Source organism: Notolabrus celidotus, chromosome 15 (assembly GCF_009762535.1).
Source record: "Notolabrus celidotus isolate fNotCel1 chromosome 15, fNotCel1.pri, whole genome shotgun sequence".
Classification (NCBI taxonomy): Eukaryota; Metazoa; Chordata; class Actinopteri; order Labriformes; family Labridae; genus Notolabrus; species Notolabrus celidotus.
In genome coordinates this window covers 3,287,741-3,359,829 of record NC_048286.1, presented here as the reverse complement: position 1 = coordinate 3,359,829, position 72,089 = coordinate 3,287,741, and the positions used below count along the sequence as shown (strand labels likewise).

The 72,089-nt window shown below is 42.2% G+C and overlaps 3 protein-coding genes across 15 annotated transcripts in view; all 3 read right to left on the bottom strand.

The window, feature by feature from the left end:
• atp1a2a (ATPase Na+/K+ transporting subunit alpha 2a) overlaps positions 1 to 24,010 on the bottom strand; it is a 104,408-nt gene extending 80,398 nt beyond the window's left edge. Inside the window, exons 1-8 of one of the 13 annotated variants that reach the window (XM_034702975.1) lie at positions 23,815 to 24,010; positions 23,602 to 23,704; positions 21,795 to 21,921; positions 21,665 to 21,708; positions 19,082 to 19,382; positions 14,373 to 14,447; positions 8,282 to 8,341; positions 7,410 to 7,613 (exon numbers count right to left, since the gene is read on the bottom strand). In XM_034702975.1, coding sequence (XP_034558866.1) covers positions 7,410 to 7,613; positions 8,282 to 8,341; positions 14,373 to 14,447; positions 19,082 to 19,093 — 351 coding nt within the window. In that variant the 5' untranslated portion in view covers positions 19,094 to 19,382; positions 21,665 to 21,708; positions 21,795 to 21,921; positions 23,602 to 23,704; positions 23,815 to 24,010. Of the gene's footprint in view, positions 1 to 7,409; positions 7,614 to 8,281; positions 8,342 to 14,372; positions 14,448 to 19,081; positions 19,383 to 21,664; positions 21,709 to 21,794; positions 21,922 to 22,687; positions 23,544 to 23,601; positions 23,705 to 23,814 lie in introns of those variants that run through there. The other 12 variants (XM_034702983.1, XM_034702976.1, XM_034702972.1 and 9 more) reach the window with 12 other exon arrangements.
• A 2,323-nt stretch (positions 24,011 to 26,333) lies between these two features.
• mpz (myelin protein zero) lies at positions 26,334 to 51,733 on the bottom strand. The gene is made up of 6 exons (XM_034703011.1): positions 51,502 to 51,733; positions 48,874 to 49,040; positions 41,340 to 41,553; positions 40,463 to 40,592; positions 37,507 to 37,549; positions 26,334 to 30,178 (listed from the first exon to the last, which is right to left on the bottom strand). The coding sequence occupies exons 1-6, from the start codon at positions 51,545 to 51,547 to the stop codon at positions 30,137 to 30,139; spliced, it is 642 nt and encodes a 213-aa protein (XP_034558902.1). The 5' UTR covers positions 51,548 to 51,733; the 3' UTR covers positions 26,334 to 30,136.
• Positions 51,734 to 64,860: 13,127 nt separating this feature from the next.
• Positions 64,861 to 72,089, bottom strand: part of lig1 (ligase I, DNA, ATP-dependent) — a 95,330-nt gene continuing 88,101 nt past the window's right edge. Inside the window, 3 exon segments of the mRNA XM_034702970.1 lie at positions 64,861 to 65,051; positions 69,700 to 69,792; positions 71,926 to 72,069. Of these exon segments, the coding sequence (XP_034558861.1) occupies positions 64,977 to 65,051; positions 69,700 to 69,792; positions 71,926 to 72,069 (312 nt within the window). The 3' untranslated portion in view covers positions 64,861 to 64,976.

Here is a 72,089-nt window from a genome sequence, read left to right as displayed (position 1 = left end):
GCTGGGGTTGGTAATCAGATTTAGATCCACTTTTTGTCATACTGGTTATAATGATCTTTATGTCCTGATGGTAATCAATACATAATGTGTTCTTAAAAAAGAAGGAAGAAAAGCTGCTATCTACAGCCGGAGTAAACCTGGGAAAACACCAACCATCAGCCTTTTTTGGGTGCCAAAATTTTAAACCATTCAAATCCTGTCCTGTCGTTCTGCCCTCCTCCTGTGCGTACATTTCCCCGGCGTGTACTCTGAGTCTCCGTCTCCTGTCTCTGCTTCCCCTGACTCTATTTACTGCCCCTCTCGCTCGACCCCGGGCCTGTCCCCTCTGACCCGATGAGGTGCTTTGCTCAGGACGGTAGTTCGGATCAGAGTCTAAAAAGCTCTCACCACGGAGGCTCTGACAAGCAAAAGAATGAATGACATTTAGTAAGCCCTACAGAAAATGTAGATGTACTGTAGCGTCCGTCCGGACGCTGTAGGGATGAAGAGCCGATTGGTGAACACGTTGATCTTTACTAATCGGTCACTGTCGGCCGTGATCACGCCAACCAACAAAACAACAATCAATGTTTGAATGAATGATAAACTTCTCCTCTTGTCTCTCCTCTCTCCCGCTCACACTCTCTACACCTCTCCTTGATGCCTTCACTGACCGTCAACACTGTAGGAATTAAGAACATCTACACTGAACCTGTTTAACAAACAGTAGAGCTGTTACAGTATTATATATGTGTTATAACTTTTTTCCTGATATCGTGTCACCAGTACAACTGGCTAATGCTAGCATGACAGATGTAAGTACTAACAGCAGCCATGTTGTTTGTGTTTTTAACTTTCACTCTGAGAATGTTTTGGTGAGGACTGGTTTTGAATCAGTCACCATCATATGGTCGCAAGTCAGCGACTTGGGGAGGGGTTAGACCAAGCGGCAAACTCCGGTCTCAAACGATGAAGCCAATGCGGAAGTGATATAAACTGCAGTATATCGAGAATCCGCTTGAGGCTGGCTGCAGAAACACCGGAAACCACATAGACATGAATGGGAAAAAGACGATCTTTGCAGCATTAATAAACATGTTTACAGCCTGGTTCAAAAAATGGCTTGGCCCTACAAAGCTAATCTCTCTAATGGCACACACTGTACGGGGGGTGAATTTTTTTCTAACGTGACGGTTCAGAAGATATTAAGATTACGAGTTTTGCCCAAATAAGGACATGACTGACGTGACTCCCAGTCGGGAACACACAGCCATTGGCTAAGGGGCTCACACTACGTCACACTCTGCCTGGTTGAGTTCCGCGTTACCAATATGGCTGCTGCCGTCGATTTGCTTCAAAACAGCTCTCAGGAACAGATGGGTGACATCACGGATACTACGTCCATATTTTATACAGTCTATGGGTTAGACGGAGTCCTGAGGAAATGCTACATTCAAATTCATGCTAGTTTTCCGAGACTGCCAACCCCAGCTTTAACAACAGTCCTTCTAGACTTTTGGGAATTAAGCTAAACCAGCAGATCACAAACTAGTGTGGCTAGTATAATTAGTGACATAAAACTCATACAACCCCACTTCAAAAACAATATAATATACCTTTAAGAAGCAGAACCCGGGTTTGTCTCCTCGTCATATAACTGAGAAACAACTGTTTGGTATTTTTTAAGTTTTTAAACACGTAGTTAGCAGCAGAGTCCGGTTATTCCCCTGTAGCCTGTAGCAGTAAGAAGCCTCTTTTTGTCCTCCAGGGGGGGGGCGTTCCATGAGTGTGTGACGTCACGTGAAAACTATGAATCAGCACACACTGTACAGGGGGACTTTTGCTCTTAGAAGGGCATGGTTGACTTAATTGGGAAAAGGCTAGAGGCCCGCCTCTTTACCTCACACTAGCTCGGATTAATTTAGGTTGTGTTCAGGATTTCCAATATGGCACCCGCTGACGATTGGTTTCAAAACAGATGGGTGACGTCACGGATACTACGTCCATTTATTATAAAGTCTATGCTTTAAAACAGCAGAACCATAAACACAGAGGGCAAGAGAAGGGTTCAGAAAACCTCAAGAAGCTCTTAGTCTTAGAGGAGGATTTAAAAGGAGAGGCCGTCATAGAGCCGAGTTTTCGTACACTATTCCTGTCATCTTGGACGGCTCGCTCAAAGTGAACATCTGTCTCCCCAAACCCAGAAAACCAAGAACTGACACTCTGAGCTGCGAGGCCACCAAGACACACTCTCTGAACCGGTGCCAGACTATGCAGACGCGGGGAACATTCATTCTGATGTATTTTGATTTTGAATATTTTCACAAGCGAAGAAGAAGATGAAGAAGAAGAGGAAGAAGCGGTTACGTGTTGAGCTCCCACTGATGCAAACAAGACAGCCAGGCACTTTGGATGAAAGCGTCTGCCAGCTGGTGTGCTGCATGTCCTGTTCTCCTGCAAAACTAAAATCCTAAAGCCTGAAAAGTTTTTGGAAGATGCCGCTTTCATTTGACAGCAACAACAGAATGTTTTGCTCTTTTCCGCATGGATGCCTTTTTTTTTTTTTTCTACGGTAGCATTGCAAAATCCTCTGAACCAGGAAACACATTGTTTCCTCAGAAAGTCACTTGTCAGTGTTAGAAACAGTTTGCAGCTCCTGTTTTTTGTCTATACATGGTTTTTGTGGATTTAAGCTAAGCACTTTTGGCTCTCCTGGCTTTGGGAGACATTTGTTCCTCACTTTCTTGCTGTGCAGAATTGTGTGAGCAACATTTCTGCAGGGAGAGGACACATTTCAATCTATGAGTTTAAAGCCTCTGGGAACCCAAATCAACAGAAACGTTCATATGTAAATACCAAAAACTATATAAAAATATTAGAACTCAACTTTGATCATTTTTCAAATATGTTCAATTACATTTCTTTAACATGTTTTCACACTGAGTTTTAAGGGGGCTGGTTTAACATGATATTTATTACGTAATAAATATCCAACCAATCAGAAATGAAACACTGAGTCACGTGCACAGATGTTCATCAAAACTACTCCACTCCTGCTCAGACCGTCTCCTGACGTCTCAGCCAGCTCCCCTCAGTGTTGTCTTAGCTGTTAGCTTGTTTGCTAATCACGTACTGCCTGTAATCTGTCTGTATAGCTGTCTCTCTGCTCTTTGCACCGCTGTGCTCGTGTGTCCCTGTCTGCACATCCACCGTGAAGATGACAGCTTGTTGTCCGTCTGACACCACCACACCGGTCATTCTTCTATTTCACTAACTGAAGTGATTTGGGGAAACTTTGGGACGCGGTTGAGTTGAGCAGTGGCCGAGTGGTTAAAGCAGTCCCACACATGCTCCGCTAATTTCCCCAGGACTGGTTCACTAACTTTCTCCAGGACTGGTTCACTAACTTTCCCCAGGACTGGTTCACTAACTTTCCCCAGGACCGGTTCTCTAACTTTACCCAGGACTGGTTCACTAACTTTCCCCAGGACTGGTTCACTAACTCTCCCCAGGACTGGTTAACTATCTTTCCCCAGGACTGGTTCACTAACTTTACCCAGGACTGGTTCACTAACTTTCCCCAGGACTGGTTCACTAACTTTCCCCAGGACCGGTTCACTAACTTTCCCCAGGACTGGTTCACTAACTTTCCCCAGGACTGGTTCACTAACTTTCCCCAGGACTGGTTAACTAACTTTCCCCAGGACCGGTTCACTAACTTTACCCAGGACTGGTTCACTAACTTTACCCAGGACTGGTTCACTAACTTTCCCCAGGACCAATTCACTAACTTTCCACAGGACCGGTTCACTAACATTCCCCAGGACCAGTTCACTAGCTTTCCCCAGGACTGGTTCACTAACTTTCCCCAGGACTGGTTCACTAACTTTCCCCAGGACTGGTTCACTAACTTTCCCCAGGACTGGTTCACTAGCTTTCCCCAGGACCGGTTCACTAACTTTCCCCAGGACTGGTTCACTAACTTTCCCCAGGACTGGTTCAATAGCTTTCCCCAGGACCGGTTCACTAGCTTTCCCCAGGACTGGTTCACTAACTTTCCCCAGGACTGGTTCACTAACTTTCCCCAGGACTGGTTCACTAACTTTCCCCAGGACTGGTTTACTAACTTTCCCCAGGACCGGTTCACTAACTTTCCCCAGGACTGGTTCACTAACTTTCCCCAGGACTGGTTCACTAACTTTCCCCAGGACTGGTTCACTAACATTCCCCAGGACTGGTTCACTAACTTTCCCCAGGACTGGTTCACTAACTTTCCCCAGGACCGGTTCACTAACTTTCCCCAGGACTGGTTCACTAACTTTCCCCAGGACTGGTTCACTAACTTTCCCCAGGACTGGTTCACTAACTTTCCACAGGACCGGTTCACTAACTTTCCCCAGGACTGGTTCACTAACTTTCCACAGGACCGGTTCACTAACTTTCCCCAGGACTGGTTCACTAACTTTCCACAGGATCGGTTCACTAACCTTCCCCAGGACTGGTTCACTAACTTTCCCCAGGACAGGGTAAAGCTTAACATATTTGAAAAATGGATCGAAGTTGAGTTCTAATATTTAAATAGTTTTTAGTATTTAGCAACACATTTGGGAGCATGTTTCTGAAATTAAGGAGACAATGTGAGCTGTGTTTTAAACGAGCAGCAGCGACATGTAAAGTTCTGGTAAGGTGGATTCTCATCTTAAACACCTTCATGTGCATTATTCAGAAGCTCTGAAGCTGCAGGCAGTCGGAGCTTTGAAGCGGCTCATCAGAGCATCCAGCTGTACATACTCAGCACTGAATGCAGAGATTAAATAGCGGGGAGATTAAAGTTATCACGTGTGTGCATGTGCATGTGCATGTGCATGTGCGTGTGTCTATCTACTGTATGTAACTGTGTATTATGCAAGGCTTTAAAGCTGTCTGGGGTTTTGGTGAGTGCTGAATGATGATTGCATAACGACTCGCTGCCATAAAGTGCAGTATGGACGACTGCTCGGCTCCATTCGATCAGTGGTTGGTCTGAGTTTTTATCTGTCCTAATGCCAGGAGCCGTGCCAGAGCCAGCAGGCTGTTGTGACGTCACACCAGCAGAGGGGGGGAGGGGCTTTGTGTCAGTGTGAATGTCTTACTTCACACTTAAGAGGACCAAAAATCTGGTGTTTGAATGTGATTTATGTCCTTTGAGTGTCTTGTATTCTAATGCCCGTCTCCTCCTCATTTGTTTGATCGTCTCTTCCTCTGGTCTCCTCTGGTTTGTGTCGGCTCGGCGCTCGCTCACGTGATCTTGTTGTGTTGAGGTTTTGGCCGAGCCTCTCGAAAAGGAGATTTAGATGTCAGAAGGTTTGTGATGGTCAAGCTGAGGTCATACACAAGGGTAAAAATAGATTGAAGTGAGGTGTGTGAGGGGCGGGGATTAAAATCTAGAGATATACATGATAGTAAGCGTCTGTACATCTTTATATGTATGACTCAATTTTGATTTGAGCGTGTCTTGATTTTCTGTGGAAATACAAAAACTAAAAATGAGTCATAAACTAAAATGAGTCATCAAAGATCTTCTCTTTCATTAAAGCCTGTTCTCACACTGCTGCATCAGGCTGTATTAACTGAGATTTAAATCTCAGAACATTAGGACACATTCTGAAAAGGTTTACTCTAAGAGATGGATGAAATACCGAACCAACAGAGGAAACATCCTTCCTGTGGTTTTGTACGGATTGTCCTGGTGTTTAAAGATTGTTCAATAAATGAGTCATGCAAGCTGCTCCATAGGGACTGAACAAACTTTATTTAACTTCTGTATTAATGATGAACATGATTCAAATTAAAGGACTGAATAAAAGATTTTTAAGATGCATTTTTCATACAGGAGTGAAATTAAACATCTTTTTAGTATTATTAATGTTATTATTATTAGTAGTAGTTGTAGTAGTAGTAGTAGTATTTTTATTAGTTTTTCAAAAATGTATCTTTGTTTATTTGTGTTTTTCTTCTGTGAAGCAGAAAAGTGCTCCAGAAATAAAGAATAGTATTATTCTTATTCTTATTCTTATTCCTCTTATTCTTCTTCTTCTTCTTATTATTATTATTATTATTATTATTATTATCATTATTATTATTATTATTATTAGAAAAAAACACGTAAAAGAAATAGAACAATAAAAAAAACATAGAAATAAAATACAAATAAGACAATAAATCTGAATGAACATGAAATATATAAATATTATTTATGTTATTTATTATATTATATTTATTTATTTCATGTTCACTCAGACTAATTGTATCTTTTTTATTTGATTTCTATGTATTTTTTAAATGGATTTTTCCATTTTTTAATGGATAACCTCTTTGTGTTTTATTTCTAATACACTTTTACTTTGGTCAATCATCTTTGAGTGTTTTATTATCTAATCATCTTCTCAAGATTAATCTTTTAGTGTCTTATCATCTAATTTATAACCTTCACTTATAATAATAATAATAAAAATAAAATAATAATAATAATATGACTAATATCATTATTATTAGTATAATAATAATAATAAGAAGAAGAAGAAGAAGAAGAAGAAGAAGAAGAAGAAGAAGAAGAAGAAGAAGAAGAAGAAGAAGAAGAAGAAGAGAAGAAGAAGAAGAAGAAGAAGAAGAAGAAGAAGAAGAAGAAGAAGAAGAAGAAGAAGAAGAAGAAGAAGAAGAATATTAATATTATTGTACTATTCTTTATTTCTATCGCACTTATTTAAACAAAGTTACATAGTGCTTCACAGAAAAACTCAAAAATAAAGAAAAAAAAACATTTAAATAAAAATTAAATAAACATAGGAACTTCAAATAACAAAGTCAATTTTTAAAAAAACTTTTAAGAGGTGATTTAAAATTACAGACAGAAGTAGCACACCGGACTTCATCTGGTAGGTCATTCCATTATTGATATATTTTTTTCCAATCATGAGTTTTAATATTTTATTCTTTCTTTTAATCTTTTCATCTTTCCTCATTAAGACTTCATGTTTAGTTTCCTCAGTTTTCACAGTTTACACAGTTAAAGGAATAATATATATGTCGTTTTGAAAATATAAAATCATTAAAGTGGAGAAATCTAGAAAAATAAAATCCCTATCTTTGATCTTAGTTTGATCAAACTGTTGAAGCAGTGAAATCCTGCTTCTGGAGGATTTAAGATTGAAATGTGGCCGATGAATCTATTTGTATGAACCTCCAGTTTGACACCAACACAGATGTCTGCAGGTGGATTTAAATGTCTCTGCATGTTCATGTCCTTGTTGTTCTCTCTTACTATCCTCTGTACCTGTGTTACTGTCAAGCTGCCACTACATACCTGCATGCGGCCCTATGCATGATTAATATGTGCTGTGTGTGTGTGCGTGAACAACACACACGTGCATGTTTTACAAGCCGTTTCTCACATTGTCATTGGGCGCCTCGTCCTCTGTGGCCACCTGGATGCTGTAGGCCAGGAAGCAGAGGATGGCACCGATCCAGAGCAGGACGGAGAAGCCGCCGAACAGCTGACGGCAGAACTTGACCCACTCGGGGGTGGTGGGGGGAGGCGTGAGGGCGTTCGGACCATCGCGCTCCAGAACCTCAGCAGCTTTGGCGTAGGTCAGTCCCTGTGGGAGAGAAGATGTTAGGTAAGAGATATTTTTTTTTAGCATGCACAGAGAATCTTATCACAACACAATGGCCCGTTTTTAACACGGCTTAAGAAGCAGTTTTTCCTGCTACAGCTGCAGAACATCAAGTGTGCTCGCCTGGCCTAGTTAACTCTACAGGAATCAGAAACTCTTGATGCCTGTCCTCATCTTAGAGAGCTCGCTCTTAAAACTACAGAATATTTTATCTTGACTCTATGCATGACATTCCCAACGTCTAGAAAAAACACACAAATGATCTCTTCGTCGAACATCTATGACTTTTATACAGCCAAGCTTTTATTCTTTAAACCTCCAATCGTACAAAATCAGTCTGCAAAGTCAAACTCCCGGTCAGCAGCAGAGATGCTTACAGCTTAAAGCCTTCTGTATCTGCCTGTTTATAGGATTGTACAAGTTGTTGCATCAAAGTCTATATGTTTGTATGAGTGAGGGATTAAAGATGAATGCGGCTCAAGGTGAGCCGGGGACGCTGCAGTGGATCAAACTCCGTCACAGTAATGCCTGCTCTCCGTTGGGATGTTGCTTTCTGGCGCAGGCGGACAGAGATTACATCTTAATTTAAGATATTACTGCGGCTCTTTGTTGTTGTGTGTTTGTGTGCAGACTTGGTTGCTTGTTGTTACCCGTGTAAGGTCCAATCCGTAGCGTTTTCCCAGATCATCCAGAGAGATTCTGTGGTCGTCCTGCAGAGATAAAGAAAGGTTCTTGTTTTATATTTGTGCCTCAGTGGAACAGAAACAGAAACAGATCAGAGTTATTAATTGGATGGTATTACATCTCAAAGGGGATTTGTCTTTGAAACATCATGAACGGGAATGCAACGCCTGCTTGATCGACCGATGTTTCAGTTTAAAGAGTGCCCCTGTTGTCTGCCGGATGCATCCCTCACAACTGCTTTAGATGCTCATTAAATAACTGATGAGGATATTTTGACACTTTAATACAAACTCAACTAGGATGCATTCCCGAGGACTCCTTCTGTGTTTCAACAGCTGTTGTAAACTCCACAAACACTGACACGCTCAGCTGAAGGTCTCCAGTTTACAGGGTCACTCTTCAGACTGTAACACCGGGAGTTGATAGCGACACCTTCACACTATCAGGCTCAGAGAAGACGGATGTTCAGGAGTTATCAAACTAAGTGAATCACAGGTGTGTGTGAGGTTGTTGTGGACGAAGGGTGAAATAAAAACCCAATACGAAACATTTAGCATTGCAGGCCCGGCCCCCAAATGTCCAGGAACTTTGAAGTACCCCTAAGCAGGGACTTTCAGGGGGAGATTCACTACCCAGGAACTAAATTTAGACCCCAGTTCCTGCTGTTAAAACGCACCTTTAGTCAAATTAGAAGTCTTGTGGCAAAAAAAAAGATACAACTTTTTATTAACAGATTTTTATAATTATGGATAAAATATGCTATTTTCAAGAGTTTTTGTTTTTAGAAGTCATGTCTCGACCCCTGTATCAGTGTTTCACGAACCCTCCAGAGGGCCCGACCCCCACTTTGGGAACCACTGCTCTAAAGTCAAATAAGCATCATTAAATATGGACTTGTTTTGTATTTACGTCTCAGTGGAACAGTAACAGAAACAGATCAGAAATGTTAATTGGCTAGTATTACATCCCAAAGGGGATTTGTCTTTGAAACATCATGAATGGAATTACAGTTTTTACAGTTCTGCATTTAACGCTCCACCGAGTGAATTGAAGCAGTGCGGCTGCAGCTGTAAAGAGGCTTTATCAACTGAGTGGGGGTGACTGTAAAACAGAGCGTGAGGGTATAGCTGTGGGTCTGACATGAATCCACAGGCTTTATATATGATTCATTCTTTGTGATGGATAAAAGAGGTCAAAGAGTGATGACTGCTTGGCCTTCGTCTCCGAGGAGTGATGAGCAAAGTGTCTCCAGAAGTCAGAGTGTGACCCGAGGAAAGACGAAGCTTTGCTGCACACAGACAGAGGAGCTCTAAATGTTTATTGGTGGCATATTTGTGCATTTACTCTTGGCTGGTAAATACATCATGTTTTACTCACTGGCTGCCCTGATGAGTTAGCCTCCACAATTAGAAATGTAATTTATAGATGGAGTAGATTCAATACTGCAGTGAAAACTGGTGCAGAAAAGCTTGAGATGAATAACCATCAGATGTGGTGTGACTTGTTTAAAGGACTCCCTTCTTTTCTTGTCTTATAAGCTACTTTAGTGGATTGTTGTTGATAATATTCAGCGTTATTGTATGCAAGCGTCCACGTTGTTTTATCAATAAACATGTTTTCTTGTAAACACTAAGATCAAAATCACATTGAAGGTTTGGTGTTTATCCTTGACAGTTTCTTCTGACTTTAGCGTGAAACTTGGAGTATGGGTTCCATTTTTAATAATATATTTATTTATAAAGCACTTGCTACAAAGTCTTTTACATAGGAAGCAAAATAAAGGAAATAAAAATTACTAAATTCTATAAATTAAATCGGAGCTTAACTTCTTTATTTATCAAACTCTTAAATGAACAAACTGTAGCACCCCCGGCTGTCAAGGGTTTATAAGAGATTTTCATCACCTGTATCATTGCACTACACTGCAAATGGAGATGCCAATTACCCCAATAAAGTAATATCTTATCTTATCTTATCTTATTATCTGGTACTTTTTATTTCAAGCTATTTAGGAATGTATTTATTTTTTTATTTCAACTTTTTAAAGTACAATTCAATCTTACAAATATTGTTTTCTGTGCTCATTAATTATTTTTTTCAATTTGAAAATGAATCTATTGTATTCAATATCAAATTTTGTTTCATTCTTAATTTCATTTTTTATACAATATTATTTTATTTCATTCTTAATTTCATTTTTTATACAATATTATTTTGTTTCGTTTTTAATTTCAATCATATTATTTCGTTTTTAATTTAATTTATTTCATTCAATTTCATTTTATTCTTGATATTTTTTAGATTTGTCATTCAATTTTATTTTATTGTATTTCATTTCATTCAATTTTATTTCATTTTTTATTTCTATCATTTATTTTAATTTCTAATTTCAATAATTGTATCACACTTCTAATTTAGCATAATTTAATTCGATTTTTTATTTAATTCCATTTATTTAAATTTTTTATCTGATTTCGTCCCTTTTCATTATTTGTACTCTATTTTTTCTCCTCTTATTCTTCTCGTATAACTGCTCCGTCTTCTGTGTCTGATCAATAAGTATTATCTCATCTTATCTCATGTTGACCGTGACTTTGATGATAGAAAGGACTCCAAGCACTCTCCTAATTTCTTGTCTTTGAATGTTTCATGATTTGTGCAAAACAGGCGGGACATGAAATCACACATAGGCGAGATCAGAAATAAAATAACAAAATGTTTTTTAAAGAAGTGAAGTCATTTAAAAGAACGCTACATGAATACTATTATTTGTATTGATTTTTTTTTAAGTTAAACTTAAGTAAAAAATAAAATTCAGGTAAAATCAGGAAAGGCTCTTTGATAAAAGTAGAAGAAGTGATTTGAAAGAGATCACTGACTCAGCAGACCTGACCTGAAAAGTGGACTGTATAGTAGGTGGCGCAATAACCACCAAAGCAAGCAACGCACACCGGGCTAGCAGTGCCTCTACATGACCGCTTTTCTCTCTCATTGTGCATTAACCAGGTGTGTTGAGCCCAAACTCTGAGTTTACAGTGTCATGAATCTGGCTCTCCTTTGACCTGACTATCTCACTGTACTACTCGAGACTCTAAACCTGATCTGGAGTTTCAATCTGCCTTCACTCGGCTTGAAATCAGAAGCAAAGTGACGTCTTTTCATTAATTAAGACCAGCCGATGTCCTCATCCGGCAATACTGTACGGATCATCAGCTGATTCTGAAATGTTTGGAGCCCTGACATCCTGTTTTTAATAACAGAACAAACGTGCAATTACAGTAAGACACACTGTGTGCATCACATCACTGGAGCTTACATGCATTTAATTTAATTCCCTCGGTCATGAATGTGATCAGCCCCCTCCCTCCTCCAGTCTCCCTCCTCTTGACTTCATGTCAGATTTACACTGAAAATATTCATCATCTCTTCTCATTAAGTCGGTCTGACTGAAGCAGAGAGCCAGGGATTGTTCCTGTGTGCGTGGAAAAATGACGCGATGCATGACCTCTTTCATGTGAGCGAGTAGAAAGCCTGAAGGTTCATATCAAGCTTCCTGATACCCGATGATAGCTAGGCGGCAGTAAATTAGATCTATGTGCACATGTTGCTGTGTTTCCAGTGCCACTGATACCATCAATTATGTGGCTTAAGGTGCTTTTCCACCAGAAATACCAGGAACCTATAGTTTCAGGAACCTCTCTAAAAGGAACTAAATTGTTCCTGTGGCCTATTGTTGTCTGTGTTTCCATGAGGCCTGAAGTCCAGTGAAGATTATTCAAATCAGACCAGTATGGAGAAAGAATAAAAGTAACTGCACTCCACCACCAGACCAGTAGAGGGCAGTAAGATTGACAAAGATTAGCCTGTTATAATTATGAATAAAATATGCTACTTTAAAGAATTTTTGTTTTTGGAAGGCATTTAACGACCCGACTATTAGTGTTTCGCGACCCCCCAGAAGGCCCCAACCCCCACTTTGGGAACCACTGCTCTAAAGTCAAGTTAGCATCAATAAATATGGACTTTTCATGACTTAAGCAGGTGTTCAACACGGCAATGCTGCTGCACAATTGTCGAGTTTAGCCATCAAAAGTACTTAAAGGCTTTCAGGGTTGGGTACTGTAACCAAGTGTAAAGTAACTGATGCATGTTACATAAGTAACCCATCCAGTGATGTAAATGATATAGCTAGCATACTTAACGTAGCATACAAGGGGGGTCATCCTCTTAAAGCTAGGGTTGGTAATCAGATTTAGATCCACTTTTTGTTATACTGGTTAAAATGATCTTTATGTCCTGATGGTAATCAATACATAATGTGTTCTTAAAAAAGAGTGAAAAAAAGCTGCTATCTACAGCCGGAGTAAACCTGGGAAAACACCAGCCAATCACCGTTTTTTGGGTGCCAAAATTTTAAACCATTCAAATTCCGTCCTGCCGTTCTGCCCGCCTCCTGCGCGTACATTTCCCCGGCGTGCACTCCGAGTCCCCGTCTCCTGCCTCTGCTTCCCCTGACTCTATTTACTGCCCCTCTCGCTCGTCCTCGGGCCTGTCCCCTCTGACCTGATGAAGTGCTTTGCTCAGGACTGTAGTCTGGATCAGAGTCTAAAAAGCTATCACCACGGGGCTCTGACAAGCAGAAGAATTAATGATATGCAGTAAGTCCTACAGAAATGTAGATGTACTGAAGCGTCCGTCCGGACGCTGTAGGGATGAAGAGCCGATTCGTGAACACGTTGAGTTTTAATAACCGGTCACTGTCGGCCGTGATCACGACAACCAACAAAACAACAATCAATGTTTGAATGAATGAAGAACTTCTCCTCTTGTCTCTCCTCTCTCCAGCTCGCACTCTCTACAGTACACCTCTCCTGATGCCTTCACTGACTGTCAACACTGTAGGGATTAAGAACATCTACACTGAACCTGTTTAACAAACAGTAGAGTTGTTACAGTATTACATGTATTAAAACTTTTCTCCTGATATCGTGTCACCAGTACAACTGGATAATGCTAGCATGACAGTTGTGAGTACTAACAGCAGCCATGTTTCTTTGTGTTTTTAACTTTCACTATGAGAATGTTTTGGTGACGACCGGTTTTGAATCAGTCACCATCATATGGTCGCAAGTCAGCGGCGCTCGTGCATGTGAGCGGGGGGGCGTCATTTCGGAGGAGCTCCGAGGGGAGGGGGGGAGGGGTTAGACGGAGTCCTGAGGAAATGCTACATTAAAATTCATGCTGGTTTTCCGAGACTGCCAACCCTAGCTTTAAGAGAAGTTATCATTAACAGGAATCAAACCCTCCTCTCATGAGTGACTTTATCATCGTATCAAATCAATAAGTTGGAGAATGGCCGGAGGAAATAGCGTTGCATCTGCTCCTCTGTCTTCTGACATGTTTTGGCTCAGATCAAGCGTCCACGTTTGACAACATGAGTCTTGTAACAGGCTCGTGGTTGTCTGAAGAGTTTCTGGGTCAAAAATGTAGGATATCACTTACTGAAGCAGCACATGAGGCAGATGGTGAGACTTCAATACAAACATTTAATCACAAAACTAGTCCTGTAGTGCTGACAGCGTCGAGGGAATTCTCCCCTTTAATCAGTCACAGGCCAACTTGATAAGTGACAAGCGCGGCTTTATCAGAGATGCCGCGTGCAGCCAAACTTACCCCAGTTTTCTTGGGCACCGCCTGGCTGCGTCTTGACAGCACCTCAAAGAGCTACAGCTCTGCTCAAGACAAAAACTCTGCAGTATACTGCTGGTGGCCCACAAATTATTCAGTATCTCTCTAAGCACAAAGAGGAGCAGCCAGAGGGAGGAGGAGGAGATAGAGAGGACAGGCTGGCTTACCGCTCATCTACAGACGACTACTCGAAGCAGGTTTGAATTGCCATTTCTGTTTACAGGCCACTGTTTTCATTTATAGCCTTGTTAAATAACCTGGTGTCTTCAGCGTTACGCTATTTGGGGATGGTTTGGGAGCAGCAGCGATGGAATCAATCACAGAGCAGAGTGAGTGTGGGTTGGAGCTCTGACAGCTTGTTTTTCTTACCAAGGACACTTCCTTCTTCAGCTCATCCAAATCCCTGTCCTTCTTCTTCCTCTTCCCTCCATTCTCGGCACCGCTCTGCAGGGAGGGAGACAGGTTAGCATTAAAGGTGGAAAAATACTGTACCTAAAGTAACTTTGAGGAGTGTTAATGCAGTTATATAAAAAACAGATTGATGCCTCTTTATTGCTTGCAAAAACAAACCGGCCTATCAGAGAGACTTTTCAATCCTGGTTTACCGCCTGTCACCTCTGCCCTTGGGTCGGACTCTGATGAAGAGATTTACAGCAGGTGTAGCCTTTGTTTGCAGTTTGCCTAACGCTGTTTCACAACACTTCACACACATGTTCAGGAGAGGAGAGGTGAGATATATCTCTTTGAGCATGGGCAGCTAACACCCACACAATATGAAATCCTCACAGCAGCTTTAGGAAGACTTTCAGGTATCTTCACTTAATTTTTCTGACAGCTCTGCAAGTTTCACTCCTTACATGATACTAATAATATCTGTGCTTTACAGCTCCAGTGAGGAACTTTCGGTTTGTGTTGATTTTGGGTACAAAAAAACCTTCATCTAAGCTCCCTCGAAGCAGTTTGTGGTGCTCACCCACGTTGTCCCCCTGCTGTCTGGATCCTTCTTTGTGTTGTACCCACTCTTAGATGTAGGTCACTTTGGACAAACTGTAACATGTGGCGCCCCCTGAAGGTTCTGGGTTTCTTAAGTAATTTTGGGGTCCTTTTTTGCCTTTTTTTTGGTATGACAGCCGAGGAGAGACAGGAAATGTGGGGAGCAAAGAGCAACAAATAATCAAGGCCAGGAGTTGAATCAGTGACCACTGCAACAAGGACTACAGCCTCTATACATGGGGCGCATAGTTAAACTGCAAGGCCAACCACCCTACTGTCTTCTAATAGTCAAATATATCACCATTTATGACTCTTTCAGGACACAAGGCTTAATTAATTATTCTAAATTATGAAATGGTGCATAAAATGTGTTCAGAATGCAGGATGAGGAGTATTTCTTGTTAATAATGTTGCTTACAGGTGAAAGTAGTTTCAATAGCAACATAAAAAGAGAGCATATTGGGATTCTGACATTAAAATATCAAGAAATTGTATTTTTCCCATATGATCCACCTTCTGAAGGAGAACATAAGAGACGTTTGAAGACAACTGTGACTAAAGTTCATGCTCATCATTTTCAAAGTAATGTACGATGCTATCGTAGCTTTTATCTTTTTCCGTCTTGTTGTAATTTTCCATTAAATCTACCTTTCTTTGGCTTAAATACCCCAAACTCCAACATGTACCACTGCTCACGTTAGCAGCAGACTCCTTTAATTCTTCTTCTGTGGTAGCTTCTGTTCTATACGTTTACTTTCCCCTCTCCTCTCTACCCTTTTGTATAATTTCCATATCAGAAAGGTAGGTAAGGTACATTTTGGCTCATTCCTTATCATAGCTGATCCCCTTATTTGTTTTATATTCTGTTGTTGTCTGACCCAACATGTCAGTATATGGTTTCAATGAGCTGCCTAGCTAGCTGGTTTGTGTCGACTCTGGCGCCCCCTGTGGACAAAAGGGGTAGGACATAAAATCTTCTCCTGTTTACGTGGAAGCATTTTTCTAATCTTTCTTTGTTTTTAATCTGTAACACACAACTCACAATGAATCTTTGCTGTAGCACATTTTTTTAAGGCAGTGTCTTTAATCACCATCTCAAAAGTCCTCACAGGAGCTTTAACGTTAGGTCAATTTAGCTGTATCTATTATATTTGAGAGCTGGAGCAGGCAGTGTATGTTATGTTTTATGATTTGTATGAATAGATATTCTTTACTGTTTTGTTAATCTTCAATAATGAGTCATGTTTGGCCATGATCGCCCCTTTTCTACGCTTGATAGGAGCTGGAGCAGGAAGTACAGCCAGCATTGAGGTTCTGTTACTCTGTGTTTAAAAGACGTGATCCGCCATCTTTTCTCTTTAATTAACAAAACGCAGAAATCTACCAGTTACAGGTACAATGATTTTTGTGGTTCAGTGTGCTTAGCACCAAAACAGCTAGCATAATGTCCTTCAGATGGCTACCTTTTTACCATAACTCAACTCAACTCTCAACTCAACTTTATTTATATAGCACCTTTCATAAACATGCAGCCCAAAGTGCTTCACAGAATAACAGAGAGACAGAAAACAACAGCAATGGTGAAATTTAAAAAGGCATGATTATGAATAAAATGCTAAAAAATAAAAGAAATACAACAAAGTAAATATAATAAAATAGGTAAGAGTGGAAAGAAAAGTTAAAAATAAGGTAGAGTTAACAAGATCAGATGAACACAAGAAATAAATAGATAAATAAATAATTACATTTTATAAATAAATAAATATAAGATAAATCAGTGTTAAAGCAATGATTCAAATAATAATGATTTAAATAATAATAAAAATAATAATGCAGTCCAGGGCTACAAATAAACTACTTCAAATTAAAAGCTAGATTAAAAAGGTAAGTCTTAAGTTCACTTTTAAAAACACCAAATGTGAAGGACGGCGCTCGGGGGCCAGGCCACAGCCGAGACCTCCCGCCCCCACGTGTGGAAGACACTGGTGGCTGTTTTTGGGCCTGACACCCCCCCTCCAACCACAAGTACACGTCAGAGCCATAGATTGTATAAATAATGGACGTAGTATCCATGACGCCTCCCATCTGTTCCTGAACGCTGTTTTGAAGCCAATCGTTGGTGGAAGCCATATTGGTAATGCTGAACTCAACCAAAAGAGTGTGACGTAAAGAGGCGGTGTATAAGCCTCCTAGCAAATTAAAATGGACAGCGTTGCTCCGCCTCTTCCCGTTGTACGGTTCTGAAGCCAAAAAATCCCGCTGTAGGGCGTCGCCATTGTGCAGCCAGAGCCTGTGAAGCCACTGTAACGAGCTCCGCCCTACAGCGTAGTGTCATAAGACGCTGTGTGTCCTTTGAAGTTTCCCTCTACGGCGGCTGTGAATCAAAGTAAACAGGAAGTAAAACCCCGTTTTTTAAACTCTAATAACTAAAGAAAAAGAAACTTTTCAGAAAAAAGAGGCCTTGGACACAAAACAGTCAAATACTAACTACATATCACCACAGCATACGGATGGAGAAAGATTCGTACGATGTGTATTTATTTTTTAAAGTTTGATTGCTGGGGGAGACAGATTTTTTGACCTATACTGCAGCCAGCCACCAGGGGGCAGACACTCTGCTGAAAGCTTCACTTCGTGCCGAGCGAGATGCACCCCTGGTTCCCACCTGTCAGTCAAAACTCTTAATCTTATTATCTTCTGAAGCTGTTTTTTTAACCAGGCTGTAAACATGTTTATTTCTGCTGTAAAAATCGTCTTCTGGGGCGCTGGTGGCCTAGCGGTCTAAGCGCCCCACGTATAGAGGCTGCAGTCCTCATTGCAGAGGTTGCCGGTACGACTCCCCGCCGGTGGACCATTTGCTGCATGTCTCCCCCCCCTCTCTACTCCCCACATTTCCTGTCTCCCTTCAGCTGTCCTGTCAATAAAGGCGAAAAAGCCCCAAAAATATAACTTTTAAAAAATAAGAAATAAATCGTCTTCTTTGAATGGGTGTGTATGTGGTTTCCTGTGTTTCTTCAGCCAGCCTCCAGTGGATTCTCGAGGAACTGCAGTGTACAACACTTTTGCATGGGCTTCATATTTTGAGACCTGAGGTTGCTGCTTGGTCAGAGCCTGTACTTCTTCACCTTTACTGAAGAGAGGGAGTTAATTTAGTACCCGTGCTTTCACCACTCTTTCTCACAAGTGTCTGTTCTTACAATTTAGTGACTGATGTGTGTACTTTTGTCTCATCAGACCAAGAAACTGTCATCCCAAACCCTGCACAGAAAGTACGAGGCAGGAAGTTACATGCTCGTTCCCACATTGTGCCGAGACATTTACATTCATAGCCGTGTATGACAACACCAGTGTGAGCACAATGGACTTTGTGTATGCTGGTTCATTTCAATCTCCTGGCACTATTGGCAAACCTTTCACTGAATATGGAGGAGAAAATATTTCCCCCTCATTTGTGCGAGGAGTGAGAGAGAGTATGTGTGTGTGTGTGTCACGAACAGTTGGAAGAATGGTGCATCATGGAAATCATCTGCTGCTGTCAGTCTCCTCTTAGCAGCACGTGTGCGTGTCAGCGAGTGAGGGATACGAGTGAGAGAATGAGAGCGAGTGACACAGTGAAAAAAGTAATCAAAAAAAGCCAAAGAGGGAGCAGAGAGCTGGTGGAGGGCCTGAAATGTGTCTGGCATAGCAATTTCTTTCCCACTGTGTGTGAGGAAGATTACCAGCCTGTCCTCCCATAAAGCTAAATGGAATGGGCCTGATGGAGAGAATAAAAACTAAATTACGTAATTACGCAAGTAAACAGCGAGCCAGGAACAAAACTTATTGAGGGGAGAAGCTATCATCCTGAGATGTGTCTGTCTTTAGAGAAAAAAAGAAGCAGCATTGTGATGCTAAGAGAAATCAGGCCCTGCAGGTGGTGTTTTTCCATGATGCATGTCCACTCCTTATGCTCTTACTGTACGTAAGTTAAAGCCGACACACAGACTGTTACAAGCAGAGTCATTCAGTCACAGCATGACATAAGGGTTGGTTTGAAGGAGAGGAACACCCAAATGAAAGTCTTTAAATAAAGGAGGAGAACTCACCCCTTTCCCCATGCTGGACGTCCGGATGTCAGCAGGTTATAATGTGAAGGACGGCGTTCAGGGCCACGCCACAGCTGAGACCTCCCGCCCCCACGTGTGGAAGACGCTGGTGGCTGTTTTTGGGCCTGACGACCCCCCTCCATCCAGTTCCTTCTCTTCTTGCTCCCTTCTGGCAGGGTAACCTGAGCCATACATCCCCCTCTCCTCTAACACACATAGAGGGGGTTTCTGGGTGTTTGTGTACCTGCACCTGCTCAAAACGTCCCCCTTTTTTTCACAACAAACACACACATACACACAGCTCCATGCAAAACAACAGGACATCAATCACAGCTGTCAGCGCCACAAATGAAAGCTCGCACTCCACATAACATGTTGTATTTATTTCTAACAACAATGTGATAATGAGGGGCTTAGATTGGCCCTCAGGATTTCCTTTAGATGTTTGGATTCAGAGCACACATCCAATACCGAGGTCTGTTCTGCAAATTAATCCTGTGATTAACTGTTTCATTGTTCGATAATGGATCCTAAAAGAAGAAGTGTTGTTCTAGCGCTTCTCTCTCCAAAGACACGGCTCATTCAAAAGCTGGAAGAAGCTGTAAGCCTGACATATTTACACCATAAGGCAGGTCATCACCACTGCACCCACACAGCAGATGCAGCAGACGATCCTGTGTCACATACCACCAAATGTTTTCTCACTTGTTGCCGGTTTGGACTCTCACCAGACTACACTGCTTCCAGGCCTGTATGAGCTGTAGACTTTGATGTATGTTAAGTGCTCAGTCTCAAGGTTTCTTTCAATTTCACTCCCACTAAATGCTTTTCCAAGGGTATTCTCGCTTGTTTGTATGTCCTCTGTATCACAAAAACTTTAGTGTGTGTGTTTGGATAAAAAAAAAAAGGTTTCCTGTTAAAGCTTCTTGTTTCACTGACTTATCAATACTCAAATTCATTTTAAATTTTTGCAGCCACAAGAGGAAGAGGAGTTACAAAAAGGTCAACAACAATCCTACAGTAATGAAAATGCCAAATGCATCAGCTTTAACACATTAACGCTCAAATGAAGAAAGCATCTGAGCTGAAAAGAAGCTAAAGATACAAAGGTTTGCCATGTTAGCTTAGCTTAGCATGCTGTTCTGTAACTAGCATCACTATGTCAGTTTAATGTTGTGATTTCATGAGAAAGTAGTCCTAATAACAGGCTTTGGTTAATCTACATGTAAGCTAAAGTTGTCGTACCTAGTAGTATGGGAGGTAGAACCTTCAGTTATCAGGCCCCTCTCCTTTGGAATCATCTACCAGTCCGGGTCCAGGAGGCAGACACCCTCTCTACTTTTAAGAGTAGGCTTCAAACTTTCCTTTTTGATAAAGCTTATAGTTAGAGCTGGATCAGGCTTGGACCAGCTCTTAGTTATGCTGCTATAGACTTAGACTGCTGGGGGACCTGATACACTGGGATCATGCCTTCCCCTCACTCTCCTCTCTCTTCCTGTCTCTTACTTTAACTCTCCCTGTTCCATTAAAGTTACTAACCATAGACCTTTCTGGAGTCCCTGAGCTCCCTTGTCTCATAGTTCCTCTGGATCTCTGCTGCTGTGGACGTTCCAGACTCCAGCTGCTAACAACTACTATCCTATGTCTGTCTAACATGAGTCTGGTCCTGCTGGAGGTTTCTGCCTGTTAAAGGAAGTTTGTCCTTGCCACTGTAACTTGCTAAATGCTGCAGAGTGCTCTGCTCATGGTGGATTAAGATGAGATCAGATTGAGTCCTGTCTGTAGATGAGAGAGGATCTTATCTTGTCTTGATGTTGGGTCTTTGTTAATAATAAAACACAGAGTACAGACTAGACCTGCTCTGTTTGGAAAGAGTCTGAGGAGAACATTTGTTGTGAATTGTGTTCCCTGTGAGTCCAGTTTAGCTTTCCTTCCTGCTCTTTTGTGTTCTCCTCCACTTTGATTACCATTATTAGTTTCACCTGTGTCCTGTAATTGATGACCCTGTGTGTATTAAGCCCCCCTGTGTGTTGTTTTTTTGTTTTCAGTTTTGGTTCTTGGACATTTCAATAAGTCTTTGTTTCAGCTTTTTGTTTTGTTTATTAAACAATCATATTCTGCACATGGGTCCTCCTTTCTGTTTTTTAAAGTCACACAGGCTGCATTTAAACCTGCCCTCCACAATTACAGACTGTCGATTCAGAATCCTGATTCCTACAACAATGTGGAGCAGATATGCTTTAAGACAACGTATTCAGTTATTTATGAAAATTATATTAAAGTTTAACTCCATAAGATGACCCACAATCCTTATTTTTGCTCAGGTGGTTGCAGGCTGCTCTTCTGACCTGTGCCTGTCTCAGAAATGTACAACTTTACCCTCCTAATATAACACCCTCCTCCTCGTGAATTTATGGCTTTAGTCTCAAAATATTATTCTAGAATGTGACCCTAATACTCTCTGGTATACTAGCTGAACAACATACTAATTTCAAAATGCTATGGATTAACATTTTTATCTTTCTATTGCAAAATCAAAACATGAAGACTTATTTCTAAGGTTAGGTTTGAAAAATGTCTTACCATCAGTTCAGATGTAGACCGCCAGCTTAGACCTGTCCTGGACACTGTGATGAAAATACAGAAAGAAACAAACAGAGCATCAGAGTAAGCATTTGTAGAAAAAGTCCAATGCATATGGAAATATAATCACCTCATATGTAAGGTGATCAGTGGAGGGGATTACTGGGTTTGGCTTCATAAGATATTTTTTTAATATCTAGTATCACCAGTGTTGTGCTTCTATGCTTCAGTCTTCAACCCTCAACTGTTGACATGTCCTAAAATACATGAATTACTGTATTCATAGACAGATATGAAGTGTAAAAGCCAAGAAAATCCCAATTAATGCAGGAACAAATCTGCAGCTTTGAAAACTTAGAAACACACATATGACTCTAAAATCTGTAAGCTTAAAACTTGGCTAAATTAATGAATTGAATGCCCCAATAACAGGAAAATCACCTAGAATAAAAATATAATATAATAAATATAATAATAATAAAATTATAATAAAAAATATAATACATCATGACTAATCATAAAGCAGAAATGGATGTAGAAGTAGAGACTAATGCACACCAATTCCAAAAACTGTATAAATAAACAACAAATGGAAATAGTAAATAAACATTCAAGATAAAACATGACTAGTTAAGACAATAAAAAGATACAAGTCTAATATAAATAAAAGCACTAAAATAGTAATACAAAATATAAATTGAAAAGTTAGAAATAAATTAAACAATACAATATTCAAATAAATATAAAATGTTACACCTCTCTAAAAGCATACTAGTTTCTGTCCAGATTTGTTCATAAAACTCCTTCAAATGTTCACAACAGCTGGCTTCACAGGTACCACTTATTAGATGCATAAACCATAGACATACAGTTTATAGGTAGACGTGGCATTGACTGGCTGAGTAGTACGTCAACGTCGCCGCCATGTTGAATGTGGCAATCTGTAAAGATGCGCACACATACATTGAAACATGCCTCCTGATTGTTGTTATACGACCACACCGGTGTAAATTGACTTCTTACCATTAGCAGAGCTTTCCAAATATACGCCACAAATGTTTAGTAGAAGTCTCCACAGCCTTGACATTAACTTTTAAAAACTCCTTCACTGCTTAAACAGTGATAAACACCAGGACACCTGTTAAACATACTGAGACTCATCCTTCTAAAAGTCCTGTGTTTTAATTTCACATACAGCAGCTGTCTCATAATAAAGGTCAGAATAAATAAAGTAATCTTAGATTTTAATCACTTTGATGTGTTTAGTGTTAATTATAACAGTCCATTCATCCTGTATTTGAAAGACTAAATCCCTTCACTTGTTCAATCGGTTATAATGTCTCAAGCACTTCGTCCTCACGTGATATAAAACATTATATATGGACGACTGTCCTTGATACGATGCAATTACAAAAAGGATATTCCTCAGTGTGGGCATTTAAAGGCCACAGAGCAGTGGTATGATAAAGAGAGAGGGGAAACATAAACGAATCGCACCAACAGGCTGAAAATATGAAACTAGAATGATGAAATATTTGGAGCAGGGTATGGATACAGCAAACTAACAAGAGTCAACAGAGCTGTATGGAAGTAGACTAATAAATAAACACAGCTTTCGGTAACGCTGGGAAAGTTAACCGTCGTTCACTGTCTCCAAGCTACAACGCTAGCGATCCTTCCCTGAGTTGCAGTAAACTAAGCTAACCAGTTCACTGTTCACCAAAATATGAACACGCTCAAGCACAACACTGATTGTCACTATGTACAATTTCTACTTATGCTAGCATTACAACATGTTGTAGCATGCTGAGGATGAATATTTGATGGGTTTGTTTCAAATTCAAGCAAAGCATAACTGCCTCTTTATTCTGCCGTTGCTAACTCATTAGCAAACCTGTAGTCCTGTCTTTTGGTCCTTGTATGTTGAAATATCTTACCTTGACTTCAGCAGGAGACAACACAGCTCATGTCTGTTTGTGGAGAACAGAGCTGGAACCAGGAGGACATTAGCATAGCTTAGCTTAGCCGCGCGTAGCCTAGCTTTGTTGTCAGATGTTCAAAAACACAGTTTGAAGCACGTTTAAAGCCCAATAAATAACATGTCCTCATGTTTGTGTGTAAACGTCTAGAAATATGTGTTGTTTTCTCACCTGTCTGTTTAAGAAGAAGTTTCTCCTAGCCACTGTTTCACTAAGTGTTGCTCATAATGGATTTATGTTAGCTCTCAGTACATAAAATAACTTAGTGAAATAGTTACACAAAGTGGCTCTCTCTGAAACCTTTTTTCAATGATGTCTATGGTTTTGTATGTAAAACACACAAGCTATATTATCACTGATCTTTATGGGCACTGCTTGGATATATTTTGAACTTTAAAGGTACAGTGTGTAGAATTTAGCAGTGTGTAGCAGAACAGACAAATGGAATATAATATTCATAAGTATATTTCAATGAGTGTATAATCACCTCATTTAAAAATTATAGTATTTGTTAACTTAGAATGAGCCTTTTATCTATTTATTTACAGAGGAGAGGGACCCCTTCCATTAGAGTTGCCACCCGTCCTGTTTTTCCCAGAATTGTTCTCTTTGTTCACCAGCTGTCCTGGGAAAATGAAAATCTCTCCCGGGACACAATTTGTTTTTTTGGGGAAAATGCAAAAACCTCATTTGATTTCCTTCGTTCTGTAGTCTAGAAAGGTCCCCCATGCTTCTGAGGCTATTTAAAATTGTCTCTGTTTTCTTCCCGTCTATGCGTATGTCACACGTATGCCCTAGCGCTCAAAGCCTCTCAAGCAGGGAGGGAAACTTGACCGAAGAGAGACAGCAAGCTGAATTGACCGACGTACTCCGCGCTGAGGTCTTCTTTTCACCAACTTTTGGGGTCTCCTTTTGAAATGGGGGGAGAGTCGACTGACGAGGAAGGAGATGGAGCAAATACATGCAAGCCACCAGCACGAAATAAACCATACACTAGTTACAATCCTGACTGTGTGACACTGTCAGAGTTTGAATGGGTACAGCTGACCCAGGGAGACAATTTTTCTGCCCCATGCGTTTTGTGTCTGGCGAAAATCTCTGTAAAACATGAAGGGAAAAACGCATCGGAAATCCATGCAAAAACAAAAAAGCATCAAACAGTGGTATCAAACAAACAAAAACAGGCAGCCATCGCAACTTTTATGACCAAAAAAGGTTCACCAGAAGAAGACAAGATTGCAGCGGCAGAGCTTCCCAGTTTTACCGAATTGTATGATGATTTGGTCAGTCTGAAGGTCTGAACTGGTAATAGTGGCCGAGCCCTCCGCCCAAGACAATTGGTTGAGTGTCTCTTTTTTTCACAAATCCAAGATGGCAACCCTTCTTATCATGCATCATAGGAGCTTCTTTTCCAGGGGTTGAGCAATACGGTTTTATTTTCCCCTTTCTATACCTTTTACGTGAATTAAGCTAGCAGTTTCCCCTTCCCTCATGCCTTTATTGCTAAGCTAACAGCACTACACATAAGTGTTATACTAAAAAGACTCAAAATGTAGCACAGTTTTTAGTCTTATATCAAATAGAATTGTTTTTTAAGACCTGACATAAGCCACTTTCACCTGATAAGCCCAGATAAACGTATTGCAGGACAAGAATAAGGGTAATGTCTTAAATCAAAAAACTTTAGTAAACTTTCCTAACCCGTGGGAAGATATTTTTTTTACTAATTACAAGCAAGTCAGCTCTGATTTTTGGTGGATACTTTCTTGAAATAAGATGTTTGTCTAGACTTGTCAAGCAAATGTGGCTTTTTATGAAGTCTATTGAGACATTTTTATGAAGTCTATTGAGACATTTTTATGAAAAATAAGACAAAACACTTCGTTTTGAGTGATGGATCTTCTAGTCTAGCTCTTAGCAAGAATACAAATCCTTGAGCTTCACGAGTTGTTTCATCATCATTAAATCCTCGTGTAGTATCTTTCAGATTTCTGCTTTGCTGCTCTAAGTAACTCAAAATAGTAGCAGCAAAGCAGAAACTCAGGCACACTGTGATTCATGCCTTTGAGCCGAGCAGGTCAGTGTGGGCATCAGTTAAAGACTGAGATTGTACTGTGTGAGTAACTGTCCGAATATGAAGTAGAGCATTTATGAAAAGGTTACTTATGCTCACCAAATCAGCCTGAGAGTTAAGTCAGAAAAAATTAAGCCTTTCTGAAAATTACACCTCATTTTGCCCGTCTGTAAAATGTGAAAAGGTCATAAATGGTCCCTGAGCATTTATTTTCAGTTCATTATCTTTACTCTGAGGTAGCTGGGTAAAAAAAGGGGATTTTCAGGTGAAACCATTTCAGTCATCACCTGCTGACATCAAGCTGAAGTTTCAAAGCTTAATTCCAATACTAAATTCCTCCAGTGTTGAAAAAGAAAACTCATGTGGTGGTCATTGTTCAGAATTTAAAACCTGTCAGATCGGGTCCTCCAAAATGTTCTTGTTGTGCATGCCTTCAGAGAGCTAAAAAGGAGTTTTGCTTTCATGCCAGCCATCAGAGTATTCACATACTTCAAATGGGCATCTCATTTTAGACAGACTTTTGAAAAGTTCATGAAAGTATATCTCAGCAGAGAACATTGTGACAGATTTGCACAATACATGAGTCGTGGTGGCGGTAAAGAAAGACGACTGCAGACATTGTCAGCTGGGTTTACTTTACTGTCTTCTGTTGACAACAGCTGCGCTTGGGGCTTTTTATTCATGATCTCTTTACAACATATTATACAGAGTCATCAAAAGTTGTTAGTGGATTTATCACAAGCATTAAAAGAAATGTAAAAAAAAAAAAAAACAGTAAGAAGCTCCAGTCATTTGAAATAAATGAAGATTATTGTGCAGCTATGACTAATACAATTCATAATACATATAAAACACATTTTAAAAGACATTTTAGTGCTGTTTGTCTTATGTCAGGTGTCTGTGTGGCTTTGCAGAGAAACAAGAAAACATTCAAACTGATCCATCTGACTGGATAGTTAAACAGCGACTAGTGAAATAAAATCTCCAGTTATAAACGTGGATTTTTAGCACCTCCATTCCTGTTATGAATTTTAAAGGAACATTCAAGTCTACACTTTCCACCCTGCATATCAAGCACGCAGATCACAATCCATCTTTGGCTCAGGGTTGGAGAAGGAGCACCTCTAAAAGAAAGCTCAGGGGGAAGAGCCGGCTCTATCTGTCGTGATACATATGGATTTTTGGCTTGGCTTAACACGTCAGATAGATCTCATCCACCAAAGCTTTCCCCCCTCAGCTAGCGCCTTCCTCCTACTTTTTTGACTCTCCAGCCACGTTGCGCTGAATCTGAAGCTAACCCAACCTTTAATCACCCCTCATCCTCTCTCTTAACACCACACAACAGCCTCGATTTACCTTCGTCTGGGAACCAAACGACAGCCACACAGAACCTTCCATAACACACGAGGTTGGAAACATAATGACGTGTTCCACTGAACGCCATTACGTTTCCCACCTGCCTTGAAAAACATGTTCTCCATGTGTTTCCTCGTGTAAAACGTCTCACAAAACATTATTTGCTTTACTTAGGGTGACACTGTTTTTGCTTTATATCAAATTTTTAACACACATATACATAAAACACACGTCGTATTTGCGACCGGAAGAGAGCTAGCTAGATTATGAGTTTTCGTTTGGCGTCTTCAGTGAAAACTAAAGGCGGATTTCTGCCCATGGTTTTGCCTTCCTTTGCCAGAAGGGGGCAGAGGAGAGCGTTTTCTGCACTTGAACCGGCAGAAACAAGACAGTAAAGGGGGTCAGAGGATGGAGGGACAGGCGGGGCCGACGGGGGACGTGCCTTCTGGGGGCGGTGGAAGTTTGAAGGGCAAGGGAGAGGGCGTTCGTCGATCATTGGGCAATATGGATGGAGGGGAGGCAGATGTCCGTGACTGAGTTTGAAAAATAGAAGAAGAAGAAGAAGAAGAAGGACGAGGAAGGACTGAAGAGAGGAAAGAGGAGCAGAGCATTGAGCTGTAGGCCTGGCAGTCAGATAAGGAGAGGCTTAAAGAGTGGAGTGGATTGTGTATAGGCCTTTTCTGTGGGGGGAATAATGCAGTGCAGAGTCACCAGAAGACAGGAAGAGGAAGAGATAAACGGAGGCAAAGACGTAAGGACAGAGAGAATGAAACAAGGGTTTGGAGGGAGGAGATGAATCCAGAGATGAGAGAGTGAATAAAAGAGGAGGGAAGAGAGCAGAGAGAGAGAGAGAGAGAGAGAGGAAGATGAAGAGAGAGATATCCCGTTACGAGCACGTGCTAAAATAATTAGCCTTGGGTTGGCGAGGAGAAACGTGCGGGCGGATTAACTGGACCTAAAATAACTCGGAGAGCACAGAAGCTGCACCTCTTCCTGGTAAGCCCTTTTGTCAGACTCCTGAGCGTGTCCGCCCGCCCTCTGGGGCCGTGACGTCATTCCAGGTTGTCAGTCGCCGGCCGTGGAGTCAACAGCGGACAGCCTCATGTGCTCACAGCAGGCCAAACTCCCCCCCCCTCCCTCTCTGGACGGCTGAAAAATGTGCAGCTGTTACAGTAAGCCCGTACACTCTTATAGGGCCAGAAATAGCCCCCTTTAGCCTGGGCAGGGACAGGGCGACAACCTCCATTAGCTCAAATGTGAGAGGATTGAATCACCCCGAGCTCCAGGGCTTGAACCTCTATCTACGCGGGGCTGAGAGCAGGAATCATATTTCTCCCCCACTATCACTCTCCTCTGCTTCTCTGCTTCTCTGTCTCTCTTTTTCTCTATCTGAAGTCCAGAGTGCGCTCGCAGCTCCGCTCAGTGTGTGTGATTGAGTCGTAAACATTAAAGCGGGAGATTCAGGGGACTCTAAACACAGAGGGATGGTCTTTCAGGTTCCTCTTAAGGATGTTATGTGCATAGTTAAGGCCTTAAAACAGTTTTACAGGCTGCCCAATGAGTGCATATAGGGCCTCAGATGAGACGTTGTAAAAATTATTTGACGCCAACGCCGCTGATATAGTAGGGCTATTCTTACAGCCAGTGCTGTCTTGAAAGAGTAGAGATAATAGGAAATAATGGGGGTTGCATCAGGCTGGGCAGAAAAGGAGGGAGCAGACTAGAGGAGTGGAGGCAGTCATGGAGAAGTCAGACCTTTATCTATAGGAAAGAGAAAAGAAAGAAAAGAGGGAAGGGAGTTGAGAGAAGAAGAGAAACAGGATAGAGCAGTTAGCATTGAAATCACTTCTGTAATTTGAATTAACACGAAAAGCAGGAAAATCACAGTGAAAGAGGAAGAAAGGGGACAGGAGAGGAGAGAGAATGGAGATCAGCGTGAGGGGAGAAAGTTAGAGTTTGACACAGCACCTCCATAAAATAAAAAAAAGGCAAATTGGTTTGTCCCCGCAGCGTGGGAGGGGTGATGCGTATCGGACACACTTGAAGGGAGCTTTCTTGGTGGATCGGATCACAATGAAAGGAACCAGAAAGGCAAAAACCCGGGGAGCGACTTTTTTAGATTCTGTTATCAAACCCTCGCCGTCTTAGGGTCTCGCTTCAAATGCCATATCTTATGACCTGACAAAAGTAGTTGGGGTGTGGGTGCTGTAAGAGATTATCACGGCATCTTAGATCTGGGCTCGTATAGCTGCGTCTACAGTCCTCAGCCTGTGACAGGAGCTGATATGATTGGACTCATTTATTCAGGGTGTTGTGGTGGGTGTTAAGTAGGTTTGACTGTCCTGCTGTCTCCACAGTGGACTTCCCACTCTCTTATCCTCGACCGTTCCCTCCCCCTTTGGCCTCCCCCGCTCCCTCTAGGTGTATTATTTGAAGGAGAGCTGGTTGGCAAGGCGAGAGAGGAGGCCAAGAGACTTTGACCTTCCTATCCCTCCCTCACCGGCAGATCCCTCCTCCCCGTTTTTGCGGGTCAGCTCCAGCTCGATGGTCATCAGCACCCTGCCCGAGCCCTCCTCCCCTCCTCCCCCCACCTTCTCTGTCTTTCTGACTACGGTTCGCTGCTTCCGCTCGGGCTGAGCCTTCGCCACCGCCTGGCGCACGGGCTGGAGCAGCCGGCCGGCGAGCCCGCCCCAGCCCTTCCCCGTATCCTATTTCTTATCCTTGCGTGACTCCTGCTTCTTCTTTTCCGAGGCGGCCGCCTTCACCTTGGAGGGGTCGGCGGGAGGCGCGGGGCCCTGTGGGGGAGGAGGGAGAGGGGATCGGGGGGAGAACAGGGGAGGAGAGTCACTTCAGGAGGAAAGGAGTGTAAGGGAGATAGAGAGAGAGAGAGGAAAAGGGAGACGGGTCAGAGGAGGGTGAGATGGGAGTGTTAGAAATGAGAGGATGAGAGGTGGGGTTAGCAGGACGAGTGGAGCTGTGTGAAGAGGAGAGAAAAACACCTTTAGGAGGAGGGGAAGGTGAGAGAGACACACAAAGAGACAAGGAGGTAGAGAGACAGTCCTTTTAAGGGAGGGGGTAGCAAGTGAGAGGGGGCGGAGTCCAGAGCTGTAAGGGGGTGACAAAACAGGTAACCATGCGTTAGGATGGGACACAGTGGCAGGCCGGCTCCATACACCTGTGACAAAAGATCATCAACACACACACACTTACACACACTGACATAACACACAAATACAAACACACACACACACACACACACACACACACACACACACACACACACACACACACACACACACACACACAGTCAGTCTCAGTTCCTTGCTCTTATTAATTTGTCGTTTTTCTGACGTTTAACAACTTTAGATTTGAGTTTTTAGACAAAGTCGCTCTTTTTTTCACTCGGTGTCACTCCTCTCTCATTGTTCAGTCTCCGCTGAGTTTTAATCGAGCAATTAGTGGATAAAAAATCTGAGCATAAGTCATTTTTAAAGACATCTAAACTGCATTTAAACTTTTGTTTAAACATTATTCAGATGACTTTATCTCAGTGTGAAGTCTCGACGAGCTCGACAATGAAATAAAGCCATTAAAGTAACACAAGCATCAAATCTAAAACCTCCTCTGAATTATTCAGATCTAACCTTTCTCCCATCCACAATAGTTGATGTGTCTTCAGTCTGTTCTTCACTTTGTGTTTAGGTTTTTGCACAAACTTTAAATGCATAACTTGAGGAGATACAATGCCAACAAGAAACACGCGCTGCACATTTCTTTAAATCAAATTTAAGACATTTTTAAGACCATAAAGTTAAAAAGCTACGCAACTTTTTGCAGGAATCGACACACGTGTGGCTTGTATGTCTTGCAACTTGAAAACAAACATCTCTAACTTTGCATTTTATCATCCTCCCTCTCCTGTTTGCAGTTTGTGAACAAGCAAAGCGCCCTGACTCCACCTAAAAACACTGAATTGTGTTATTCGACCAGAGGATATTTACCCCTGAACTACGTGCGTTTCAACCGGTTGACCCAGGGTCTTAATTTAGTTCAGGGTAGATAATCTCCCCACTAGAAAGCTCCTGTTAGGAGGGTAGTACTTATCAAAGGTCCCGGGACTTTCGGAGCGCAGGGCCTGTAATGCTGAACGTGTCTGATTGGTAGATTAACCGCAGTGTTTTTATTCCGCCCTCCGTCCACAATAACATCACACACATCTGTGATTCACTTGATTTCTCTTTCTTTCAATAGTTTTTATTTGTTCTATCTTTTTTGTATTAGTGTGTACTTTTCAAAAGAAGAAGCTGTGATTCTCTTGATTTAGCAGCTTGTAACATTAGTCTTCTCTCAGCCCACCATGAATGCGTCTCTCCCGGTGTTACGGTTTTAAAAGTGACCCTGTAAACTGGAGACCTTCAGCTGAACGTGTCAGTGTTTGTGGAGTTTACACAGCTGTTGAAACACAGAGGGAGTTCCTGGGAATGCAAACTAGTTTAGTTTTTATTAAGATTTCAAAATATCCTCATCAGATATTTAATGATGGTCTAAAGATGTTTATGAGGGATGCATCCGGCTGAAAGTCTCCAGTTAACAGGGTCGCTGTTGAAACCAAAACACTGGTCGATCTCTGCCACGGCTTTTTGAGTTCAAAAGGATTTTAAAGCCGTGTTGAAACGTCTTTGCTACTCGCGCTTATCTCCTCTCACGTGTTGATTCAGCATTCGTCTTGTACTGCCCTCTACTGGTCTGGTGGTGTAGTGCATTTACTTTTTTTTCCTCCATACTTCACTGGCCTGATTTGCACAATTTACCTGGGACTTCAGCCCGCGGTCGAGACGCAGACAACAATGGGTGCACAGGAACCTTTTAGTTCAGGAGAGAGTAGTTTGCGGGGCTAAAAGACCCCGGAACTCTTGGTCGAAATGCACCTTAAATGCTAACTCAGTATTCAGACATGTCAAATCTAAAACTCCAGACCTCTCTATTAAGTTAAAGTGAGACTTTTTGAGACTTTTTATGACCTTACGTTTTCAAAATCTAGTTCTCATGATGCATCCTAAGTGTTTTAGATTCAGTCTCGACTGGACTCTTACTGTAAACGCAGACTGTCTGCCTGCAAATCAAACCATGCATGCATTTAAACTCCAGAGCAGCACTCAAACAAGATCAAAAGTTGAAAATGTGATAGTTTAAAGGCTGTCTGCACTTACAGGCACGGTACCCCGTCATATTTAACAAAGGGAAGTACCTGGAAATTCAATATTTGTAAGCAAATGATATCAGAAGGCTATGAAAGAATTATTGGAAGCGTGAATAAATCAGTATAGATTTTATAGCCATGGTCGGATGGAGCTACGTGATATTTTTACATAAAAGGCCAACTCCAGCTTTAAATATTCAACTCCAACTTATATAATTCACCCATTCACTCCCACTCGTTCCGCATATTGTCTGTGCAGTGTCTAAAAAAACATCTCTGAGGTGAAATCTATAAAAGGAAGAGGAGGGAGGAAGGAAAGAGGAAGTTAAGTGAGGCTTCACTTGAACACAACAAGAAGCCTATGAGGAAGAAGTGGACGGAGCGGAGATAAGGTCAAGGCAACACTTAACTTCACAAAGCCTTGTGCCGGTGCATTAACCTGTGAGATCACCTCCTGAAAAGTGGCACAAGTGCAGGATAATGCTCTGATGGAGCTTAATGAAACTTCACTCATACAGGAGGTAATGCTTCTCACAGTGCTGTGGACTTTTTGTACTCCTCCACCAGCTGACCTGATGGCCTGCTCGCCATTTTTGAAGAGCTACCAAGGACATGCAGAGGAAGTATTTCAGTCTTCAGCATGCAGGCTTTCCACTCAAGTACATCAGGTTAGTAGACGGAGGAAAGCACACTGGAGGCTGCTTCTACCCGCTGAAGCTCCGTCTAATAATACCCCGCTGATTGCATTAGAAAATTTATCATCTTTAATTATGCACTGTGCAAAAGCAGCACGCTCTCTGATAAGACAGCAATCCAGTCGGCTAGCATCAGGCTCGATGGGGCAGCTGCACATCCCATCCGGTGTCATTATCTTCGATCATACTTACAGTCCCTCATACATCATTGTATTGTTTACCATTATGCATCCCACGGCACGGCTCAATGTATTGCAAGGCTCCCACGCTAATGACAGATCTGCCTCGTACACACACAGGAGCCTGCTGAGGCTGAATGCAGAACCCCCCGTCTTGTTACAGGGGCTGCTACACACTTCAAAGGAGATGTGGGGTACAGTGGCCAAATCAGGAGGGACCAGCGGGGAGGTAGATAGGTAGTTAAGTGGCTGCGTCTCCCGCTGCATGCTAAAAAGAGACGGTGACAGGTGAAGGAGGGAGATTGAGAGGTGCATGAAGGGTGAGAGGTAGTGATTTTCTGTCCAGAACCGAAGCTGATCGGAACCCAGAAGACCTGAGGAAGGAGAGGAGAGAAACTGGAGAGGAAGTTAAGGGAGGATTACAGACAGATAGATGCCTCTGATGGTCAGCGAGGAGGAGAGGAGGAGAGGAGGAGAGGAGGAAGGGGAAGGAAGAGGAGGAGGCGACTGAAGGGAGTGAGACAGGGAACCGGATAAAAGGAATGTGAATGAGCGAGCGAAGGAGGGAGGGTGTGAGTGAAGTGAAGGGAAGGGAGGGGAGGCAATTGGGGGAAGGAGAGAAGAATGGGTGGGTTGTGCGTTTGTGTGTGTGTGTGTGTGTGTGTGTGTGTGTGTGCGCGCGTTCGATCGATACCAAGTGCACTCAATTATCATTCCAGTACAGTATGTGTTCACTGCTGGGAGCTTGTGTGGCTTCAGGGTAAACTCCTCTCCCACAACTCCACCTAATGGGGACTAGCACACACCACAGGGTTCTTTTGTCTCTCTGTCTCCCTCACTCCCCGCTCACTCCCTCACCCACAGCGTTTTCTTTCCCTTTTTTTCAGAGATTTGTAGTGCAAGGCCAGCAAACGGAAAGTAACGAAGATGGTGTCGCTGATACAGAATTGTGTTGTGTCAGCAGAGCCTCCTAATAAGGGCTATTTGATCAAACAACCACTTATGAGCGCACTGTAAAATCCCCAGAGTCCTCTGTGTGCGGCGTAGCTTCAAGAGAGGGATCAGCACAGAGGGAGGAAATAAATAAAAATAAAAAATCAGGGATTCTGAGCCGGGCTGTTTTTCTCTGTGTACTCTCCGCTTCATTCTCCAGCCAAGATTTGCTGGAGAGTAACTGTAAATGACAACATTGTCAAATATTTCACTGTCCTCTTGGAGGCGAGTTACTTATTCATATATGCACTGTCACCCGCCGCAGGCACTTGAGAGCAACTGACTGCAGCTCAAGAGTAACCTGACAATCACACGACAGTAGAAAGGAAAGAAGAAGACAGAGGGAGGAAGAGAGGGGGGCTCCGGGGAGACGAGAATGAGCGCGCTAGTTTGAGGCTCGGCCCTCGCTGGTATCGCCCTCTAGGTTTTGAGATGGAGAGTCGATTTTAAGAGCTGGCTGTTTTTAATGAAAGAGGAGAGTCGATTTATGTTGTTTTTATTGTTTTTTATACCAATACAAGTCTTAATAAGATGTTGAGGCTTTACCATATCGCTTTAAAATGAAGCAGAAACATCTCACTTTGGTAAAAACATCCAGAGAGAATCCTGCTGAGACTTTCGTAGGCTCTATTTTGGGACTTACACTTCACTTTGAGTACTTTGAGTTCCTTGTGTGCCACATTTATTGTTGTATACTCGTTTACTGTCCATTATCTTATTGTATGTTTCCTCATCATGAATGGACCATAATATAAGGGCGTGTGTCATTCCATCCGAGAACTAAGAAAGCGGTTCTTTGCTTAAATGTAATCCCCAATAATGATCAAATATTTCAACGTATAAGACAAAAAAAGCTCTTAAAACAAAGAAAATGCCAGACTGCTGATTGGCAGATCAATCACAAGTTGTTTACATGAAATAAAATATCATACTTCATAGGTTTTAATTCCCTACTCCATAAACTGTTTCAATTACACTGCTTACATTTGCAGCTTGTTCAAGAAGGCTCTTAATATGCATGTGTGCAATGTTCTTCTGTGGGGTGTCGGACTAATGACACATTATCCCCACCTACTGGCCCGACATGCTTATGTGGGCTTCTGCTTTGTTGTAGAACCTAGATTAGCATTTAGAATCCTTCTTCTGACCTACAAAGCTCTTAATGATCTGACACCTTCATATCTTAAAGAGCTCATAGTGCACTATTACCCCTCTAGAACACTACGCTCCCAACATGCAGGCCTGCTCATCGTACCTAAAGTCTCTAAAAGTAGTATGGGAGGTAGAGCCTTCAGTTATCAGGCCCCTCTCCTTTGGAATCATCTACCAGTCAGAGTCCGGGAGGCAGACACCCTCTCTACTTTTAAGAGTAGGCTTCAAACTTTCCTTTTTGATAAAGCTTATAGTTAGAGCTGGATCAGGCTTGGACCAGCTCTTAGTTATACTGCTACAGGCTTAGTCTGACACACTGGGATCCTGTATTCCCCTCTCTCTTCCTGTCCCAAATAACGTTACTAACCATTTTCTGGAGACCTTTCTGGAGCCCCTGAGCTCCCTTGTCTCGTAGGTTCCTCTGGATCTCTGCTGCTGTGGTCGTGCCAGACTCCAGCTGCTAACTACTACTATCCGTCTCACCACTATCATCTCTCTCTCTCTTCATCGCCCTGTATCCCTCTCTTCAACTTGGTCTCAGCAGCAGATGTGTGTCTAACATGAGTCTGGTCCTGCTGGTGGTTTCTGCTTGTTAAAGGAAGTTTGTCCTTGCCACTGTAACTTGCTAAATGCTGCAAAGTGCTCTGCTCATGGTGGATTAAGATGAGATCAGACTGAGTCCTGTCTGTAAGATGGGACTGGATCTGATCCTGTCTTGATGTTGGGTCTTTGTTAATAATAGAACATAGAGTACGGTCTAGATCTGCTCTGTTTGGAAAGAGTCTTCAGATAACGTTTGTTGTGATTTGGCCCTTTATAAATAAAGATTGATTTAGATATTGTTGCCTTAACTTATCAGACTCAGTATAATTAAGTCACTTAAGCCTGGCTGTATTCTTAACTCTAGAGATAGAGTTGTTTGGGTGATAACAGTTTTGGCAGAGCTGAATCAAATTGTCTGACTCACTTGAAAGACCCATAATTCCCTCCACCAGCGTGAGCCACAGGGGGAGGATGATGCACTCCTTACCGCTGGCAGAAGCCTGCAGCCGCCGCCGCTGCTGCTGCCTCGTCTTAACATTAGCTTCTACCTGCGGCTAAATGACTCCCTGTCACAATGGCACCTTTGATCTCCTACCTCTGATAACTTCAGAGTGTCTCTCGTTTCAAAACTGATTTTTGATTTAGAAAAACGCCTTGAACTTAAGTCCCTCGACTCCCCTTTTTTTCCCCCACATTATCAGCATGCAGGGCGTACAGTCGATTACAATGCGCCCCCCGCAACCATCCAGCCCCCGCATTACCACAGAGTAATCAAACAGAACTTGCCCTGGCGCCTTGTATTCACTAAAGAATACAAGCCACCAAAATGTCTGATTAATCCAGCACTTTAGGCTATCGCACTCCCAAGAGGAATAGAGAGAAAAAGAAAATACCCCAGATCCTTGGCGTGCAGCAGTGTAAAACCACTGATAACAGCCTAGATCATAATAGGCCCTGTGATTTTCATTTGACTCCCAGTGAGAGAAATCAGCAGCTCTCATCCATCTCCCCACTGCGAGCATATCACAGCCTCCATTCAATACCGCAACGGCATTAAGGCCATGACACGGCCTCGGCCATTTCACAGCCGCTGGTTTGATTTTTGCCCTGTGGCTGTTTACTCTGTGCACCGTGCTGTTTGGCCCCCCTGAGGGAGCTGAAGGAGGAGTGAGGGCCACAAGAGAGGGAGAACAGAAAGGGCTTTAAAGCACCTCAAATGCTGAGCATCTTAACAGCTTGAACACTGTTATTAGCGTTCAGAGCCGGGCAGAGTTTGAATGACATGTTATTTTGTTGTTGATACGTAGCTTCGAGGAGGAGCCGGGTGAGTGTGTGGACATTTTTGAGCTGCCTGGACTGGCATTGGGGGAATGCGATTATGAAACTGTGCGGTTCTGCACTGTCATGTCTGATGCGTGCCATTGTGCAGCTGTACTGCATCAGAATGGATGAATATTCCCTCTGACAACACGTTTCCTGAGCCTTACACTCACTGCTATTGTAATCTCCTCAAGAAGACGTCATTCTGCCATTTAGTGCCGGAACATGACGGGAAGCGGAGCTGTTGCATTTGGTGTTTTGCGACTGGAGGTGTACATATCATGGAGGGTGTGAGGGAAAGAGGCAGAGGAGGAGGAAGGGGGTGTGAAGGAAGGAGAGGAAGTAACTTGCCTGTCTCTGCTGTGATCCCTCTTTCTTTTTCTTGCCATGTTTGCTGGAGGGGACAAAAGAAAGACAATGTCAGGATGTCGAATCTATCTCTCCCTCCAGTGGTCACAGGGCAGCACTGCCTGGCAGCCATCATGAAGACAACATCAAGCTAATCTAGTGGCCCTGTCTCAAACACAGCCTGCGGGTGCAGGATGTGTTATGATCTCATAAGACTGGAAAGGTATGAGCAAGATGACAGATGCATTATCGTCATGATGGTGTGGATTATCTTCTCTGAACACTGATGGTACTTAAAGATGGACAACACGTCTCTACCACCTCCTGCTGTACAAAGGTGGAGCCAAAACACTCCTGCGACAGGTGCTTACATCATTATCTGGAGTCAAAGTCTGTCAGTCCACAGTAACAGAGAGTAAAATGTCTCTTGTGTCAGCGTTGATCACGTCTCCTCTCGCTGTTACTCCTCTAATCTGCTAATCCGGTACAGAGCGCTGCAGGGGCGACACATTGTGATGCTACATCCTATTTTTATAACATCAAACAACTACTATAAAAGTCATGCACAGTAACTGCAGCACACACTTTAAGACCTTTACTTCCACGTAAAAGTGAGCTGTGTTAACACCAGTGTGAGAAATATACACTTTAAACTAAAGGAAGGGGGAATTAACCCAGAAGAAGGCACTTTAATCTCATAATCTCACTAAAGCTTCATCACGAACATGACCGCTAGTGCCACTGACATAATCTACTGCCCACCTGACACACATAACAATTGTGTCATGTCTGCATGACTTGATGACATAACTTTGGGCACAAACTTTTTCTGCTTTTGGCGTGCTAAGCTTTGTTGTTTGAGATCAGGATTTACCAGCTTTACCTTTGCTGTGCTAACATGTACATGTAGGATAGTTTGCATGAAGATTTTAGTGCCCAAACTCTTCAAACTTCCAAACTGTAGTCTTTTCATGTTCAAGTTTTAACTACAGCAATATCGGCTCAAGCTAGAGACGCTACTTTACAACAACAACTCTTACTCGTTAAATCTTAATCATGCATATAAAGAAAACGGTGGTACCAGAGGCTGAATTCAGCTATCATACCAGAGCTAGCAGGATCACAATGTCCATGTGGGGAAAAGAGAAGGTGCTAAAGAGAGCTTCATAGCTGCACAGACACTGCATGTTGTGGACTCAGAGAAAGCCCCAAAAACAGACCCCATTTTATCCCAATGGGACCTCTATCCCAGATTTTACAGTAATTTAAACTGAGCTTGTTAGAGAAATGAACACTTCAATATAAATCAGCTTGATAAGAATGGACCACAATGGGAAAAGCCAATTTTAAGAAACATCTATTTACTGGTGCTTCCACTACAGAGTCATGTCTGTTTTTAATGCAGTGACTTCCACTACAGAGTCATGTCTGTTTTTAATGCAGTGACTTCCACTACAGAGTCATGTCTGTTTTTAATGCAGTGATCTCCACTACAGAGTCATGTCTGTTTTTAATGCAGTGACTTCCACTGCAGTCATGTCTGTTTTTAATGCAGTGACTTCCACTACAGAGTCATGTCTGTTTTTAATGCAGTGACTTCCACTACAGAGTCATGCCTGTTTTTAATGCAGTGACTTCCACTACAGAGTCATGTCTGTTTTTAATGCAGTGACTTCCACTACAGAGTCATGTCTGTTTTTTAATGCAGTGACTTCCACTACAGAGTCATGTCTGTTTTTAATGCAGTGACTTCCACTACAGTCATGTCTGTTTTTAATGCAGTGACTTCCACTACAGTCATGTCTGTTTTTTTAATGCAGTGACTTCCACTACAGAGTCATGTCTGTTTTTAATGCAGTGACTTCCACTACAGAGTCATGTCTGTTTTTAATGCAGTGACTTCCACTACAGAGTCATGTCTGTTTTTAATGCAGTGACTTCAACTACAGAGTCATGCCTGTTTTTAATGCAGTGACTTCCACTACAGAGTCTTGTCAGTTTTTAATGCAGTGACTTCCACTGCAGAGTCATGTCTGTTTTTAATGCAGTGACTTCCACGACAGAGTCATGTCTGTTTTTAATGCAGTGACTTCCACTACAGAGTCATGTCTGTTTTTAATGCAGTGATTTCCACTACAGAGTCATGTCTGTTTTTAATGGAGTGACTTCCACTACAGAGTCATGTCTGTTTTTAATGCAGTGACTTCCACTACAGAGTCATGTCTGTTTTTAATGCAGTGATCTCCACTACAGAGTCATGTCTGTTTTTAATGCAGTGACTTCCACTACAGAGTCATGTCTGTTTTTAATGCAGTGACTTCCACTGCAGTCATGTCTGTTTTTAATGCAGTGACTTCCACTAGAGAGTCATGTCTGTTTTTAATGCAGTGACTTCCACTACAGAGTCATGTCTGTTTTTAATGCAGTGACTTCCACTACAGAGTCTTGTCTGTTTTTATTGCAGTGACTTCCACTACAGAGTCATGTCTGTTTTTAATGCAGTGACTACCACTACAGAGTCATGTCTGTTTTTAATGCAGTGACTTCCACTACAGAGTCATGTCTGTTTTTAATGCAGTGACTTCCACTACAGAGTCATGTCTGTTTCTAATGCAGTGACTACCACTTTCCTTTCCAGTGGGAACAAGTTTTTGCTTCACTTTTGGGGCTCTATCGTGTTGTCCATCTTTCATACAGTCAGTTCTCAGAGGCGTCCCCTTCAACACTTCCACCATACTGTTTTTAGATTAAATTAAATACGACATCATTCCGCGACTCTGTCCAGCTGAATGGCTTCAAATCTTAACCTCCCACACCTGAGCAAATCAAATCGTGACCCTGCAGCTATGTCAGCTTGGCCACACAGGTGTCAGTGCCAGGGATGGGCTCTGGCTTCAGCTCCAGTCCCTGGCACAGACCGGACTGGCAGAACGCCGCAGGCCACAGGCCGGCCACTGACCTGACGCTAAGGCTGAAGACGCGGCGCGCCACCAGGAACCTCATCAGGTAGTAGATGACCACAATGAGCACCAGCAGGCCCAGCACCACCCCGATGATGGCTCCTGTGATCACACCGGCCTGGATGGGCACTGTGAGCAGAGGAGAGGAGACGGAAAAAAGGAAGGGAGGGTTAGAGAGGAAGAAATCGTGAGGATGAGAAGAAAGAGACAAGAGACAGGTTGGGGGGGAGGAAGGGGAGATGTTTTAATAGAATGAGGAAATGGAAGGTAAAGGTAAGCAATAACAAAGAGAGAAGATAAAGGGATGAGAGATGAAAGTAGGGAAGAGAGCAAAGGTAAAATAAAGGTTGAATGAGAGATGAAGAACACAAGTGCATGTGAAGAGGAGAGGTAGAATAAAGGTAAGAGCAGGGACAGAGTCATGGAGGGGGGAAGTCGGGAGGGGACGAGGCAATGGAAAAGGGGAAAGAGGAGAGAAGTGGGATGAGGAGGCAAAGAGAGGAGGATGAGGAGAAAAAAAGGAGAGGGAGGCAGTGATAGTAATCTCAAATAGAGAAAGAGATAAAATTGTAATTGATTTCATTTAACAGGAGGTGTGGGGAATCCTAAACGAGGCAGTGCGACGCAGTCTGAACGTGGCGCTCGCTGTAGTCTGATGTGCAGAGCAAATTGAGATTAATTTCAAAGTTTGGGATGATTACAACAACAATTGAAAACAGTTGGCTTCTGATGACAAAAATTCCCTACAATGTGCCATATGGGCTCAGCGGAAAGCAAACGAGCAGCCACAGATGTAAGACAACACAGGCATTAGACTCTGAATTTGATTTTCCTGACGAAACCCCCACAGGACTCACAGCACGGCGTCTGTCTCACCCTTCTCAAAGACCAGCAGGCGCACGCTGGAGGGCCGGCCCACTATGTCAGGGGGGTTCTTGGCGTCGCAGGTGAAGGTGCCGTTGTCGCTGAACTCCAGGCTCTTGATCAGGATGGAGCCATCACGGCGGCCGGGGTTCCCCACAAACTCCACCCTGTCCCTGAACGGGCCCTTGTTGTCGACGTAGGCGGCTCCACCCGTGTAGTGGAAGATCTGTGAAGGACGGGGGACAGATTAGACTGGTTTTACTCTCACAGTGGTGAAGCAGGAAAACTCAGGAATGACAGATAAGTCAGATTATTATGCTTCGGACGCTTCAGAGTTAACCGTACCAATGGAAACAACTAAAACAGACTGATATCAACAGAAGAAATATGATCATTATATATTAAATGATAATATTAGACATCAAAATATAGATTCTGTAAGTAAGCAGCCCTGTAATAACTGATTTAATGTAAAGTAAAGAGTTCTTCTTAGAGAGGAACTACATCAGAGTGAGAAAGACCCTCCTGCTCACCCTGTCAGGGTTCCATACAACAGAAACAACCTGCTCACTGTACATTAACCCTTTAGATATCATAGAACGAGAACCAAATAGAACGAGAACAGAACCTGAATGGAATGGAAGATATTGTTTTGAATGGAATAGATTGGAATACATTAGAATGGAATTGAATAGGTTGGAATGGATTGAATAGCATAGAATACAATAGAATAGAATACAATAGAATAGAATAGAATAGATTGAATGGAAATACAATGGAATGGAATGAAATGGAATAGATTAAATGGAATAGAATAGAATAGAATCGTATAGAATGAAATGTATTGAATGGAATGACTGGAATAGAATAGAATGGATTGAATGGAAATGCAATTGAATGGAAATGCAATGGAATGGATTGAATGGAATCAAATAGAATGGAATGGAATGGATTAAATGGAATAGAATGGATTGAATGGAAATACAATGGAATGGAATGGAATAGAATACATTGGAATACAATAGAATGGACTGGATTGAATGGAATCAAATAGAACGGAATGGAATGGAATAGAATGGAATTGAATAAAATGGAATACAATAGAATGGAATGGATACATGGAATAGAATGGAAACAAATAGAATGGAATAGAACAAAACAGGATAGAGAAAGTTGGATTTGATCTCTAATAGCACATGTTCAGTACATTACAGGCACATAGATATTTGTGTATGTTTGTTTATAAAAGACAGTTTTCTTTCAATGACCCTCATCAAATATAGAGCAGAAACATGTCAAATAATAATGATGATATATTAATTTTCTCCTGACCTACACATTTTGCACAGCTATTATTGTACAACATGTTGTTGCACTGTTTGGCCATTGTTATTGCTGCACATTGTTATGGCACTGTGAGATAGTTTACTGTCCATCAAGAGGGTAATGGGTTCAGTAGATAATCACATCATGTGTAATCTTATAATACACTCCTCGTGTGCTGCTTCATGTTTGTTCTTGTGATGGAGCCAAATCACCTCACGTAAACTCTGGTGTGTTCATCCACATCGAAAACACTCAGCCAGTTTACTCCAGTTTACTCCAGTGGAGTCTGCATCCTGTTATGAGTTCAGAGTTTGGCTGGACCTTTGGTCAGACTGACCCAGCTCAGACTGGGCCCTGATGAGAATATGGAGCCTTTAATTGGTTGAACAGACAGATGTTTGGTAATGAAGATCCGGTTTGACCTCTGAGGGAATTCCACTAACATGTGATAATCAGAGTGTTGCCAGGGATGTGATACTATAAAAGGTATTAGATAAAGTTTGAAGGGGTGGTGACTGATTATACAAACAGAGAGAGTGCGAGATAAGTGACTCTGCAGATACTCTACTGATCTTTGTGTGTTTGAATAAAGACTTGAATTCATCCTGCCTTTGAGAGCTCTTCAGAGTGCATCCAATCTTTCTGCACAAGTGGTGTCAACCATTAAGACATGAATTCACTCAAGAGTTACCTCCGCTGTTTAATACTTCTTTTGTGGATCTGTGACAGAAACATTTTTCATTTGAGGCACTCTCGACAATAAGAACAATGACTCTGTGTGTGTGTGTGTGTGTGTGTGTGTGTGTGTGTGTGTGTGTGTGTGTGTGTGTGTGTGTGTGTGTGTGTGTGTGTGTGTGTGTGTGTGTGTGTGTGTGTGGTGGTTGAATGTGGGTGTGTTTTTCGGGTTTTTATTTGATTCTGGTTTTGTGCTTGTTGGTGTTTGGTTGCTTTTTGGTGAGATGTATGAAGGGTGTATCATTTATTGATTCGACCGCTGTATCTTATCTAAAGCTATCTTCAATATTCGTGTTGCTACGTTCAAACCCTTAATGTGCAGCCTTTGTTTGGAGGAGGCTTATTGGTTGTGCCCTCTGTAGTGGTTTTAGTTACTTTTCTATTTGGAGCTGTAGACTGCGACTACATCTTGAGAAAATGTTATGTGCCTACTCTTAACCAACACGTGCCAACGGGTCTCAAACTACAGCAGCTTCATGAAAACAACCCATCAAACATTGAAAGGTTGCTATGAAATGTTGTTGCTTGCTGATTGGATAGCTCAACATTTTTTTCATTAAGTTATGTTTTTGGGTCATTTTCGCCTTTAATGGATAGGACAGCTGTAGAGAGACAGAAAATACAGGGAGCAGAGAGCGGGGGAAGACATGCAGCAAACGGTAGAAGTTGAACCTGTGACCGTTGCTTTGAGGACTATAGCATCTGTATATGGGGCGTGTGCTTAGACTGCTAGGCCAACAGTGCCCTGATTGCTCGACTTTTAAACCTATAATGATTTATTTTGTGTTACTTAGGGCAGTAAAAGCTGGAAACAGCATATAAAGCTGGTATGGCTAATTTGATAGCAGTAAAAAAAAGAAGGCAATCATCTGGAGATACGCTCTGTCAAACTGCAGCAGAATGACGTTTAATCTTTCAGCTCTGTGTTGAACCTTTCGAGGGTCAAACTCAGACTACTTAGTCTCCAAAAACTTGCAGCTAGCTTGTTGCTACCTTTATCTGTGAACTGTTTGGACTTGAAGAGGAACTTTAAAGTGTGTTTTGTTTTCTCATTTTGGAGTAACAGCTGAGACGCCTGAAAACTACAACACTGAGCTAAAGGGTGCTAAAATGTTTATTTACTAACTTATTAACAGTGGTGGACTGTAAAAAAGTAAATTTACTTGAGGATTATTTTTTGGGGAACCTATTACTTTTACTCCATTTGAAAGACAAATATCATCATTTTGACTCCTCTACATTTCTATCAGTGCTCTAGTTACTCTCTACTTTATCTTTGAAGTCAGCTGATGAGTCTTCTTTTCTGAAATCAGATCCCAAAGACCGTAAACTGTTGGTGTTCTTGTGTTTGGTTTGTCTCAGTGGTGTAGCCGTACCTGGGTTAAGCGTAGATCAAACGTTCTTCAGATCAGTGCGTTCATTTAGTCGTGGTGATGATGGCTATGACTGAGAAGGATGATGATTCTCTACCTGAGCACCACGGCCATATTTTAAACCCACGTTTGAGCTTTTGAAATAAAGAATGATTGTTTGTATTGTTGGAAATCTCTGATCTGTTTACCACACAAACTTCATCACAGCCTCCAAAACATCAGCATCTAACCTGAGACAGCATGTGGAGGTCTGGAGCTAACACACTGCTTTGATTCCAGAGGAACATTGTAAACTTGTCTGTGCTTGTAGTAACTTAGTTTATATTTCATGGTAGACTTTTTAGATATGAAATCATGTTTTCTAGAGAAACAGAACGGAGCAGAATGTTCACCCATGCATTCTTGACTGACCTCATGCTTTGTGAAAATACGTTTAGAGATATTTTAAAAAGTACTTTGAATACTTCAGTATTTATAAAAGCAAGTACTCCAGGACTTTAACTCAAGTCATAGTGATGTTTGACCAGGAGGATCTATACTTTGACTTAAGCAATGAAGACGTTTTCTTTGTCCACCACTGGTTATTTATGGTTCATTTGTTAGGGACAGACACACTATGTACAGACAAACTGAGAACACCTCATGTGAGTATCACAGTGTTTAAAGTGGCTGAATTTTACCACCATGAATATCAGACACTTTTCTGATGCAATATTAAAAAGGTATTAAATGTTAATTTGCTTCAAGTCACAAGAATTAACCAAATCCAACAAGTTCAATTTGATATTTTGTGTGCAGACTTAATACTATTAGCTTTTTCAAAAACAATTAATTGGAAGGATATTTCAGTTCAAATTCTTCAGAGAGGCGTCAAAAATGTGGATTTCATACTAATTTTGAAAAATCAGCACCAGGACTGAGACATTTTTTTTTACCTGAAAGCTTGTGGATTATTTTGGAGAAGCATAAGTAGCCAGAGGTTTAAGAAGAGTCAAGTTAAATTGATTTGATGGGATATGTGCGTTGTAAGTGATTTAAAATCTCTCTCTAAAAGGTGAGTGTTGAATTTAGTCGAAAAGCAGGGAAACACAAATTGAAGTAAACAAAGCCTTTCACATGATCTGAGCATGTTGGAAATCAACAGAGACATTTTAAAGGGACAAATGCACCATGACAACAGATACAGAGACATGTGAGACTGTAAATCTGCCCCGGCGGGGAGAGGAATGAGTGACAGAAGATAAGTGAAAAAAAAGGAGGAGAAATGTAGTTTCAAAGTGAGGGCACTGCGGGAGAGGGATGAAAGCGGAGGAGGTGATGGGAGGAGGTAATGAGAGAGGAGGGGAGGGACAGAAGAGGTAGGTCTGGGGAGGAGGAGATTAAGGGAGGTGGACAGAGGGAGGCGCAGTCAGGACGGGGAGATAGAGAGATTAGAGAGATGGCAGGACGATAAGGCCGGGGGAGAGGGAAATTAAAGAGCAGGTGAGGTAGAGAGAGAGGAGAGAGAGAGACTTCTCGAAGAGGAAGTTTGATTCTGTTTTAAAGCTAATACATAAATGCATAATACTGCCGGTCAAACAGTGAATCACTCCGACCTGCTGCAAAGAATCTTGGCGTCTGGTTTGACAGCAATTTGACTTTCAAACGTCATATCACAAAACTTGTAGAGCCGTGTTTTTACCACCTCAGTTTTAACTTTGAACCCTCCTGTTACCCTCAAATTTAACAACATCTTTTATCCTTGGGGTCAATTTGACCCCAGCAATTTAAATCTCCAGAAACTGATTGTTACCCAGGTTTATATGTCAGGTACTTTATGTTTCTTTTAAATTATAGAGACCTCAATGTCATGCAAAACAACCAAAACACATGTGTGTAAAATGTTGAATTTCTTAAGTTTTATACAAGTAAAACAGCCTGGGGTCAAATTGACCCCAAGGAACACTGATGCATCATTTTTTTCACAGGAAATTGGAACATATCAACATTTTAATTTGATGTTTTCCCAATTGTCCACATTAAATGAGGAAAAGTCTGAAATATGAAGGAAAAAAAACTATGTTATTCATTAATTTAGAGATGTTAAACATTGAATGGGGTCCAATTGACCCCAAGGATAATAGGAGGGTTAAAGACACAGAGACGATTTTACACGCTTTTATCTCCTCACGCCTGGAATACTGTAACAGCCTTTTTAGAATCCTGCACAACAAATCCCTTCATCGTCTCCAGACTGAACAGAACTCAGCTGCCAGGGTTTTAACCAGAACAAAAAAATACGACCACATCTCTCTGGTTTTAACTTCCTTGCACTGGCTCCCTGTATGTTTTAGAATTGATTTTAAGAAGTTACTGATTACTTTGAAAGTTCTACATGGACTTACTCTGAGCTATATAGCAGACCTATTAGTACCTTACGAGCCAACACGTGCATTGAGATCCCCAGGCCGAGGTTTATTGTGCATTCCAATTACAAAAATGAAAACGAAGGGTGACAGAGCGTTTGCAGTGAGGGGTCCGACACTCTGGAACCATCAGGTCTGCTGAGTCAGTGAGCTCTTTTAAATCCCTTCTCAAAACATCCTTTTATCTTAGAGCCTTCCTGGATTTTATCTGAATTTTATTTTATTTTGTTTTGTTTCATTTTAACCATTTTAAGAAACATATTTTGAAATAATGTTATTCCCACTAGAGTTATTTTAGGGGATTTTTTTTTTTTTTAATAAATTTAATTTCTTTATTTTGACTTATGTGTTTTTATTAACTGCTTGTTTTATTTTGCTGCCCATGTGAAGCACTTTGTAACTTGTTTTTTTGAAAAGTGCTCTACAAATAAATTATTGTCATTATTATAATAAATGCATCACTCAGAATAAATGGAGTACTGTTCCAGTGTGTGAGAACATTTCAAATGATCACACAAAGATGCGTTCATCAGATTAAACCTGTGTTTGTTAAGAGAACTTTAAAATGACGACAGCACCATGAGTCAAAGATGCATGTTTCAAACATTCTGAGTTTGTTAAAGTTTTTTTTTAGGATATATCTAAAGCATGTTTTTGTCTTCCAGTCAGGCCATGTGACATCAGCACGCCGCCCCCTCCGCGTCCCTCTCTGTGCCTGGTAGGGGCAGCGAGGGTGTAAACAAAAACCTCTTTTGACCAAAGAGGTAGCCATTGTTGTTGAGGCTTCTCGCCTGTTTGAAGGCCTTTTTGTGTCTCCTTCTTAAATATGAATTCAAAGTTTCCCTGAATTGTATAAAAGGTTAACTATCAGAGAGAGAGGATGACATCAGAGTTTTACTCGGGGAGATAAGGAAACGACGGGACAGGGGCTCTCCTCTGGTTTACCTCCCCGTATTGATTTATGCTAAATATGTCGCCTCGAAACGCTATCTCCAGCAGCTCATCGCTAACTTTGTGCGTCCGTCCTCTGGAGCTAAACGGCTCGAGGGCGAGAGAGTGAGAGGATTTTGAGGAGAACATTAAAGAAAACTAATCGCCCTTTGAACTAACTTGTATTATAAAAGTGTAAACTTGAAGTATTGTGCTTTTGATGCAGGATCTGCAGCTGTACAATGAGCAAACTAACACATGAATGCAGACATAACAGTCAGGAAAGAGGGCCTTAATACAATCAAATCACTTCAGTGGTAAACACGTCTACACTGGGGTTTATATGTTGACGTTTTTGTCTTACAACATTTATAAAAATAGCAAATATTGTTTGAATATTTACAGTCATTTAAAGTTGTTCAGCCCTGGACCTTCAAATGTGGATTTTGATGCAGAGTCAGCAGGTTGCAGTTTATCCAAGTCATGAAATCTGATCCATGTAAGTTCAGTGTTTCATAAAGTTCTGTAGTGGTTGGACTCTTCCTCAGACCAGAGGATGAAGAGAACTCAAAGTTTGCTCAATGCCAACCTCATATAGTGCAGCTTTAACACGGATGTGAATCACCGGATCAATGTATGATTGCTTCACACCTTCAACTCTGAGGTAACATGACACGGTACATCTTTACAGGGTGATAGCATGATTAGATAATGGTACATTGATCAGTAGCCTACAGTGTGTGTAGTGAGTGTGTGTAGTGTGTGTGTGTGAATTACAGAGATGCTGTCCCGGGAGCCATCGGGTCTGTACGTCCAGGAGAAGGTGACGTCATCAGAGGTCCAGCGCCAGGAGAAGAAGGAGCAGGACAGCCGGACGTCGGAGCCCAGCAGGGCGTGGCGCTCCCAGCCGGTGTAGATCACTATGGCCTGGGACTGCTCAGGCACTGGGACACAGGTGAAGCAGGTGGAGACAGATCAGTCACAGATAAAACACCAACAACTTTGCTTTGAGTCAACATTGCTTCAGCTATTCCCTTTCTTTTAGAAAACTGCAGCTTGTTCGAAACGAGTTCTTCAAAACAAACAGCCTTGCTCCTCCTCACATCACAGATCTCCTGTCGTTTCAAGTTCCAGCAAGATCCACTCAACTCAAACTTTACTGTCATTCATCTGGATCACTTGTACACAGCTGATCAGAATGACTGTTCTCACAGGGCGGACGCAATAAAACCACAGACAACCAAACAAACATGAAGACAGACTAGGACTTTAAGCATTCAGTTGAGCTCCTCCAATGCTTCCTCTAAATGTTCCTTGTGTGTCTCACAGAGAGAGAGAGAGCTTTCTGTTTGTATGCCCCCTAACTCTGAACTCTCTGCCTCTGGACATCAGAACAGTGTGCTCTCTGAGTGGTTTAAAAGTAAACTCAAGTCCTACCTTTTTAATCTGGCTTTTGATTTGGAGTCATTTAATTTTAGCCCTGAACTGCATTATTATCTAATTCAACTTTATATTTAGTTTGTATCAATTTTTTTTTTGTTTTAATTAATTGTATTTTTTATAATTGTTATTTGTGTTAATATTTGTATTATTATCATCATTTTTTAGCAACATTTATTTAATCATCCTTTTTATTTATTGTATTTTTCCAATATTTTTTTAACTTTAACTCATTATTCTTTTTTCTTTTTACTCCTTATTATTTTATAAATTTTACTGTATTGATTTTATTTTATTTTTAAGTTTTTTTTTCAATTATTATCTATTTTATTATTTTATCATTTCTTTTTTTTTTGTGAAGTTCTACTTTTTGGACTTTTGCCTTTATTAGATAGGATAGCTGGAAACATGGGGAGTAGAGAGACCTCTGTGACGAGGGCTCTAGCCTCCGTATGTGAGGCGCTGAGACTGCTAGGCCGCCAGCGCTCCTATTTTACCATCTCTGTTGTTTTCTGTCTCTCTGTTCTTTAGTGAAGCACTCTGGGCTGCGTGCTTGTATGTATGAAAGCTGCTATATAAATAATAAAGATAATAATCTGCCTGCTAGAGGAAGTGAAAGCTGCAGAAACACTCCAGTTTGCTCCTTATCTCTACAGTAAATCCTCTTTGTTTTGCTTCACAATGTACTGACAGGCATTTTTTCCTTGAGTCACCATATGCCTGAACATCTTCCAGTCCTTACTGTAATCACAAAGCACACAAAGCATTACCCACTAAACCTTAATTACTCCTCTCTTTGAAATCAGTAAAACAAATCCCAAATACTTAAATATGCACCAAGACACACACCGTTAAACTCGACATTTATCCGTGTCAGATCCTGCATCGATTCAGACATGCACTCAGTAAATATTTGGATTACCACAGGAATATTAGTGCTAGTCTCTTGAAGTCAAAGGGTAACATCATTTTCTTCATTAATATAGATTATGTTGGCTTAATCACAGGCACTGTTTATGCTTGAATAATATTTAATGATGGATGTTAATTTGGTTTGCCTGCAGAATCAATATTTTACTTTCCTGGATGATGCACCCAGCATCTCAAACAACCGGCTTCGTCTACCTCTGCCTCTTTAACGTCCCATTTTACTGTATTGTTCAGCTTCATTTAAAGCACCATGTAGGGTTTTATTCTAGGATCTGTAATCACTCCAATGCTTCAAAGTTTTCCAAAGCTGTCTGCTTCAAACACCTAGAGATTAAAGTTCACAGCTCTCACTGGAAGTGTCCTTGAGCAGGCACCTTTAGAGCAGACAGCCGCCGAGAAACTGTCAATGAAATCACGCCTCTGACATTTTTTAATTAAAATTCTGACAAAACTGCAAATAGCTGACAGGCTGGAGCAGAGAAAAGCTGTCTGACTGAGAGCGAAATGTCTGCCAACCTTTGGTATAAGAGTCATAATATTAGTGCTCTTTAACTTTGCAAGCTTAGAGACAGCTGGTTCATAAAAAGGAGCACCAATCCTCTTAGAAGGAACGGGCTGTTTGCCACAAAACACCTGAGGAGGTCCTCTACAGGTGTCTGCATGGCTTACAACACAAAGGATGTTCATTCAAATACTTGTGTTGTGTTAATCCAGAGCAGAGAGAGATATTTCATTTAAATGGAAGATCAATTAATGTACTGCTTAGCCTGTTGACCCTTCTTATTATCATCAAGTCCATCAGTATTCAGGTAAGCACTTCACAAGAGACAGAAAAAAAGCCCTCCTCATCACATCGTCGTTTAACCTTTCACCCCACATCAGAGGAGAGATAATTTCTACATCTTCACTATCAATAGCTGGAATTCACTGTGGGCTGTCTTTGAGACCTCATCAAAATTAAACTCAATAAAAGTTAAAAGAAGATCCATTCTCTCTCTCCCTCTTTCTCTCTTTCTGTGTGTCTCTTTTTTTTACCTATTCCCAGGAGGACAACCGACGCCAGCGCCAAAAACGTCAGCATGGTTTCTGGCTTCTCCGGAGCTCCCAAAAGACTGATACCGCAGACCTGATGGTGGAGTCAGCTGAGGAAGAGTCCCGCTCTGGAGGGAGCGCAGAGTGGAAAAAGGAGGACAAAGAAAGGAAAAGAAGAAAGAGAGTGGAGGGGCGCAGGATGCCGGGACACAGGGCTTCAAAACGGGACAACAACAGAAAACCTACTGTCCCCTGGTTTATACCCAACCACACCCCTCGGACAGGCCCCGGCCCGGCCCATTCCTCCTCTCCAAACTCCCCCCACCACCACCCCTCCACCCGCTCCTGTCAATTCTCTCCATTCCTGCCCTCATTGAAACAAATTACACACATTATCATTTGGAGTGGAAGGGAAAAAAAGGGCCGACTAGCAGCACCTGTGCCATACAGTAGCTGCTGAATTAATTGGGTAAACAATCTGCAACTTGGGGCGAATTTGCAAACTCAGTGCAGCATTACAGCACGACAATGAGCTGAATGTGATGTGTGAGATTGCACCCTCACTGAGATGAGAGGGAGAGATAATCAACACTTGGCATGTCGGCCACGAGCGAGGACGTGTGATCGGGAATCATGACAGCTGCAGAGGTGTCATGTGATCACTGCTCATATGTAAAATGACATGAGGACCGGGGCCATGAGGCTGTGTGTGCATGTTTACAGTGAGGGGGAGGGGGCAAAGAGGATCCTGCATCGGGGTCAGTCCAGTGCTCTCTCCTCCATCCCCATCCCTCACCTCTCTCTCTCTCTCTCTCCTCTGCATGCACTTTCACCCCGGTCCACAGCCAGCCGCCCTGAACAAAGCCTCATCTCTTTGCTCTCTGTCCTCCCTCTCTCTAGATTCCTGTCGTTTGCTGACGTCTAGCACTTGGAGACAATGGGGCGAGAGGGGGACAGGGCCCGACTGGAGTCTGTCAATGGCGCTTTCTTCCTCTTCGGCCTCTCCCTTTTCTTTTCTTTTCACCGTCTTCTCTGCCTCCCCAGACAAAGCTGTGTATTCAAAGTGGGGCGCCCACTACTTGCTTTTCCAGTACCACAGACAGCGAGAGAGTGGGGACAGACCTGCTATATATAGATGAGTTGATATGAGGACAAGATGCTCAGACATGAGAGCAAGACAGCGGTAGACACGGGGAGAGGTTGAAAATAGAGCCAGCTGTGTGAATGAGCAGAATATTTTCTCTTCTGGAGGCCTCATTCCATCATCTTGTCACATGTCATAAATATGCATTCACTTAGCCGCTGGCATCCAAATGGTGAATACATGCACAAATTAATGGTCTGTGGTTCTCCCATGGCTTCTGCTAACACACACGCTGGAATCACTTATCCTGGAAACCGCATCAGTCATGATTCAACTCCTGCCACAGTCCAAGTCAAAGTTGGGAATGTCTTTCTGATTAGAGAGGAGGAAGAGGAGAAACTTTAGAGGGATATGATTGATACTGGTGACTACAGTCTGGCTTTGTTGCATATACAGGCCAGGTTTTCCTTATCCGAATGAACTGTGATACTTGATGGCGAGCGACATAGGACGGAGCAGCTCCTTCATCTGTGTGACACTCTCAACCCCTTATTCATCATCCATCCTACCAAGGCGGGAGAACAATACCACCCCCCCACTGTTCACTGTTCAGCATCTTCTCATGTCCCATATCTGACTTTGACTTTTGATGACTTTTCCCCTCTGCCACGCTGAACTATATGGACAGATTCACCAACCTATCATAACTGTGCAATAATTCATTTTACATTGAGGGTGGCCACCGCGTTATTTGTTATTGTGTATGTTTTTTGATGAACTTTAACAAGAGTCAACATGGAGGGTTGATCTTTATTATTTGTTTGTGATCTGGACGCCATGGATATGGTTATTTTAAGTTGATGGTTTGTTTTGTTGTTTAAATACACGGTACCTTTTTCAAACTTGATTCGGTCTCTGGGTTTAAGTGTTGTCATTTCATTCTCCTCCCTGAGTTGAACTAATTTGAAAACTTCTGCTTGGTAGCCAAAAAGGTGTTACACACTCTTCAAGGATGTCCACATGTAGAGGGGTTTCATTAAAGCTAGGGTTGGTAGTCACGGAAAACTAGCATGAATTTGAATGTAGCATTTCCTCAGGACTCAATCTAACCCTTCTTGGTCTACCTCTTGGTCCAGGAAGAGCTGCACCTTTGCTATCTTGTCCCAGAGATGGCAAAATATTAAGGAAGGGATCCCGAATTTTATTAAAGGTTTAAGGTTTTTTTCGTATGTCATACAGTATCTTTTCAGGCATGCAGTAAGACATCAGTTCATTTATCCAATGCCTTGGTGATGGTGAGTCTTCAGATTTCCAGTTTGTCAAGATGCATTTTTTTGCTGCAGTGCTGGCAAGTAAATTAAAGTATTTCTTGCTATGACTTCTATTAATAGAGCTCATATCTCCTATTATCCACACTTTGGATCATGTTCTATCTTGTATCCTATTACCTTTGAAGTTACAGCAATGATATATTTCCAAAATGAGTCTATAATTGGACAGTTCCTAAACATGTGAAGATCACCCTCTGTTGTTTTACACCTTTGACACAAAGCGTACATGTTGCTGTTAATCGTATGTAATCTATGGGGGGTAAAGTATGTTCTGTGGAGTATATTGAATTGAGTTTTCCTTTGTTTTGTGGAGATTAACAGTAGATTCTGCCAGTCCTTCTCCTCAGAGACACAATCTAAATCTGTTTCCCATTTTCTCATAATGTTTGTTGTGTTGTAGGCAGGTAGATTGGCATTAATAATACCATACACTGATGACATTATCCCCCTGCACGTTGTAGAATATCTCTTATATAGGCATGTTTCAAAAGGAGTCTCATCAGGTATATTTGGGAAGATGTCCTTAGTATTTTCTTGTATCCATTGTCTTATTTGTAAAAAAATTAAGAAATTCTGGGAATAAAGGTTGAATTTTCCACTTAGATCTTGGAAGTTTGCACATAAAGATCATTTTAACCAGTATAATAAAAAGTGTCTCTAAATCTGACTACCAACCCCAGCTTTAAGTGTTGTCATTTCATTCTCCTCCCAGAGTCGAACTAATTTGAAATCTACTGCTTGGTAGCCAAAAAGGTGTTACACACTCCTCGAGGATGTCCACATGTAGAGGGGTTTCATTAAGCCGACTCACCAGGCTTTTCCGTGCAGGATCCCCTCTGTGCGCTGCACGGGGGCTCTGGGATGGGACAGCAGGAGGGCATTTCACGATGGTTGCCTTTTGCTTACATTCGAGGCTGCAACATAAATTCTTGCCACTTGTGATAAATCACAACCACTCATTCATCTTAACACCTCAAATACCCCCACTGACGGATCAGCTGAACAAAAATGGACCATCTGCCAACTTGTTGGCGCCATCAACTGTCTAAGCTTTGGCTTGAACGTCTAAATCGCGACATCCTTAACAATTATGGCAGATCCTGCCTGCGGGCCCCCAGAGAAACAGGGGGATTCTTTATGAGCCTGGCAGGTGCAGAATGTGGCAGGCACCCAAACTCGTCAGTGCAGAGTGACGGTGGCGGCAGCGGCGGCTGAGCTTGGCAGGCAGAAACTGTATCACATATAGAGTGATGAGTGAAAACACCCCCCACCCCCCACCCCTTTTTCCCAGTCCTTCAGCTGGCAGTGGTAAAGCACACTAATGTAGGAGAGGGAGAGCTTATCTGCAGCTGAATTATACAGAGGAGAGGTGGTGGAGAGAGGAGAACACGGGAAGAGAGGTAGCAGAGAGAAACAGACGGAAAACTCCAGCTGTAGAGCCATTTAGAGAATTCGACTAAATGACACATAAGTCCTCTGCTGTACTCTAGCGATATTGAGGCGGACAAGGCTTCATATCAATTGGTGTTATTAGAGATGACTGAATACGTAAAGAACCTCAGGCTTCAGCTACTGTGTGAATGAAACAGTCTAAACTGTCTGCCTGTATAACTCATCAAGCTTGTTTTCACGGGCAGAGACAGAGGCATTTGGTGAGGGCATGTTATCAGACACCCATGGAAATGTAAAGAGCATATTTTCTTCTGATATTGTCATTTTCTTTGACGTATAATTATTTCCATCGGGATGAAAAAATAAAAACATAGCAGGCAGCGATTCTAAAGACCGGGGATAATCAGAGTCTGGGAATGTGTCCCGAGCTGCAGAGATGTTAGGAGCTCTTGTCAACTTCATCCATGTCTAATTTTTCTGCAATGTCGAGTGTGTTTGTCACAGCTCTGAGTGCAGCCCCTGATCGCAAGCCAGGCTGGCAGATGTGCGGAAGGGGAATGTCTCTTTCGAAATGTGGAGGGCTTCTGTGAAAGGAGAGCATCTCAGAGATGTGACTGCTGGAGGGTCTCTCGCCCATAAAGACGAAGACAGACAGAAGGGATACACACCACAGAGGCTGGTTCAAGTGAAGGTCATAAGACTAATGACTTTGAACAATGAAGCGATGGAGTGCACTGCTGTCGTACCCCCTTAAGCACAAACCTCTCAGTGTGGGCCGAAGTGAAGCAGCGACGAGAGTGGAACAACAACAACTAGTGCCATCATAAACCAATCAGAATTTGGTCTTGTAAGCGACTACATCGGCTCACAGATCTGCTGCAGGGGTTGGATAATCAAGCGGAGCATTTGCATAACCAAATAAGGCAAATGAGCCGTGGCGAGCAATTGGCCAGAAAACTGTCAAAGTTGAGGCTAGAAGGCAGGATTAGATGTAAATACAGCTGCGTTATTCCATCGAGGATTTCTAAGAAGACACAGGTTTAGAGCCTGCCGACTTAAAAAAGGTCTGTGACAGAAAACTGACAGGAAAATATAACTGAAAAGACTCTGAATACATTCACCATCCAAAGCATTTGTGTAGAGATTCCAAAGCAGTGGTGTTGGACAGATTGTGGGGAAGCTACATCCACTGAATCAAGAAGTGCATCATCTGGACACCACATGAACACCATGAGGACAAAACACAACTTAACCTATCATTGCAAAAGCTCCAAACAGAGACACTTCAGGGGGACTGAATCTGAAGTCCAAAGTTCAAGACTGGAGAATCTAGTCTCTGATAATCTCATTTGAACAAGTATAGTGAAGAGGCAGCAGTAAAAGAGAGACTGATTGCTGTCCACGAAGACTGACCCACATTTAGTCCGATTAAAAAGCACACAGCAAAAGTAGGAAGGACTGCCAAACCTTGGGGAACGGGACCATCCCAGAGCAGGTGAACAAAGGGTCAGACGGGTAAAACCAGCGTGTGCATCCTGTCTCCTGCCAACTGTCAGTGTTGGTTATTTATAGATATCAGCATGTTCCCTCCTTATCTTATCAAAGCTCTTATTAAAACCATGATCAAACCCTGAATAAGTCCTTAATGAGATCAGCTCCAGAGATGCTGGTTCAAACTTAAATATCCCAACAATACTTGGATGGGCTGCCATGAGATTTTGGACAATCATGGTCCTCTGAGGATGTCTCCTGTTCCTTACCATGAGAATTTGTTTATTTGAAAGTCAGAAGTCCAGCAGGTCTGCATTTCTACATGTAATATTTAGATGCATTTCAAAATACCTGCAAAAGCAATGATATCCAAACAGGCTTGGTGTGTTTTCAGTAAATATAAGCACACCGGGGCGCTGGTGGCCTAGCGGTCTAAGAGCCCCACATACAGAGGCTATAGTCCTCGTCGCAGAGGTCGCCGGCTCGACTCCTGGCTGCAACCATTTCCTGCATGTCCTCCCCTACTCTCTACTCCCCACGTTTCCTGTCTCTCTTCAGCTGTCCTATCTAATCAAGGCAAAAGCCCCCCCAGCTTATATATATATGTATATATGTATATATATATACATATATATATAAGCACACCAATGTTTGTCATTTTAGCCTTTCATAGAAGCTACCGCAGCTTTGAACTCAACGAATCTCCTTGAGCCCAACCAAAGAGGAGCCACAGTCAAACAAAGCAGATTCATTGGTGAGCAATGATGATTTTTCAAGGCTGTGACGAGTGACGTCCCTCTAGTGGAAGGGTGCTCTGAAGGTCGTTGATAAATGCTCTGTTTTCTCATTAAACTTGAAGGACTTGTTGGCAATGCCGCGCGCAACTTGCATGGGTTAAACTGAGCTGATGAAGTGCCCTGATGAGTCACACAGCGCACACAATCCTGCACTGTCTCTTATGTCGAGGAGCTAATACCCTGTTAGAGCGGAGCCTGGAGGACGAGGGAAATCATATAAAGGGCCCAAAAATGAGGGGGCCTGACATCATCAAATCCGAAAGGTTACTGGCCAACGCTTGGCACTCCTGCTCAAGAAAAACACTATTGATATTCCGTGGGTTCGTCCGGGGACAATGGCAGGGCCTGTCCCTCCCTCTCTCCCTCATAGCCTGGCATGGCAGAGATGTCACAGAGAGCACCAAACAAATGGATGGAGGGATAGAAAGGGATGGAGGGATTGGGAGGAGGTGGAGGAGAACAAACGCATTGTTCTCGGGGTGGAGAAAGGGGTATTGTGAATAAGACAGATAGCTTATGTGGGAGAAAGGGGTGGGGGAAGAGAGAGGGCCACAAAGGACAGCGAAAGGTGAAACCTGGCATTTTTCATAGATGCTGCTTTTTTTCTATGCAGTTGGGGGTAATTCATAACCCTGCTTTAGGGGACACTTCGTAAAAGTTTAAAGAGGAACGCAGCAGGCGCAGAGGAGCCATCTTCAGCTCTGCTTTCATCTGTCACAACACCACACATCAGTTCTGAGGCGTTTTTTTAAATCATGCTCCACACCCCGGAGCCCCCAGCCGCTGCTTCAACATGTAGCAAAGCCCAGTTCAGCTGAGACTGCGTGCAGGTAGGTTTGCATCTGCATCTTACCCTGCGGGGCCGAGTCTGAACAGGTGACTTGATGTGAACTAACAGCCCAGCTGCTAGAACACAGGCTAAGACCTCGATGGAGAAGGAGGCCGCTGTGCTGCGATGCCCTGCAGGCGTGTGATGTGCGCCAGCTGCCCCCCTTGGTAAACATCAGTGACATGCACACATTCACAAACATGGCGCTTAAACAGGAGCACACATTTCCACACACAGATGATAAAAATAACTCCATTCACACATGCACAATAGAGGACACAAGCACACTAACGTCCCAGCGTGCAGACACCTGTGCTCACCACACAGATCCATGCTGCTCCTCCAGTCTCACAATCTCACATATACAAATGAAGCTGCTGCTGCAGTCAACCTTCAGAGTCATTCACAACAAAGGCTGGGATCATACAGCACACACACACACACAATATGGAATTGAATTCATTTCATATTTGCATTTTCAATATTTCATGCTCTGCTGCCTGTTTGATTTCCATTAGGGCCTTTTCCATCCCTCACACTTGCTGTTTCAAGCCAACTTCTAAAGCAACACTGACGCTGACAACTGCTGTTTGAAATTCAGATTTCTGTTACACCAGCGAGTCCCTTGTTTCTATTCCAAAAAAACAAAAGTGATGAAATGTAGTGATGATATTCAAGATGAGCGTCAGATGTAGCCACAGTGAGCCGGAGAGGAGACAATTTAAAGAGCAACAATGGAATTCAAACAAAAACATTAACATCTTCACATGAGGGGATGGAAGTGAAAGAATAGTGATGAAAAAAATAAGTGTATTGTGCGTATAAACAACAGAGGCAGATGGAAAGGGCATTTTCGGGGCAATTTCCATGATTATTCTACACAATGGCACCCTTCTCAAACTCCCCTTCGCCAGACACAGGGCTCAGCCCACACGCACAAATTATAGGCAAATCACCAGCCGGGCGGTGTGCACGCTGGCATTCCGAGACGGCATAACAAATAGAAATCTCAAAAGCTCTCCAGTAAAGAATAAAAAAAAACCTGCATGTGAAAACAGTCACAACAGTATGCCACATGCAGCGTGAGTCACCACAGAAGCAGACGAATTTCACATACAAATCTCCTGCACACAAGCCGGCTGTGGAACGCTGCACACATGATGCACGGCTCCTCGCGGCGCCAAGAACGCCGGCCTACCAACGCCTATGAATTATTTCCCCGCATCTCATTGTGCTCAGCGACACTTCCTGCTGCGGCGTCGGAGCAATGCATCACCGATTAGCTGGTTCACATCCATTCAGAGTCTGCAGGCTTGTTAGCGACTGCGATGCTGAGCTCACAGGCACGGTATCGCTTTCAACTCGAGGCAGCGAGTTCTACCGCTCCACAGTCTGCAGGCTGAGTGACAGTGCTAACATGCTAATGCAGTTAGCTGCAAGTTTGTCTTCTGCACCTCCTATTTAACCCCAATGAGTGTGTTTGAACAACCCAAAAAGAAATGAATATGAGTGTTGTGATGGAAATCTGAAAATGCAAGACTCAAATTACAACGGTTTGTCTTTGTGAGCTTTATTCCGGCCTTCAGTGAGCTTTGCAAAGTGGTCAGCAGGTTGAGTAATCGAACAAGTTAGACAAGGTCTGCACAACTAACCCAGAGTGAAGATACAACACGTTACTTATTCTCTTCAGAGTATAGGATCACTAGAGAGCTTTTTACGACCTCTCGCTTCCTGGTCACCTTCCTGACTTCTCACTCCCTGGTCTGCACCTCAGCCATGGGAACAGATAACAATATGCAAATAATAGAAGGTCTGGTATGTGTGAATGTTTCTAACTTCTAATCATCACAAGAATAACATTCTATCATGTCTGTATTTTTAACATCACAGCATCCTCTCTAGTCATGATGTAGACTGACATGCTGATTATGCAGAAACATGGCTAAACAAAGTGGTTGTAGTAAACTTTCTTGCTCTTTGCATTAGTTGCTGTCCATGCACATCGATCTAAATCCATGGCTCTCATCCGATGGCCCTAAATTTGACACCACGCCTCATAAATGAAGCCAAAATACTGCAGAGTTGGGCTCTGATATAATGAGCCAATTTTTATTCCATCAAACAAAATGGCGTGTATAAAACATCCATAAACCAGTGAAGATCAGGTGTTGTTTTTCACAGGACGGCAGCCTAAGGTGTCAAATCTTCCAGTCTATAAACCATATTCAAAACGCAGATCACATTAAGCTGCAGGAACCATTCAGTCCCATGAGAAGAAGCTTCTGGTACCAAGAGTTCTGGGTTCCGATGGTGGAAACACAGCTCCAGTGTCCATCGGAGGTGGTCTGTCTTCTTTAGGTAATGCTGCAGAGGTTTTATCTTGGTTCATCTTGACTCCGCTTTCCCTGTCTTCTAATATCTAGCTTGCATTAATGGAGCCTGGGTCCATTGAACGTGGTGATCCTGTATGGATTGGGTTAATACAATTGTGTTGTTCTGCTGGTGGATATGATGGACAGTGGAGCTGGCATGGTTCAACAAAATTTGTATCTGGATTTTATTTTAAACAGTAGAAGGCGCTATCTGCATTATACTCCGCTTGTTCAACATCATGAAGTCTCTTGCTGCTCTCTCGTCACTCGCTGAGTGGAGGTGTTTTAAGTTTAAAGCATGTTTCAGAATCAGCTGACTGAAGATGTTGTTCACAGCAGAGACGCTCAGCTGGGGGCTGCAGCTGAGTGACAGGTCTCCACGAGTGCTTTTTTTCTCCACCGCCGGACTGATTCTGACCCGGTTGTGCTCCCAGATGACACCTGACCACGTTTAAAGCTTATTTTTCTCAATAAGAAGGACACTGAGTCCAAAATCTGATCCTGTTCAGTTGTCCTGTGTCAGTAAATCCACATGTTGTAGTCTGAGTCTTCACTCTATGACCATGCGTCCACAGAGATTATTTATAAGCCTGCTCCTCACATTGATATTCAGCGTGTTTAACATTTTGAAATCAGTAATATACACTGTGTCGTGAAGGCACATTAGATTTAGGGGAAAAAACACATTTGTCATTATTTTTGACATGGAGAACATTCACGTTTTTTTAATGATTGAATGATAATTGATCGTTAACATTTCCAAAGATTGATCAAGAAGAATACTTTAAATTTACATCCCTAATTTAAAGAGATTGACCTTATTTGTTTTAATATTTAATACTTTCATTTGGGAATTGTTCACTTTCAATTTCTCTATAATTGCTCTGAAATTTTCCAACAAGGTATTTTTGTACTGTGATTTTAGTTTTTTTGCAAGTCACTTAAAAAAAATTGTCTAGTGGTTTTATTTGAGTGAAACTAAAAAGGATTACTTTGATTACAAAGAAATATAAGAGACAAAATATATATTGCAACCATCCATATCTGAGAATTGAAATAAAATAATAGTTATTTAAATTTTGAGTCTAATCCAGTTTTCTTCAAAATCGTTAGAGAATCGTGAGTGAATCGTATCGGGAACCAAAAATAGGGATTTGAATTGAATTGTGAGTTGAGTGTATCGTTACATCCCTAGTCCTTTCTATCTCAGGCTTTAGGGGACATGAGGAGCCATGGGGTAGGTACTAAACTAATCAGTAGAGGTTATAGGGGGTGGATTTCTCCACTGAGCGCTCATCCTTTCTTTCAGCACAAATACCTTGTGTTCAAAACTCAAAATTGTCGCTGCATTGACATCATGGAGTCATCAACATCACGTCTGTTCAGAACATGCATTAAACTTGCAAATGAAACATTGCAGATCCCTCAGGCAGGTACAAATGACAGCAGAACAGATTCTCCTGTTGATCTGAAGCAGACACTCACGACTCACTCACTTTCATGACTCTTGTGTTTGTTACTTTTCTCCATTGCCATCCCTCCTCTAATCTGCAAATCTGGTAAAAAAAAAAAAAAAAAAAGCTGCAGGAGCTCGCATTTGTCAACAGAGCTGTCAATCAATCATCTTATCAACACAGAAGAACTGATTACAACAAAACTTCTCAGGAACATAAACAGCCGCACTCAAATCACACTGATAAGAGCTCATAGTGCCCTATTACCCCTCTAGAACACTACGCTCCCAGCATGCATCGTACCTTAAGTCTCTAAAAGTAGTATGGGAGGTAGAACCTTCAGTTATCAGGCCCCTCTCCTTTGGAATCATCTACCAGTCAGGGTCCAGGAGGCAGACACCCTCTCTACTTTTAAGAGCAGGCTTCAAACTTTCCTTTTTGATAAAGCTTATAGTTAGAGCTGGATCAGGCTTGGACCAGCTCTTAGTTATGCTGCTAAATGCTTAGACTGTCAGGGGAACTGACACACTGGGATGCTGTCTTTCCCCCTTCTCCTCTCTGTCTGCCTGTCACTTTCTTTAACTCTTCCTGTCTCATTAAAGTTACTAACCATAGACCTTTCTGGACTCCCTGAGCTCCCTTGTCTCGTAGGTTCCTCTGGATCTCTGCCGTAGACGTGCCAGACTCCAGCTGCTACAACTACTACTATCTGTCTCCCCACTATCATCTCTCTCTCTCTTCATCTCCCTCTAGCCCTCTCTCCAACACGGTCTCAGCAGATGTGTGTCTAACATGAGTCTGGTCCTGCTGGAGGTTTCTGCCTGTTAAAGGAAGTTTGTCCTTGCCACTGTAACTTGCTAAATGCTGCAAAGTGCTCTGCTCATGGTGGATTAAGATGGGACTGGATCTTATTTGGTCTTGATGTTGGGTCTCTGAGTACAGTCTAGACCTGCTCTGACAGAAAGCATGTTGGAAAAATATGTATTTGATGCATAATCTCATTTTCTAGTTTGACCCATGCTTCATCTGTTACAATGGAGAGAGCAGGCTTTACGACATATACTGCAGCCAACCACTAGAGGGAGCCCTAAAAGTGCTGTTTTTTTCTCTGTCTACATTTTGTGTAGTCGATGGTTGACACCTAACGATGGGTTGCAGATGTGTGCTTGAAAAAAAGTCAGTTAAAAGCTTTAGTTGTGGGCGCGTACCTAGCCTAATGGTTAAGAAGCGCCCATGTAGCGGTTGGCCCGGGTTCGAATCCAGCCTGCGGCCTCTTTACTGCATGTCATTCCCCACACTCTCTCCCAGTTTCCTACATTATCAAGTGTCCTCTCCTTAATAAATAAAGGTGTAAAAGCCCCAAAAATATAACTTAAAAAGAAAAGAAAAGGTTTTGTTGTGCTTTTATTTTGAAGGACGGGTGTGTGGAAGTTAATAACGTGTATGAAAACATACAAGTCGGAAGGACAACTTCCCTACTTTAGAATCGAGGCCTTCAGATGAGCACATAATGCGAGCTAAGATGCTAATAGTTGTGAATTAACACACAGTTATTAGACACCAAGGGGAAGCCTTTCGTTCTGGATTATTAAATATCTGTATTTTGAGCAGATAACAGAGCTGGAGGGACAGCTAGCACAACAGAGGGGAAATGACCATCCTCTGGGCAAGATGAAGGTCTGAACCAAATGTCATTGCGATGGATCCAACGCTTGATGAAGTAATCAGTCTGGACAGGAAGCAGCAGCTCCACCAGCCAACACTGTCATATGATGGAGCTGCTTAAAGTCCTGAAAGTTTGATGTTCTGTGTGCAGTTTGTTATGAAGCTGCATTGTCCTTGTGTGATCTGTACTTATATGCAAAGCAAAAAAATCTCATGAATTCAAGGGGCCTGTGTGTCAACCAGACATTTCCTGCACATTCACTCCTCTCTGCGTTTTAATGTGACTCAGAGTTGCTTACCGCTCGCACAAAAGGACGGCACAAACACGTTGCAAACACTAAGTGGTTCCATCTCCATTACAAGCACGCTAACACCCTCTCACATGGCGGCGTCACTGTGCAGTAAACTCTCAAAATCCTCTTTGCTTCTCCGTGTAATAACTGCCCGTCCTTGGCTCTCAATCTGACCCCCCCTCCCTCCCTCTCCCTCCGCACGTCTCCAACAGGCTCTGATTGATTCATGCTGGACAGTTAGTGGATTTCCACCATCTAATGCAAGCTGTGAGTGCTTCTCTTTTGTCCTGCTGTTTGAGCAACTGTCAGCTCCCGCGTCTTCTTCTGCTTCTAATAACGTTTCAGACACCCGGCAATCTCCTTGGCTTGTCCTCTTATTACTGCACACGTTCAGTGCACTTCCCCGACGCCTTTTGAGTGCTCAAGCAGAAACCAGGCCGGCTGACAGTATTGGTATGCCGCCCATAGGTTTCGTGTTTTGCCAGGCGGTTTTGCACTGTGAATTTTTGATAGGAATCTATTACCAGCGGGGTAAGCTGTAACTGCTGGGTCAATTTGGGCTTTTGGAATTCAAGCGCACTGTATGCAGTGAGACACTCACTGAGTCTTGGCTCTGAAAGGAAAAGCTGAGCTCCAATAAATCAATAACACAAATGAGAAAATGCCTAAAACTGGCAAGAGCCTTTATTTTCATTCAACAGTACAACCCCCAAAAAAAGTTATTTACAATTATTCTGTAATTCTCACGAATCATTAATCTCCTCAGGTGATCAGTAGTAGTCCTCCGGGTCAGCCTTCTCCCCCTGGTTCTGGATCTGCTGCTGCTTCTTGTACAAATCAGCAATCTGCACAGAGATTGAAGGTAAAAAGAGGGATGAGGGACGAGAGAGAGAGAGAGAGAGAGAGAGAGAGAGAGGGAGAGGGAGAGAGAGAGAGAGAGAGAGAGAGAGAGAGTCGGGTCAGTGGCATGAAGAGGAAAGCTAAAAATAACAGTTTGATTATTCATATCCTGGCTTTGAAGTTGGTGACTCCCAGCTGCTGACTGGGAGACAGAGGTTGTGTTCACTTGCGCTCATCAGCGAGGGGGCGAGAGGCGGGGCGGTGAATAATGTGCGAGCAGCGGGGCCCACCCTGAAACAGCGGCGGTGCAAAAACATCAGCTTTGATCCTAAGCCTGAGACTGACCACATCCTACCTGCTCTGCCTCCATGTTTACTTTCCTCCCCCGCACTTCAATAAGGTCGGCCTTCCTTTAAATCTCAGGATGTGGAAGCATGTGTTGCCGTTACGAGCGAGTGTGAATCAGAACAGATAGTAAGTGTCAGATGTTTCATTTAAATGCAGCTCTCACTCCCACCTGAGCGCTAGTATTCTCCTCTGTTAACAGATGGCTGTTAATTCCAGCCGCATTATAAACATGACTCAGACCTTATAAACACCTGGAGTGAAAAAAAGAAACAGGCTTTATTTACCTGGACTTCATGCGAGAACATCCTCTGTGAGCGGTTACACAACGATGAGCAATGCTTGAGTGATACGCAGCTCGGGTTCGACCGTCAGTCAGAGTTTGAACAGGGAGGAAATCTCTGCATGGCGGCGAGCTCATCTTTCATTTTTTAGTATAGAAACAAACTGGAGGAGTGGAGTTCAACAAATCGGTTTTAAAATTTAAAGCTTGACATTAGAAGCTTTTTGTTCCTGTCAGACTGAGCGTAACATTCTCCTGTTTAACCAGGCCAGTATTTAGTAGTAGTATGGGAGGTAGAGCCTTCAGTTATCAGGCCCCTCTCCTTTGGAATCATCTACCAGTCAGGGTCCGGGAGGCAGACACCCTCTCTACTTTTAAGAGTAGGCTTCAAACTTTCCTTTTTGATAAAGCTTATAGTTAGAGTTGGATCAGGCTTGGACCAGCTCTTAGTTATGCTGCTATAGGCTTAGACTGCTGGGGGACCTGACACTCCTTTCTCTGCCTGTCTCTTACTTTAACTCTCCCTGTCCCATTAAAGTCACTAACCATAGTCCTTTCTGGAGTCCCTGAGCTCCCTTGTCTCGTAGGTTCCTCTGGATCTCTGCTGCTGTGGACGTGCCAGACTCCAGCTGCTACAACTACTACTATCCATCTCACCACTATCATCTCTCTCTCTCTTCATCTCCCTCTATCCCTCTCCTCCTCTAACATGAACACAAGTCCTCACTTGATCGGTACTTCTCAACAGTAAAACACACACGGAGAACGGGTGAAAAGAGGAGACAGCAGGCAGGACAAGTGACCATGACAACGTTATTTATAGATTCTAGAGTTATTATCTGAGGGGCTCAGTGTTCCCTTGGTCACCTACCTGCAGCAGGTGTGCTTTATGAACCAGCTCTCCTCATTTTTACCCCCGGTGTGTGTTAGTGACAAAGACACAACCGGTGGACGTCTGTTTAATATTTGAGGTTTGACGTTGTTGCAGTCATTACCATAAAAAGCTCCTGTCTACAGCTTGATTTAATCCAGTTTGGTGAAACATCAGACACATTTAGTAAGTTTGGATCAACTCCTTGTTGAAAGATGCAGATGCATTTCAGAGTGCCGTGAACTGACTAATCAAGTGCCTCTGTCACTGTGAGGTGCATTTAAAAAAAATTGCAACTTTCACCACAATTTTTTCAAAAAGCTGTCGCAAAATCAGGCTTTTTGGGCCGCAACAATCACATACAAAAAAAAAAACCTGGAGGGACTGCCTCTCTCCAACTCGGTCTCAGCAGATGTGTGTCTAACATGAGTCTGGTCCTGCTGGAGGTTTCTGCCTGTTAAAGGAAGTTTGTCCTTGCCACTGTAACTTGCTAAATGCTGCAAAGTGCTCTGCTCATGGTGGATTAAGATGAGATCAGAGTCCTGTCTGTAAGATGGGACTGGATCTGATCCTGTCTTAATGCTGGGTCTTTGTTAATAATAGAACATAGAGTACGGTCTAGACCTGCTCTGTTTGGACAGAGTCTGAGGATAACGTTTGTTGTGATTTGGCTCTATAGAAATAAAGATTGATTGAACATTATCCTTTGATGTATTAAGTCACAAGAAGAAGGAAACATAACTAGCTCTAACTTAACTCTTTGCTCTTTGAGCTCCACAGATTAATATCAGTGTGTAATTACAGAGTATCTAAAGCACATTGAAAACATCTTCACAGTGTTTATTTATCATAAACATCAGATCTGAACTGTGAAAGCATAATGACTCACAGTTTAGAAAGCAGATGAAAGCAGACAAGATGGTGATGGTGTCAAGTTCAGCTAACGCAAACACTTAACATTTGCAGGTTTCAGCTTCACTGATGAGACAATTAACGGCTCTCCTTTCCCTCGTTCATAACAGGAAGTTACACTGCGTTAGTCCTCTAGTCTCACACTGCTGCTTGTGTTAAAGCTGCAGTAAGGGACTTTGTTGTTGTTTTGACTTTGGAGCCGCCCTGTGGACAAAGCAGTCTTCCACATGTAATTAGTCTTCCTCACCCTGCTCTATTTAAATCATCAGATGTATCAATCTGAGGAACATGTGAAAACGAATCACTCCATGTGACGCCTACCCCCAACCTTTTCTTTAACACATCATGTATCACTTTCTAAAAATAAACCCTGCTCTTGTTTATAGTCTTGTTTGTTATTTTAGCTCATAAAGAGGCGTCATTATTCAATCCTCACAGGAGCTTTCAGTCAAAATGATGACATTAAGAGTTCAAACTTTGAGATTAATATACATTATGTTGAGAAAGAAGGTCAGAATTATGATATTAAATTTAGCTCCACATAATGGGGTATGAAGTCACTATTATGGGATCAAATCAAGAATTACAAGACAGTGAGACATTATCAGGACACCAAATAATAATATGCTATTTTTCCTGTTCGACTTGTTACCCCAAAAATGACAGCTTACTCACTGTTTCATAATCAAGACTTTGAATTTATACTTTGGATTTTTTAAATCAAATAATTGTCAATATTTATTAACAAGGTTAGACATTTTATTTCAGAATGGATATTTTTCCCATAATTATGACTAATCATCTCATGAATTCTGTTTTAATTTTTTAAAAACATCTGCTATCAATTCTATGATTTGTACTCTGAGCTCTTCATTTTGACTTTTTATCTCAAAATAATTTATTCACTCATAATTTTGATATAATCTCATAATTTGGGGCTTTTATTTTACAAGAACTTCTTTTAATCCGATCATTTTAACTCTGATCTCTTAATTTTGTAATTTAATCTCATAATCTGACTCTCAATCTCACAATTTTACTTGTTATTTAATGATTACCATTTTTCTAATAATTCAGACAAATTATCTCATAATTTCTCACTTCATTTCATACTTTCTACTTTAAATCCCATCATTTAGACTCTGATCTCTTCATTTTAAATTTTTTAACTCATAATATCAACATTAATCTCGCAATATTGACTTTAAACCTCATAATTTTGATGTTGTATCTCATCAGCTTTTATTTCATAATTTGTACTTTTGATCGCATATTTGAATTTTTTCTCTCATTATTTGACTTTTTAATCCCAATTTGACTTTTTAATCTCATAATTTATACCTTCAATCTCATAATAAGAATTTTTATCTCACGAGTTTGAATTTGTATCTAATAACTTGAATTTAATCTCATAATTTAAACTTTTTAGCTCATAATTTGACTTTTTATCGCACTTCTTTGAATTTCTATCATTTTTCTTTTTGTCATAATCTTGATTTTTTTAATCTCATGATTTCAGCTTTTATTTTACAATTTCTACTATTTCCTAAATTTGTCTCTGATCTCTTATTGCCAGCTTTTAACCTGCAACCTTGATTTTTAATATAATAAAGATGACGTATCTGATCATAATTTTGACTTTCTTATTTCAATCCCATAATTTTCTAATTCAATTTTTTTTTCTTCATATTTTTTACTTAATCTCATAATTTCAATGTTGATCTCATATTACGGTCATTAAGGGTTGTCTTTTTAATCCCCATGTCGTAGTTTCCACTTCTTTTGGAATGTCAGAAATAGTTTCATATTTCAGTGTTTGTCTTCAGGCAGCTCTGACCTGTGTTTCTCTCCTGGTCATATAATCACCTGTTTGCTTCCTCTTAGTATTTCCCTCAGAGTCCATCACGGCCCTGACGTGGCGCTGCTTTACCTGGGACTGTTATACAGCTCTGTTGGTCCTGCAGCGGGAGGCCTCTACATAAACCAACCGTGGTATAAAAACAGATCGTCCTTGCAGTGCCGCTCACCCTTGAAATTTTACAGGACAGCTCCTGAGAAGTGATGCACATTCTCTGTACGGCGCTCCAGCTTACAGGGCCAAAATAAAAACATATGATGGAGTTTTTACTGGGTCAGAGTCATCGTAACATGGAACAGGTGACCTCACACACTCCACTGAAAGGCTGAAGATGTGTGTGTGTGTCGTCACTCTGCTCTTCCTCCTGATCTCACATCGATTTACCTGAGCTGCAGACGTGGCGTCCTCGGGCTTCTTGTCGTCTCTGATGCGGAGGAAGCGAGGGAACCTCAGAGAAATTCCTTTGACTGGATCCACCTGACACAGGAAGACAAAAGCATGGTCAGCTTTCAGTCACTTCTACATGAGAGTGTTTGTCCTTGACTGAAAAAGGTAACAAAGCTTTTTTAAATCGAGCTTTAACCTCTCAGTTCAGGGTCTGAAACATCAAACAGTGAACGATTTCAAGGAAACTCAGACAAGAAATGCTGCTTTGTCCTTTTTCCATTCATCCGCCTTTCATATTCTCTCACCGCTGTCAATTACAGAGATGCTGCACCTTTTGTGCTCTTTTCTAACAATAACACGGGCTGCTTGAGAATGAAAAAGTGTCTGATTTTCAGGTGAGATCTGAGAGGGATTGTATGGATTTAGACGTTTGGCTCGCCTGGAGAAATTCAGAAATATAAAACATGTTTTATTAGAATTCTGAATGTGTCAGAAGCAATAGCTCAGTGCAGAACAATAATCAAAGTAAGTATCAGGGAGAGTTATGAGTTCTCAGAGGGAACTGGCAGCGACTGAGCGCTTATAACAGTCTCATGATAAATAAGTAACACGGCCAAAGTTAGTCAAGTGCAGCGACAAACACTTTACATTCAGTCAGACTCACTCGGACTCAAGGAGCTTCAGACTTCAGTGAGAGGGAACATTGAAATGTAAATATTCTATCAAAGGTATCATGAGTATTAAAAAATCAAAGCCTTACATATGAGTGTGTCGTCTCTGTGACATCACCCATTGGTTTCTGAAGCAGAGTTTTGAAGCCTATCGTGTCGATAATGCTGAGTCATCCTAACGTTTGGTCGAACTAACAAGAGGCAAAGAGGCAACAGCTACAGTCAATCAAGTTAGCCACACCCCTAAAACATGTCAAGCATCTGGCCGAGATTGAGATTATTGTCTGCGTTGTTTAAGTTAGTGATCATCCGGCCCTATAAAATGGAATGGGGGGGGGGGATACCCAGAATGCTTTGTACGACGCTTCAGAAACATGACATTAATGTTCTTTCTTTAAAAGTTAAATCCCCCCCAGATCCGTGTCCGGTTTGTCTCTGATCCGTCACAGCACCGGATCTGATAGGTTTCTATTCTAGTCAATGTGTTAACTTCCACTGGATCCGCTCCGTTGCGTTCCGGCTGCGTCTCTGATCCACCATGTCGGAGCCCTTCGGATCAGATACACAAGACTCCTATTTTTGATGCCGAAGCACGACGCATCAATCTCAACAGAGCAGATGGAGCGGGACAGGAAGTCAGGTTTCACCAAAACAAGATGAAAACATCCGGTTAATTTTCAGAATAAAAGACTCTGTGTTATCACCAGATCGTATTTCACTTAACTACAACAACAAACCGTCATGATGAGCGGAGCCAGGCCTGGAGTCAACAGGTCAGAGGTTTTCAGAGGACCAGAAAGACAACATGGATGAGGAGAGGAGGAGGAGAATCCTTGATTCAGTGATTACTGCAGGGAAACCTTTGTCTCTTGCGGCAGCCCGTGGTTGTTGACGGACAACTAAGAAAGGAGACGGATCTGGTGGAAGTCCAACCTCTAAACTAACCTGGTCATCGAGGGAAGTACTAACGTCCATCTCTGATCTGCTACAGAGCAAGATAGCTGGAGTCATGTGACTGAGGTTTTCCCGCGGTAATCACTGAAAATTTACTCTGAAAATTAACCGGATGTTTTCATTTTGTTTTGGTGAAACCTGACTTCCTGTCCCACTCCATCTGCTCTGTTGAGATTGATGCGTCGTGGTCCGGCGTCTGATCCGAAGGGCTCCGACCTTCTGGATCAGAGACGGAACGCAACAGAGCGGATCCAGTGGAAGTTAACACATTGACTAGAATAGAAACCTATCAGATCCGGACCGGACACAGATCTGGTGGAATTTGGCCTTACTTGTGTTCCACTTTTTAAACCATCTGTAAATGGCAGGAATACTCTCAGAGCCATTTTTTAACAACCCTGAGTATAATGAGACCTGAGCACTCTTTGTTATATGCACCGAGGGATTGAGTCCAGCTAATAAACCAGTATCTGTTCCATTAAACCAGCAACACTTTTAATAACTCTATTAAGAAGCTCTAATTGTGACTTTCACTGTGAGCAACAGACCCTAACAGACTGAGTTTATCACTGGAGGGGAAATAACACGCTGTACTGACCAATCCCATGGCAGCCTTGTAGATGGGCGACAGCGACAAGTCGGCGCACTTCACCTCCCAAACCTGCACGGCGTCCAGCCACACGTCGGGCTCCGCTGACAGGTCGATGCGGTAGTAGGCGCGGGGTTTGGGCAGAATGTGCTCCTGCAAAACAAAGTATAAGA

Bases quoted from the DNA above. Each gene is read 5' to 3' on its own strand.
- mpz (XM_034703011.1), bottom strand. From the start codon at position 51,547: ATGCTGACGTTTTTGGCGCTGGCGTCGGTTGTCCTCCTGGGAATAG. The intron at 41,554-48,873 runs GTAATTCACACA...CGTCCTTCACAG, and splicing joins GCTCCCGGGACAGCATCTCT to ATCTTCCACTACACGGGTGG. The intron at 40,593-41,339 runs GTGAGACAGACG...CTCTGCTCACAG, and splicing joins CCTGCTGGTCTTTGAGAAGG to TGCCCATCCAGGCCGGTGTG.